Source organism: Dreissena polymorpha, chromosome 1 (assembly GCF_020536995.1).
Source record: "Dreissena polymorpha isolate Duluth1 chromosome 1, UMN_Dpol_1.0, whole genome shotgun sequence".
NCBI classification, from domain to species: domain Eukaryota; kingdom Metazoa; phylum Mollusca; class Bivalvia; order Myida; family Dreissenidae; genus Dreissena; species Dreissena polymorpha.
In genome coordinates, this window is record NC_068355.1 from 198,920,657 (window position 1) to 198,992,745 (window position 72,089).

At 36.7% G+C, this 72,089-nt stretch overlaps 5 protein-coding genes and 1 long non-coding RNA gene across 19 annotated transcripts in view; 5 read left to right on the forward strand and 1 right to left on the reverse strand.

The window, feature by feature from the left end:
- The first annotated feature begins 412 nt into the window (after positions 1–412).
- Positions 413–1,538, forward strand: LOC127865778 (polycystic kidney disease protein 1-like 3). The gene is made up of 2 exons (XM_052405739.1): positions 413–1,074; positions 1,517–1,538. Exons 1-2 carry the CDS (start codon positions 413–415, stop codon positions 1,536–1,538), a joined length of 684 nt encoding a protein of 227 aa, XP_052261699.1.
- A 2,499-nt stretch (positions 1,539–4,037) lies between these two features.
- LOC127864560 (uncharacterized) lies at positions 4,038–7,049 on the forward strand. The gene is made up of 2 exons (XR_008042078.1): positions 4,038–4,455; positions 6,871–7,049. It is a non-coding gene; the product is annotated as an uncharacterized LOC127864560 (long non-coding RNA).
- A 2,422-nt stretch (positions 7,050–9,471) lies between these two features.
- LOC127864554 (uncharacterized) lies at positions 9,472–13,557 on the forward strand. Of its 2 annotated transcripts, none has more exons than XR_008042075.1 (3): positions 9,472–11,843; positions 12,503–12,643; positions 13,369–13,557. XR_008042075.1 is itself a non-coding variant. In XM_052404298.1 (3 exons), exons 1-3 carry the CDS (start codon positions 11,798–11,800, stop codon positions 13,497–13,499), a joined length of 318 nt encoding a protein of 105 aa, XP_052260258.1. In that variant the 5' UTR covers positions 11,680–11,797; the 3' UTR covers positions 13,500–13,557. The 2 variants fall into 2 exon arrangements, 1 of the variants encoding a protein (XP_052260258.1); XM_052404298.1 differs by having other exon boundaries at positions 11,680–11,843.
- Positions 13,558–17,346: 3,789 nt separating this feature from the next.
- Positions 17,347–19,389, forward strand: LOC127864559 (serine protease inhibitor Cvsi-2-like). The gene is made up of 3 exons (XM_052404302.1): positions 17,347–17,491; positions 18,280–18,438; positions 19,185–19,389. Exons 1-3 carry the CDS (start codon positions 17,443–17,445, stop codon positions 19,295–19,297), a joined length of 321 nt encoding a protein of 106 aa, XP_052260262.1. The 5' UTR covers positions 17,347–17,442; the 3' UTR covers positions 19,298–19,389.
- Positions 19,390–22,155: 2,766 nt separating this feature from the next.
- LOC127864557 (uncharacterized) lies at positions 22,156–28,853 on the forward strand. Of its 3 annotated transcripts, XM_052404301.1 has the most exons (4): positions 22,156–22,309; positions 23,758–23,848; positions 26,363–26,503; positions 28,694–28,853. In XM_052404301.1, exons 1-4 carry the CDS (start codon positions 22,268–22,270, stop codon positions 28,819–28,821), a joined length of 402 nt encoding a protein of 133 aa, XP_052260261.1. In that variant the 5' UTR covers positions 22,156–22,267; the 3' UTR covers positions 28,822–28,853. The 3 variants fall into 3 exon arrangements, 1 of the variants encoding a protein (XP_052260261.1); XR_008042076.1 differs by lacking the exons at positions 22,156–22,309; positions 23,758–23,848 and adding an exon at positions 25,358–25,412; XR_008042077.1 differs by lacking the exons at positions 22,156–22,309; positions 23,758–23,848 and adding an exon at positions 25,455–25,501.
- Positions 28,854–57,120: 28,267 nt separating this feature from the next.
- LOC127864550 (uncharacterized) overlaps positions 57,121–72,089 on the reverse strand; it is a 190,362-nt gene continuing 175,393 nt past the window's right edge. For 9 of the 11 annotated variants that reach the window (XM_052404283.1, XM_052404284.1, XM_052404281.1 and 6 more), the window contains 7 exons: positions 71,968–72,089; positions 71,528–71,616; positions 65,507–65,618; positions 63,929–64,005; positions 63,506–63,691; positions 60,339–60,504; positions 57,121–59,746 (listed from right to left, as the gene is read on the reverse strand). The exon at positions 71,968–72,089 is cut by the window's right edge. In XM_052404283.1, the coding sequence (XP_052260243.1) occupies positions 58,497–59,746; positions 60,339–60,504; positions 63,506–63,691; positions 63,929–64,005; positions 65,507–65,618; positions 71,528–71,616; positions 71,968–72,089 (2,002 nt within the window). In that variant the 3' untranslated portion in view covers positions 57,121–58,496. The remainder of the gene's footprint in view (positions 59,747–60,338; positions 60,505–63,505; positions 63,692–63,928; positions 64,006–65,506; positions 65,619–71,527; positions 71,617–71,967) is intronic. The other 2 variants (XM_052404290.1, XM_052404285.1) reach the window with 2 other exon arrangements.

Below are 72,089 nucleotides of genomic sequence, written 5' to 3' on the forward strand. Positions count from 1 at the left end.
GGCAACAATTACAATACTAGCAATAAAATCCGTTGTACCAGTTGGAATTATTCTGAATTTGCTTGTTATTGTAGCTATAATGAAAAAAAGTAAAAACCAAACAAATCAAAGTCAAAGTAAACATAAGCTTTTCCTACGATTCTCGCTTAGTCTGTCCTCAGATCTACTGATGTGTATGATTTTCGCTTACGATTACTATACTAGCACATACTATCACACTATGTGGGATCTACGTTCGACATTCATGTCTCCGTTGCTTCGTCACAGCGATCTGAACAATACTTGTAAACTAGATAACATAACTCTCGTGGGTTCGTCTGAAATCGTCTTTCCAGACACTGTCGGACAAGAACATATTTCAATAAGCAATACAGATATTGATTTGTTTTCTTCACGGACAATAGCAGGTTCCATGTTTGGACAAGACAATGGAACAGTGAACGAACAAAATGAAAATCTATTTCCGGACAAAGACGTTTTTCAAGATTCTGTTGGCACCCTCGACCAAGAGCTTCAAGAAATCAACAATACTGTATCACGAACTGATCAATCAAACACAGGCATCCCCAACGCTAGCACTGATTCAAGTCGTCCTTCAGGCATCTCCAACACTAGCACTGATTCAAGTCGTCCTTCAAGCATCCCCAACGCTAGCACTGATTCAGGTCGTCCTTCAGGCATCCCCGACGCATGCACTGATTCAAGTCGTCCTTCAGGCATTCCCAACGCTAGCGCTGATTCAAGTCGTCCTTCAGGCATCCCCAACGCTAGCACTGATTCAAGTTATCCTTCAGGCATCCCCAACGCTAGCATTGATTCAAGTCGTCCTTCAGGCATCCCCAACGCTAGCAATGATTCAAGTCGTCCTTCAGGCATCCACAACGCTAGCACTGATTCAGGTCGTCCTTCAGGCATCCCAAACGCTAGCACTGATTCAAGTCGTCTTTTAGGCATCCCCAACGCTAGCACTGATTCACGTCGTCCTTCAGGCATCCCCAACGCTAGCACTGATTCAAGTTGTCCTTCAGGCATCCCCAACGCTAGCACTGATTCAAGTCGTCTTTTTCATGATAAGTTAACACAGTTATCTTCAACGATAGAACAGGTACCAATTGTCCTTTTTCAGTTGCTTCGATCAAATCGTTCAATTTCACTTTTGCACTTGATGCCATGACACCAATAAGTATTACGCATACGTTATACATATAACAGCGAGTTCTCTTTCGATGACGAGTTCTGCCATTGTTGTAATGATCAACATTGTTTGGCCTTTTTATAATATTTCGAAAAAAATCAACAAGGATCGCTTTTGTTATGATTTGGCTCGTTTCATCGAGTATTTCGGTGTTTTCGTTCCTGTTTATTTACAAAGAGAACAGAGGCAAAATAAGAGAAAAACTGGACCTAGTTCAAGTGTGCCTGTTTACATTTACCTGCCTGACAGTTAGTATCATTGCGTTCGTTTACATTATTGTTGTTGTTGTTGCTTTTAACATGTGTTGCAAATCTATTACAGCTGGTTAACGCAGAAAATCTAAAGCGATGATAACGACTTTTTTCATAATTGGCAGCTATTTTGTTTGCTAAATACCCTTCTTACTTGACTACATAGGAACAAATCGTTACGCTAATTTACCGGTGGAACTTTCAGTCGCCGGAACCGTTGCCCCACTGTTGTTTGTATTTAACACCTGCATTAACACCTGCATTAACACCTGCATTGATCCGATATTGCATTCATTCAGAGTCCTTAACGTAAAGCAGTTTATTACTAAAATAGTAACACGATTTTATTCTTAGAGTGTCAATATATATTCCGTTTCTCAATCACAGACTTACAAAAACACAAGAGAAAAACACAAGAGCAACAGCAACAACAAATGTATATATGTGATGTTAGTGTTATCGCATATTTTTTGTTTCATGAGAGGTCATGTAAAATATATTGTCAAGAGATATATGCTCAAGAGATTTAAACCCATTCAATTAACACCACTCTAAGTACAATGATCAGATTGTAATTCACAATTACTTATTTCAATTTCACCACAAGCGTCCATGAATCTTTTTAAGTGCTTGATAAAGAATTTCAATATTCGTCTCATAACATGTACTATCATTGTCAAAACGATATGCATGAAGTGGATTCCATTCTATATCATTTAGCTTCTTTTAAATACTTTTCTAACGTATTGACGTTGTTAATTTATTCATATCTATGTGCTGATAGTGTAACATGTTCTCCATGATATGTATGTGATAAGTATCATGCATTTAATAAAGCGATTGATAAAACGTAGCAACCTATTCCTTACGGTTAGCAACCCAATATATTTCGTACTGATTACTATGGTTATCGTTGTCCGTAAAATGTCAGACGACATTTGAGGGAACGCAACGCAGACAAAAAATCATTGTTTTGACTTACGTGTGTTGTTAATTGTTGTTGTGATTGTATATTGAATTGTCTATAGTACCCTTTCCTTGTCCTGGAGAGTGTTTGCCTACTGATCATGACGTATTGTGGTCTGTTCTTGCTCGGCGATGGCCTGTTGTCTATCCAGTGGCTAGGATGGATACCGGTTGCATTATTTCCAAGCTCACCGCATTAAGGATAGGAATCGGGGGTAAACATGTTCATCGGGAATAAAGATGTTCATCGGTTGTGGTTGTTATATGCGTCAATTCTATTAAGCCTTTTGTTCGGATGATCGGCACTAAAATACATACACAATAAACTTTTGTTCAGCTATATTTTAATATAAGTTTATACGTTGGCGGATAGAATTTACTGTTATACTTGTTTGTCTTTACCATGTATGCATTGATCACAGTTCTTGTGAAATACTATTTGAACGACAATAACATCGGTAGAACAGTGTTTGCTGTGTAACTACGTGTATCTATGTGCTATTTTATATATGGCAATGTGGTCATCAGTCATAATTGTTATGTATGTTAATGAAAGTTTCTTTATTGCCTTTAACATTGTATTAGGCTCTACTTCCGTTCAAATCATTACTCTAAACCAAATCATCTCAATCAAATACCCTATTTTAATAGGTTGCTTATTTGATATAGCCTAGATGTCGGGGTTGCTTAGTTTTATAAAACAGCCGTGTTGTGAAAATGAACTAACAGATTTTCAAGTTTCAAATTACATTACGAATTATATGTTTACTGCACATCGTTGGTTTACTCTGAAACAAATGCAATCGTTCGTTATTCTGCGCAACGAATTTCGTTGATATGGCATGAAAACGCTCTCGTGTTCCGCGCTTATTACGTGACGTTGTACATGTATTATATTTGGGTGCAGATCTTACATAGATAGAATAGCGGATGTTGATCAGAATTTATCTCCTGGATATGTTTCGTGGGCATTCATTATTTGCTTATATTTAAAACATACTAATATTATGGCGTGTCAAACGTTACACAATTTAATGGATCCATATTTCCATGGTATATTTGTAAATATATGTTCCATAGTTCCATGTCTGCGATGTATAAGTGTATATGTTTGTTGTATCAAGTCATATACATGAGGTAAAATCATATTTGTGTATTGCAAAACAGATGTGATGAATAATTTCATATTTATGTTTGATATGTGCATATATATGTTCTAAAATTTTATATATGTATTAATTTTTTTTATAAACATGTGGTAAAATTCTGATATTTGTGTTGTATAATTTTCTAATTATTAGTGTGTTCTTAATATTCATTATGATGTACAATATTTCCATACGTTGAAATATATGTATAAATATATATATATATATATATATATATATATATATATATATATATATATATATATATATATATATATATATATATATAATTAAAACTAAAATTGGTTAATATATATATCTTGAAGTCGTATATAATCCTTTACTTAAAGTTACTTGTTACCCATTTGTTATATGAGTAATATAAAATATTGTAATCAACTTAAGGAACACGCATGATAATAAAAGGTTTACCAGAAACAAGAATGAATGAATGAATGAATGACCGTCTTGGCGTCTAGAAAAAAGGCATAGGCAAACAGCGTAGACCCCCAATGAGACACCACATGATGCGGCGTCTCATTAGGGTCGGCGCTGTTTGCTTAAAGGAATTTCTGTAAGAAATATTCTAAATATAGAAATAAATATACTAGACATCCCTAATTTTGGAAATAAATTGATCCAATTTAGAAGGATGAAAGGGTCCACTAGGCATAAATGGGTTAAAAATGGTTAATACGAGAATGCGGGAGAATCTGTGTGAATCCCAATAGAAATTTTGTACGTGTATATTCAGTACAATCAGAGACCTGCACAGTCAACAGCGATTGTGTGGTGACGGCGTGCTCTCCCGGAAGTGACGTCATCTGTCAGCACCCGGACGGAAGTGACGGAATCAAGCCTGGAGGCGGTTTGTGCACGTGTCAGGCACAGGGCGGTGAGTGTTCATAGTAATGATGATAATGGTAGTGATGTGGATGATGACGCAATAATCCTTGTTTTTCGAATATTCATGTCCTATATCATTTTCTTACAACAGTTTAAACACGGTCATTTTGAAGGACCCTACCGCACTCCTATTGTAATAAGACTGTAAAAACATATTTCATGCATAGGCGCCATCTTATGTTATAAGCGCCATCTCCTTGGCATTAGTTGCACCTCTTTGGAGAAAAAGCAAAAATAGTAGATGGACCATTAACCGATGTTTTTGTAAATTTATTTGTGTGTGTACATGTACATGTATTTTGAAAGCCACCGCATTATGTCAATACTGATATAATAGGCAAGATTATTGTTCTTCAGGAAGGAAATAAACAAATCATCTAGTAGGTGTTTGAAATTTCACTATGTGACAACCTTTAAAGCTCATCACGTTTCCGAATGGGTTGTATCTGTATGTTTGTGAATTTTTTGTGGGTGAATTAATATTTTCTGAATTGAACCACAATGCTCGTTTTTTTAATAAATACGCGAAATATGTAGACCTATAAAACCTAATATTCTACTAGATATCTGCAATATTTTCAAAAATTTCCCGTGCTTGGAGCCATCTTGTAAGCACCATTGTTTCGATTATGAATGCATCTCCTTAAAAGGTGGCGCAGTGGGTTAAAACCCGTGACATGTTTTTTTTAATAGTGGTTGACTTCCTAAGGCTTAAAGGGTCCGTCCAACAGATTTTGGCATGTATTGAAGCTTGTCATTAAATGCTTTAAATGCTTTATATTGATAAATTTAAACATTTGAACTATTAATCTCCAGTAAAAAAAGAATACAATTTAAAAAAAGGAAAAAAGTAGCCCTCAACGGGGTCCGAACCACTGACCCCTGGATTCCTGGAGTAAAAAGCCTCCCGCCTAGACCACTCGACCATCCACGTTCTCATTAGAGTGAATGTATTGTTTAGCTATATAAGCAATCCTCGTAGTTTCCCAACATATCGAATCGCGTCGATACGACGCTTTATTTGTTGGACGGCCCCTTTAAAGTACGATTGTATTCAGGTTTCATGAACTTGCCCTGAAATTACCCCGACCCTTTTGTCGAGCCCACTGTTCCGTTTTTTAAAGTATTTAAATGTACAATATCCTGTACACGAGAACAGAAAAGTCTTCGTACAGTCGATTGGTGTATAGCGGATAACTAAGGACTTTGAGTCTCATTTCAACGTTAACACCATGCATTCAGTAATTAAACCATTAAACCTAGATAGACACATGTCTTTCCTATTGAAACATGCCAGCGGTTTTAAATTTCCGAAAAAATATTATTTGTTTACAGCGCGAATTTCATGGTACACTGATTCAGCCATTACCGGATCGCTTAGGTCTTTATCGGATTACATGTGTATCGTGTTATTTCTTGAAATTTGACACAGCATTTGTAAAAATAATTGCAATATATGTACTTTTTTTAGAAAGGAAATTCATTTCTGCGTTTAATAAGACCAAGTCCATGGAAATCGCTGCACAATTGATGAAGTAATGGCTGTTCAAAGCGATGCACCCTATATTCGGTCATTTTGAGTTAATACCTTGTTATATATATAGATATATATATATATATATATATATATATATATAGAGAGAGAGAGAGAGAGAGAGAGAGAGAGAGAGAGAGAGAGAGAGAGAGAGAGAGAGAGAGAGAGAGAGATTTGATAGTGAAAAATATGTTTTTAGAGACATCGATTTTTCGTTATAATTTGATTATTTTTTATTAAAAATGATGTTTTCACTAATTAATATCATAACCACACGCTAACCACATGTGTATTGGACAACTTCAATTGAGTTTATATTTATTTTGAGACATTCCTGTCATTCCTGAATATAAGTCACCACATGTCCGTTATTCACTAAATCCCAAGTTACAGCTTTCATGCTTATTTTATATGGTACGCATCAATTTGGTTTCTGAGCATTCTTACTTTTGTAAAGGACACATAATACTAAAATATTACATCAATGAACATTATGTTTACCAAACAAAATCTGCAAAATTCAAGAAACCATTCGTCTGCACTTTTCCTGTCGTCACAAAAACGGTGCGTACATAACGTAACCTTGTTTTGCTTTCGAAAAAAGAAACAGTTGTAAACATTGACACACGTCAACAAAAACATGAATTGACTTAACAATGATAGGCTTTTTGTATTCAATTCATTGAAAACTATAAATCTTAACAGAAATAAAAGTATTTTGCAAAAAACGTTTAACCTATCCGTTACTCACTAAAATCCGCTATACACCAATCGACTGTATTTAAATACATAACTTGAGTTTTCCTTCAGGAGTTCTGTGATTACGGGCCGTGGTCACACACCACTGATTATCGTTATTTGCGGTTGCAGAGTGCTTTACCAGAGCTGACTTGTCTAGGGGCTAATGCGAACCTCCCGTGTCCTGACTTTCGGCGCCATTGCTGTGACAACAAGTTTATCTGCGACCGCTTCCCCATCGGCATCGGCAACCAAACAACAGCGGGCAAATAATTGATGTTTAATGACTTTGTGAATAAATGTATTCTTACCGCTTGTATCATAAGTCTGTAAGCAATACCTCATGGTATGACACATATAAAAATATTGTCCGTTAGTATTTCTAAATGAATTCACTATAAAACCGGCTTGGCTGCTTAAATATAAAGAATTAAATGCACGTCGCCGTGGTGTAATGGATAAGGTGTCCGCCTAGCGACCGGAAGGTCATGGGTTCGATCCCCACTGTAGGAGCGTTCTTTAGATCTCTCTCACAGACACCAAGTACTGGTTCTAGGCCCAGGAAACGGACTCGAGAGCGTTTATAGAAGCCTCAGGCTTTCGATGCAATCGTGCTAAAATAAATAGGTTTTAACTAAATCCGAATGTGTAAGTGAAGGATCTTTGGACTTTAACCAACTTAAGGCTACATTCCACTTAACAATTGTGTATTCCTTAGTTGTAGTTCCTATTTCTATATAGGTCATTTTCTCTTTTTATTTAAAAGCTATTAAGCAATCACACTACTGCTTTTGCGGTTATTTAGTGTATTCTATGTGTATCCTCAGCATGTTTGCTCATTTCATTGAGGACTACGTTGAAAGTTGAACGTTTATGGTGTGTTTATTGAACTACTGTGCTTTCGTCGAAATCTGTCGAAAAACTGTTTTCTGAGGGTTTCTGCATTTTGGCAAATGGTGGTTTTTTAGAGGTTGCATGACATATCATTTTAACTTCAGATTAAAATGTGAAAATAAGTTGACACCAATAAAGTCAATTTAAAACCATCTTAATGCTTACATGCGATTGTTTAACGATGGCAAAATACAAAGTAAACTTCCCTAGTTGTTACTTGCGAGTCTCGTACCGTTGCTTTGTTGATGAATAACCATACAGATAATCCAATGCAATTGCGTTATGTACATAACGATGGGAATCTGCATGTGTTGTATAGATACGATCGCAACTGTTTTACTAAAATAATGTACATCCGTTATATTTTGAAGCAAAACGTTTAACAAATAAATATTTCGAAACGAATGTAAGACCGGTACATGTTTTCGCTGAGAAATTTTGATTTTAAATAGTTGTTCAATAATACAATACATATATTGGATTGTGAGAAATAAGCAACTGTGTTTTTTGATTATATAAGAATAAAATATTTTCTTGTGAATACAACCAAATTTAGAAATAAAGATTATGTCAATGAAGTGAAACTCCATTACCCTTTCCTTTTGACACCTTTTTAATATTTGGCTTATCATTCGAGTATCAAACAATAGAACAGAACATAACATAATAGAACCGAACGATTATTTATGACTTTAGCAGGTACAGATCATCGACAAATACATAAACAAAATAAGGCAACATAAAAAACGCAAGCGTCAAAATAACACAATAAAAAAACAAAAAAAAAACAAAGTTAACGGTTTCATAAATTCTAATGCATTTTTGAACAATATCTGACTTCAAGTTATGATCATGCACCTAGTCAAAGATGTTAATTTTTACATGTTAATTAAATAAGATAATCCGAATATATTAAACTGCAATAACTAATGATCAGAGATTTCGATAAAATTATAAAATTATGATAAAAGCGACCAAATTCTTTTTATCAGCTGCAAATGAGCATGTCGAACTTTGAAGAAGCGAACACATTTCTATAGTAGCTGTACACCATGAAGAAACTGTAACTGTTAATAAGCGGAATTGTCTAATATTAACCCATTTATGCCTAGTGGACTCTCTCATCCTTCTAAATTGGATCAATTTATTTCCAAAATTAGGAATGTCTAGTATATTTATTACTATATTTAGAATATTTCTTACAGAAATGCCTTTTCAGCAAAAAGCTCAGACCCAGATGAGACGCCGTATCATGCGGCGTCTCATCTGGGTCTACGCTGTTTGCCAAAGCCTTTTTTCTATACGCTATGCATAAATGGGTTAAGGTTCAAATACAGTGTGTCAAAATTTCACGTTGCGTACAGCATAATCATTTACATAAATGAGTTACACATCGAATTTTTGGCAGATAAGCACCACATACCGGTGTGTTTACATCCATTAACGTTCAGTCGTGAACCCCACAAAGTCACGTGATCATTCACTCTGTATTCTATTTCCTGGGAACGCATTACAATAAACAAATTTTAAGAAACTATGCATCATACTAAAAGTAACGATATATATGAATGAGTGTAGCTGTATATCGCATGAGGAGCAATATCGAATAGAATCTCTTCGTGACCAATCAAGACTATGTTTTTTTGTTTATCTCTGAACAGTTCAACCCATCTACTATCATCTGCTAATAACTATCGCACATATACTTTCGAGTGAAAGAGTGCACTTTTCAAACTTTGTCTGAGAGACAACCATGTACATCTAGTTTGTATGTTTATAGTATGTGTATCGTTATGTTTTATATCTCTGATGCTATGTAATTTCACCTTTTTTTCTAATTACCGAATAAGTTATCTATCCTGTTTCGATAGGGTCTACTGATCGGTAACTTCCGGTATATGTTGATCGCGTATATGTGTGGGATTGCGTCTATGTGTGGGATTGCGTGTATGTATGGGTGTGCGTGTATGTATGTGAGTGCGGGTATTTATGAGAGTGCGCGTATGTGTGGTAGTGCGTCTATGTGTGGGAGTACGTCTATGTGAGGGAATGCGTCTATGTATGGGAGTGCGTGTATGTATGGGAGTGCGTCTATGCATGGGAGTGCGTGTATGTGTGGGAGTGCGTCTATGTGTGGGAGTGCGTCTGTGTATGAGGTGCGTGTATGTATGGGAGTGCGTGTATGTATGAGAGTGCTGGTATGTGTGGGAGTGCGTCTATGTGTGGGAGTGCATCTTTGTGTGGGAGTGCGTGTATGTATGGGAGTGCGTGTATGTATGAGAGTGCGTGTATTTATGAGAGTGTGTGTATGTAAGGGATTGCGTCTATGTGTGGGAGTGCGTCTATGTATGGGAGTGCGTGTATGTATGGGAGTGCGTTTATGTATGATAGTGCGTGTATGTATGGATATGCGTCTATTTGTGGGATTGCGAGTATGAATGGGAGTACGTGTATGTGTGGAGGTGCGTCTATGTGTGGGACTGCGTCTATGTGTGGGAGTGCGTCTATGTATGGGAGTGCGTGTATGTATGGGAGTGCGTCTATGTGTGGGAGTGCGTCTATGTGTGGGAGTGCGTGTATGTATTGGAGTGTGTCTATGTGTGGGAGTGTGTCTATGTGTGTGAGTGAGTGTCTGTATGTAAGTGCGTGTATGTGTGGGAGTGCGTGTATGTATGGGAGTGCGTGTATGTGTGGGAGTGCGTGTATTTGTGGGAGTGCGTCTATATGTGTGAGTGCATGTATGTATGTAAGTGCGTGTATGTGTGGGAGTGCGTGTATGCATGGGAGTGCGTGTATATGTGGGAGTGCGTGTATGTATGGGAGTGCGTCTATGTGTGGGAGTGTGTGTATGTATATAAGTGCGTGTATGTGTGGGAGTGCGTGTATGTATGGAAGTGCGTGTATGTGTGGGAGTGCGTCTATGTGTGGAAGTGCGTGTATGTATAGGAGTGCGTCTGTGTGTGGGAGTGCGTCTATGTGTGGGAGTGCGTGTTTTTATGGGAGTGCGTGTATAAGTTGGAGTGCGTGTATGTGTGGGAGTGCGTCTATGTGTGGGAGTGCGCGTATGTGTGGGAGTGCATCTATGTGTGGGAGTGCGTGTATGTATGGGAGTTCGTGTATATGTGGGAGTGCGTCTATGTGTGGGAGTGCGTCTATGTATGGGAATGCGTCTATGTGTGGGCGTGTGTGTAGTATGGGAGTACGTGTATGTGTGGGAGTTTGTGTTTGTATGTAAGTACGTGTTTGTGTGGGAGTGCGTGTATGTATGTAAGTGCGTGTATGTATAGGAGTGCGTCTATGTGTGGGAGTGCGTGTATGTTTGGGATTGCGTCTTATGTGTGGGAGTACGTCTATGTATTGGAGTGCGTGTATGTGTGGGAGTGCGTGTATGTATGTGAGTGCGTGTATGTGTGGGAGTGTGTCTATGTGTGGGAGTGCGTCTATGTATGGGAGTGCGTGTATGTATGGGAGTGCGTGTATGCTTGGGAGTGCGTGTATATATGGGAGTGCGTGTATGTATGGGAGTGCGTCTATGTATTGGAGTGCGTCTATGTGTTGGAGTGCGTCTATGTATGGGAGTTCGTGTATGTATGGGAGTGCGTCTATGTATGGGAGTGCGTGTTTGTCTGGGACTGCGTGTATGTATTGGAGTGCGTGTATGTGTGGGTGTGTGTGTATGTATGGGAGTGCGTGTATGTATGTGAGTGAACGTATGTGTAGGAGTATGTGTATGTGTGGACGTGCGTGTATGTATGGGCGTGCGTGAATGTATATGCGTGCATATATGTATGGGAGCGCGTGTATGTATGGGAGTGCGTGTATATATGCGGGCGTGCGTGTGTATATTTACATTATGCTTTGTTTTATATTTATGTATTGTGAAAATATGTTGTCCTTATGTGCCTTATAGAGCGTATTGAAATAAACACTTATCAAAATCATAACCACGTACATCTAATGTTGATCTCATCAGACGTTCAGAAGGTACAACCGACAATACAAGTGACTTATTCGCACATGACGGACCACGCCTCTAAACCTATTTTGGCGATACGTTTTGAGTACAATTAGATAAGATGTACTGCCATAAAAACGTGCTATGCCCAAGATATATTAGGGACATCGTTATCCTTGTGTATACCATTGACTCTCACAACGACCAACGATGAACACAGTCTGTGTGGCTATAATTGCCTGCTGTTTGGCCTTCGGTAAATACGAATAGCTGTTTTTAATGTTTTATTTTATTTACTAGTGTTTGGTGAGGCGAATTATACATTATGAATTAAACATGTTTTTATTGTTGTCAACTTTTTATTAAAGTGTAGTTGTTTTGCGGGTTGGAAAACTTATAGAAAATTCGTGTGTCTTCGGTCATTGTAATAATTATATAAATTGTACTGCATAAATTCAGCGCATACTGTGTTATTGTGAAAGTCGTAAGAAGTAACGTTGGCCTATGCAACTTCTAGGAATAACTCCTTCAATTGTAGCTGTCCATAACATTAGTCTTTTGTAAGTTTATGTGTCGTAAGCCATAGAAATATGTCTGCACGTTTGAGTAACTTTTCTGGGTAGAACCAGTTCTGAGTATCGTGTGATGTTTCGATTTATTTGTAAGCTCCAACAATCAGAGACAAACTTCCGATCGCAAGGCGGGGTGACATTATAACCAGTGCACAACTGCAGTCTAGTCTTGTTTTAAGTATATTAAGTCAACCCTTCAACAACGCCCTCGTTGTGTAATTCCTAGGAATCGGAACTTGGTCGTCGAACGTATTGGTCGACAAATAACCTTAAATAGGAACGTATTTCGCACTTTAGACATACGGTGTGCCAATCCCTGTTCTGTATCACACCCTGGTTTCAGTGGCCGCGGAGATGTGCACCACGAATTCTGACTGCGTGGCGACCCAATGTGCAACTGGAAACACCGTGATCTGTCAGCACCCTAACAGTACTGACGGCATCAAACCGAACGGCGGACTGTGCACGTGTCAGGCGCAGGGACGTGAGTATCTCAAGCCACTCTACCAACTTCCGTAATAGGGAACACTATATCAGATTAATATGGATTAATAGACATGAGCCGTGCTCTTGGCAAGCCGACCAGTCCGCGCAGGCTAACAAGAGACGCAACGTTCCACCTCCGGTAGATTTTCGTTTAAAGAGACTTCAACTAATCAAACTATTGATAAAGGCTGTCATTTTCTTCATTGTTAAACCTATGAGTTTGCTGCCTAGTTGATATAACGTACTTGGCCTCGTAATGTTCTAAATACCATTTATTGTTGAGTCTAGCTTGACACTAAATACCTTCAATGACATCATTATTCATAAATAATAATATGCTTATGCAATTAGTGGCACCTGTAGTACTGCCACCTGTTTTTTTGTTAGGACAAATAGACCGGTACACGTGCCATCAGAAGCGACGTTAGGACAAATATACCGGTAAACGTGTCATCAGAAGTGGCGTTAGGACAAGTAACTATGATTAGTAGGATTATTAAAACGACGTTTTGACAATGGCTGTATATTGACATAGGACGAACCTGTGTTAGTGACATCAGTAGTGACGTGGGGACCATTAAACCTGTATAAGTAAGTATAACCTGTATCTGTTGCCGTGGGATAAACCCCCTGTATAAGTGACACCTAAGGTGACGTTGGGAAAACACCCTGTATAAGAATTGCTGAATGCGCTTCACCAATGCCGTATATTGTGTATTTCAGAGTGCACGACCCGGGCCGACTGCTTGGGAACCTCCGTCAACCTGCAGTGTCCAGACTCACAGCGCCATTGCTATGACAACAACTGCATCTGTGACCGCTTCCCCATCGGCAAACGTGCCGCTCTGAATTAGACATTCATACCTCTATTGTACTGGGTTTATTTCCAAGAAATAAACTATTATATATAAATTCGAGTTTGTTTATTGTTGGAATAAAGATTCTTCTGCTTACCTTGCCACATAATAGGAAATCATTTTGATTTATCACTTGATGTTTTGAAGAAGCCATTAAAGATAATTAGTTTGCGCATCGAACCATCACACATGTACACACATCTAGACTTCTTTTTTACTCATTGAAAATCCGACTACTGGCAGTGTATAAATGTAGAGGTCCTTTGCACATTCCACCTCGTCAAGTTACATTTCATTGGAAGCTGAATTGGGAGATTTATAAGTTTGCAATTATCCATGCGGTGTAACATGAGGCAAAGTATAGACACAACAATGAAATAGTAATTAACCTGAGAATTTCAATAAATGCGGACTTTATATAATTTAATGTTCTGTTCATATAGTTCATACAGTTATATTAGAATTTATCTTTCATTTTTAGTTATTATCTATAACTGTACCTTTGAATGAATTTCTGCAGGACAAGGTTTTAAATCTGAACTAACATCTTTATATTAGCAATCTATTTATATCGCCTGAAACATGTAGTGCAATCTCTTACCGGTGCAGGCAACTAACCAATCAAAATATTAATACAAATACAAATACACATATATAGCGCAAACATTATTTATCATTATTCGATTGCGCTGTACACGGTGCTATAATTTAGAAAAGCTCATTTGTCATATAAAACAAATGCGTTTTAAGTTTTGATCTTAATTGTCATTCTCTCAGTGCGCAGGTTAAGCCCTTTAGAAGAGCATTCCACCATTTGGGTCCAACAACTGCTATTGATCTTTCAGCCATGTTTATCCTAGATCTTGGGATGTTGAAGTCATAATCATCAATCGATCTGAGTCCGCATTGACCTTCCTCAGTCATTGTGTAAAGCATTCGCTATAATGTATAGTCACGGTATTGATCAGTTGTATCATTAGTGCAGTTGTATCATTAGTGCAGTTGTATCATTAGTGCAGTTGTATCATTAGTGCAGTTGTATCATTAGTGCAGTTGTATCATTAGTGCAGTTGTATCATTAGTGCAGTTGTATCATTAGTGCAGTTGTATCATTATTGCAGTTGTATCATTAGTGCAGTTGTATCATTAGTGCAGTTGTATCATTAGTGCAGTTGTATCATTAGTGTTTAATTTCTAAAAGCCATTGCCAAAACTGATCGAATTAACTGAATAGCACCATGCTTAGTAATATCTAAATTATTTGTGATCTTTATCGGTTACGCCATGCGAAATCGTCCTCAACAATTTAATTCAAAAGAATAGTAGAGTCATATTTAATCAGCATTCCAAATGTTATACTCTCAAGTAGAACACGGAAGGTTTTGTTGAAACTTAAATTCTTGTTTCCCCATAGCAAAAGACCAAAAAACAAAGATGGCTGCCATTTTCAACTTTCAAAATGTGTACCCCTACGTCAAGCATGATACAGCATTTATTCCCGCCGATAGAGTTAATTTTAGTCTACAGATGACTCTTCTTCAACTCTTTTACTCTCTAACATATTATTGTCAACCCTCTACGGGATGATACTGCACTCACCAAAGTGTTTGTACATATTTAAATCACAATGTTTATTTCCGTCTAGTTTTGTTTAATGCAATGATGAGTTGAAATATACACGTGACATTCACGATACATTTGTTCATCGCCATCCTCCTTTTCCATCTAAAACAGTTTATGTATTCATTGTGGATAAGCATTCTTTGATCAACTAACAAAGGAATGGATTATTCATCAAACATATACCCTTTAAATTCTAAGTCGATTTCCAGCAAAAAAGTAGCAGAGCAATTTATAACAGTATTTTTCGCGTCTAGTAATTGTACAAGTATGTAGTCACTGTATGTACTTATTGTGTGTAGTGATCATGTATAGTCATTGTGTATAGTCATTGTGTTCAGTCATTTAGCATAGTCGTAGTGGTTAGTCATTGTGTATAGATATCATGTATAGTCATTGTGTATGGTATTCTAGTATAGTCATTGCATACAGTCGTCGTGTACAGTCATTGTGTACAGTCATTGCGTATAGTCATTGTGTATAGTATTTGTGTGAATTGATTGTGTATAGTCATTGTGTACAGTCATTGTGCTAAGTCATTGTGTATAGTTATTGTGTATAGTCTTTGTGCATAGTCATTGTGTACAGTCATTGTGTTTAGTAATTATATATACTCATCGTGTTTAGTCATTGTGTACAGTAATTGTGTTTAGTCGTTGTGTATACTCACCGGGTATAGTTATTGTGTGAATTGATTGTGTTTAGTCATTGTGTGTAGTCATTGTGTTCAGGCATTGTGTTCAGTCATTGAGTATAGTCATTGTGTTCAGGCATTGTGTACAGTAATTGTGTATAGTCATCATTGTGTATAGTCATTGTATACAGTCATCGTGTATAGTCATTGTGCACATTCATTGCGTAGAGTCATTGTGTAAAGTCATTGTGTGAACTGATTGTGTATAGTTATTGTGTACAGTAATTGTGTTAAGTCATTGTGTATAGTCATTGTGTATAGGCATTGTGTATCGTCGTTGCGTATAGAAATTGTGTATAGTCATTCTGTACGTTTATTGTGTTTAGTCATTGTGTATACTTATCGTGTATAGACATTGTGTGACTTGATTGCGTTTAGTCATTTTGTTCAGTCATTGTGTATAGTCATTACGTATTGTCATTGTGTATAGTCACTGTTTGGTCATTGTGTTCAGTCATTGTGTATATTCATTGTGTATAGTCATTATGTATAGTCATTTTTTCAGTTATAGTGCATCGGCATTGTGTAAAGTCATTGTGTTTACTCATTGTGTATAGTCATTTTGTATGGACATTTTGTATAGAGATTGTGTATACTAGTTGTGTATAGTCATTTTGCATAGTCATTGTGAAAAGTCATTGTGTATAGTGAATAAGTGCATTAATTGTATAGTCATGATATATACATGTATTGTAAATATGGATGAAACATATTAAGTAAGTATAGTTCTCAAGTGTAGTCACTGTGTCAAGTTATTATATGAAGTCACTATGTAAAGTTATTTCGTGTAGTCACTGTGTAAAGTTATAACGTGTACTCACCGTGTATAACGTGTAGTAACTGTGTTATGTTAGTTCACGTAGTCACTGTGTATAGTCATTACGTGCAATAACTGTGTACAGTTATTACGTGTAGTCAATGTGTATAGTGTTTACGTGTAGTTAATGTGTTAAGTTAGATCATGTATTCACTATCTAAAGTTATTCCTAGTAATCAATGTGTTTAGTTATTATGTGTAGTCACTGTGTAAAGTTATTTCGTGTAGTCACTGTGAATAGTAATTACATGTAGTTACTGTGTATAGTTATTACGTGATGTCACTGTGTATAGTTATTACGTGCAACCTATATGTATAGTTATCACGTGTAGTCACTGTGAATAGTCATTTCATGTAGTCACTGTGTAAAGTTATTTGCTGTAGTCACTGTGTATAGTTATTATGTGTAGTCACAGTGGATAGTTATTACGTGTAGTAACTGTGTATAGTTATTACTTGTGGTAACTTTGTATAGTTATTACGTGTAGTCACTGTGTAAAGTTATTGCGTATAGTCAATGTGTATAGCTATTATTTGTAGTAACTGTGTATAGCTATTACGTGCAGTCACTGTGTATAGTTATTATATGTAGTCACTGTTTATAGTTATTACGTGTAGTCCCTGTGTATAGTTATTTCGTGTAGTCACTGTGTATAGTTATTGACACGAATACTCCGCCATCTCCGAGCCTGGACTGGTCTTGTCCCGTATCACCAAGACCATGATAATAGACCAGTCGAGCATGCGAGTATAAAAAGCACGATTCAATTACTACGCATGGTTATTCTGTTATCGCTTTAAACGTTACAATGAACGCGCATATTGTGTTATTGGGATGTTTGGCTTTGGTTACATTTGGTAGGTTTTTAAACAATATGCTTGTTGGGGTTTCCTTTAGTTTTGGCACGTCCTTAAATCATATATTTAAGATTATATTGTATTTTATTCTAATTGAAATATTATGTTAACGAGAACAAACGCACAAGCTAGGTGAATTTCAAGCTTATACCTAACCAAGTGTTCGAGACAACTTCCACAAATTACCCGCATAAACTATAACAATATATGACATTTTATTATCGCATATCTCGCTGCCAATACCAATCGAGTCTTGATAATTTAATGTTCAAAAAGGATTGAAAACATAATTTGAAGCCAAAATCTTCTAAAATCGATCTTGAAATGACATTTTCATATGCAACTTGGATAGAATTGGGAAATAACTGTGATATTTATTTATTTTCGTTATTTATTTATCATGTATTTAAAATGATATAAACTTTTTGATTTTTGTATTTGATTTCATATCTTTCTTTGTTCATGTATAATTTAATTTTCGTGATTTCTAACATTTTTACCTCGAAAAGACCCTATGCAATAATAAGTAATTATAATGGGCAATAGTATTGTTTATGTTGACAATACAGTTAAAATTTATTGTTTTGCGTTATAAAAAGTAATTCAGAAATGAAGTTAAGTCAAGTATGATTATATGTTAAATCATGAATCCGATATAAAAACATGGTGCTTACACGTTTATGAATATTCCTTTGATAACGCGGGAATACGGTGTTGCAGGCAACATGCATTCTTTGTAAATGTGTAATCATAAAGTTAGTCAAACTGCACGTATCTCCTGTTTGCAGTTTGTTGGTCCACAGTTTCTGCCGAGACGTGCACCACCAATACGAACTGTAACGCAACAATATGCACCGGAAACAGCGAGGTCATATGCCAACACCCCGTAGGAAGTGACGGCATTAAACCGGGCGGCGGACTTTGCACGTGCAAGGACACTACCGGAAGTAAGATTTAAAACGATATTATAGTTTCATTGCGTAAATATTGTTATAATAATTTCCAGCTCGATTGTTTTGAAATACTTTCCATTATTAGACGCTTTTGAGTATGTTTCTGTGGACGTACCCGTTCTTTTAGAAAGTCTATCTGGACTCCCGAATGATCACTGCGACATTCTATTATGTCATTATGTTGGTAATCAGGGATTATTCGCCAGGTCACTCTGTCAACACCTAGTTATCGGGTTTGCATCTATGAAGAAATTAAATAAAACAGTTCCGAGAGCGTACTGAGTCCATTTATGAGTATGAGCAAAGTAAATGTATGAACTTTGTACACAATGACAATATTTTAGCCTCGCTCTGGATAAACGGAATGTAACGCATGTGCGTAAAGTGTCGCCCAAGATTAGTCTATGGAGTCCACACAAGCTTATCAGGGACGACACTTTCCGGTTTTAAAGAATTTTTCGTTTAAAGGAAGTCTGTTCTAAATAAAATTTCAGAATCGACTTAAAGTGTCGTCCCTGATTACCCTGTGTTTATCTGGTACGACACTTTACGCACATGCATTAAACCCGGTTTTCCCAGAGCTTGACATGTATTAGTGTCTTGTGTGTGAGTTTTAACTCCACATTAAGGTCATTCAATTGTGTATACCTTTCCGATTCATACTGTAGTGCATTATTCATCGCTATACATTCGTCAATGTACGCTACTTTTGCTGATATGCCCCTTGCACTTGTTGCCAGGTTGCACCACGAAGGAGGACTGTTACGGTACGGGCGCCAACCTCCAGTGCCCAGACAACACCCGTCACTGCTATGACAACAACTGCATCTGCGATAGGTTCCCTATCGGATAACCGGGATCCGGAATTATCACGTGTGTGAACGCGCGTGTGTGCGAATATGATTGACCGTGTAAAAGTTCTGCAAATAAATGGTTCAAAAGCTTTGTATTCCGTTGTATTTGATCTACTTAATTACATGTTTTAAGAGCATGGAAAAATAACGGGAATTAATAGTCGCTGATCTGCGAACTGTTCAAAATGATGAAAGCTCAAATTATCCCATGCAGTTTATATAAAAATAATTCTTTGAAACAAAATATAGGCGACATGGATAGTATCTGAATAATCTACACATTAAGGACATTCAACGGTTAAAGTTTGAACGAGATCCCCCTTGTAATTAAAGTGGAGTTGGAAACACAAAATTGTGAGACTTTAGATTATAAAGTAGAGAAACAGACAAATTGCCATTACGTAGAGGCCAAAAATCCCTTTTAAGAACATCTACACATTAAGGCAATTAAACCGTGATTGTTTGAGCGAGATCCAACAAATAGTTGGATAAAGGAATTGAAATCCCAATCTTCGTGACGAAATGACAGACGGACAACTGCAATACTTCATGCCTCCCTCTTCATAAATTATAAATATTTAAATGAATACTTATGACTTTAGATAGCTCAGGCAATATAAAATGTCCGATCATGGATATAATTAATTCAATTATGTACAATATATTTATTTTGACCGCACACACTTTATCGATTGCTTTCTAATAGGACCAAACAGACTTAATAAGGGTATGTGATAAAGATACAAATTCATTGTCACTGCGACATAGTAACATGATAAACACCTATAAGTACAATACAATAACATGGTCTTATCAGAGGTTATATGTTTGGTAGCCTGCAACGCCGAAAAGCCGAAATGTGATGCCAGAAATATAGTATCCGGTAATTGGCTCTATGGACAATCCTACATGTTTTGCCGCCACGGGTATTTGTTCCTGTGTTGTATGTATAACAATTATTGCCGATTTCTTACTTGACATTCGAGCGGACTCGGAATTGGGTACTAGATATTGATGGCTGTCTTCGGCAATTATCGTTCTGGTGTGTTGGCGGTTTTGAAAGGCGACAACCCGCCGAAAGGTTGTATATTAGTCGCCAAAACAATTGTGATTTGACAGTTGTCTTTATTACCTGATGTCTTAAATAAATGATAATTAATTATTTTTTGCTATTTCCTCGTCGAAAAAGAAATTTGCAATGTTTTAAACTGTTACCGGTGAATATCGAACTGTTGACCGGTCAACAGTTTGAACTGTTGCCCGCTGGAATAATGACGTCATTTCGTCAAAAAATTGACGTCATTTTACAGTTTAACAGTCAAAATTATTTGTTTTATCGATTACTGTTGTGTGTAAATAAAAATTTAGTTTGCTGTTATTTCTATGTTGGAAATTTGATCAGGTAATAAAACACTTATTTCATGGATGCTTGGTGAACAGTCAAAACTGTTGTCCTTCGGTATCAGGGCTGACATTTGGAACTGTTGCCCTCGGCCTAAGTCATCCCTGATACCTTGGGAAACAGTTTTGACTGTTCACCGCGCATCCATGAAATAAGTGTATATTATTTCGTGTCGGCGTGTTGGTGGGTTTATATGGCAAAAAAGACGATAACACACCAACACGAAATAACGACAACTGTCATTGTTCTCGTTTTGGCTGGTATATTTGTATTTTTTGCGCGTAGTCCAGAGGTCGCCATCGCGCCAGAAAAAAAATCAGAGCACAAACAGCTTTCAAAACCGTGTCGCATGTTCACCTCTAACTTATCGCCCCGGAGTGTTAGCGGGTCTGAAAGGAAGCTTTGATCGGTCTGACTATGCTTTGTATGAACCTATGTCCGGACTGTCAAAATAACATAGGGACTTTTTACGGGTGGTCAAAATTAAGTAGAAACCAATGTCCGCCTGGGTAACAAAAAGCTTTGATACAACAGCCCGGGATTCAAATACAAACGAGTCGCGCTCTGTGAAAAAGGGGTTTAATGTTTTTATCATTTATTTAAAATGATGTAAACTTTTTTATTTATTTTTGTACCTGATGGTATTTCATATCTTTCTTTGTTTGTGTATAATTTAATTTTCATGATTTCTAACATATTTACCTCGGAAAGACCCTATGCAATAATAATTAGTAATAATGGACAGTGGTATTGTTTATGTGGACAATACAGTTAAAATTTATTGTTTTGCGTTATAAAAAGTAATTCAGAAATGAAGTTAAGTCAAGTATGAATATATGTTAAATCATGTATCCGATATAAAAACATGGTGCATACACGTTAATGAATATTCCTTTGATAACGCGAGAATACCTTGTTGCAGGCTACATGCATTCTAAGTAAATGTGTAATCATAAAGTTAGTCAAACTGCACGTATCTCCTGTTTGCAGTGTGTTGGTCCACAGTTTCTGCCTAGACGTGCACCACCAATACGAACTGTAACGCAACAATATGCCCCGGAAACAGCGAGGTCATATGCCAACACCCCGTAGGAAGTGACGGCATAAAACCGGGCGGCCTGGGTAACAAAAAGCTTTGATACAACAGCCCGGGATTAAAATACAAACGAGCCGTTCTCTGTGAAAAAGTGGTTTAATGCATGTGCGTAAAGTGTCGTCCCAGATAAGCCTGTGCAGTCCGCACAGGCTTATCATGGAATATACTTCCCGCTTTTATTGAATTTTTCGTTAAAAGATAGTCTCTTCTTAGCAAAACCCCAGTTTAGGCGGAAAGTATCGTCCCTGATTAGCCTGCGCGGACTGCACAAGCTTATCTGGGACGACACTTTACGCGCATGCATTAATGCCCCTTTTCACAGAGCATGGCTCAATATAATTCGTTCAATGCGTGAAATAAGACAGTTAGTACAACAGGTTGGCTTATCTACGCCAAGGTGCCGTGGGAGACGCCAGGTGCGCTCATTGGCCCGTGTGCCGCTCTAAAAGGGGACTGCTCGTGTCGCTGATAATGTCACCGCGTGTCGTTTGTACTGGGACGCAGTGTTCGGAGGTAAGTATTTAGGAAAACGGACATTGAGTTCTACAATAATCATAGAACAATGACAAAACCGAAATTGACTTGGTATACTTTATCTTACTGAAAGAGTCCTGAATTCATTGGTCACAGGGTTAGGTCAAAGAATGCTGAATACAAAGGTTACATATTTCACTTTTAAAATGGGCGAGCACTAGTATTTACTTGTCATAAACAGTCACACTTATTGAAGGCTCGTTTTGTACTTTCTTAACAAAAAACGATTCCCTGTGTGCATTTAAATCGCAATGACGGTTTGGGAATTAGATATGTGTATCACGAAAAAACAAATTCAGAAAAATTGAACACCTGAAGAATGAAAAACAATATGTTGACGTGCGGTCCCAACGCTTTGGAACACAGCAGTTCAAAGACCTTAACTAACTTAACAAGGCCTAAACGTTCACGTTTGTGCACTGGCGGATTATAATGATAGAAAACATTGTTTTGAATCTTTATTATGCATTTTGAACATCAGTTACTACTTGACCAACGTTTAGCGTTTGCTTGCTTACTGGGAAGGGCACATTATAACAACCATACACTAACATTTCAAATAAACACGTACATTCCCGTATGAAACAAAATAAATCTCGTTTGGGCGCCAAAAATAAAACAATGAAGTGTTTACTTCATAAACAATGTGGTATGTACATCATTAAACCATTTTCCGTACACATATATAGTGTTTAAATATAGGCACTTAAAAATATTTTTGGTGCTACTGCTCCTACCGGTACTGTTAATACTACCACTACTATATACATGTTTGTTACCAAGTCAAATAAAATGCTTGAATATTGCGCTGTTTACAGGCAAATGTTTTACTACATGAAATACAGGTGTCGATTTATCGACACAAATAGAGTATCGCAGTATTGTGCTTAAATTGCTAATAGGGCTCATTACTAGACCAGTTGTGTTTTTTTCCAAAGAAGAAGCTGATATTTTTTATCATATAGGTGAAAATGCGCATCGTGTTTGACATGTACGGTACCTCCAGATACAACTTATATTATTAATAGAAGTTCGTAGCAGACAATGAAAGTGCTGGTAACGACCACTTCATTTCAATGTTGGTTTTTCATCCATATGTAATTGAAAGTAGTATTTTCATAACTTTGGTCAATTATTAAAAATTTAACTTTTTTGGACGTAATCAAACCATTGAGCGTAAATCAGCAAATGTAATTCTATATTTTCAAATATTTTCAAATTCGAAATATATATAATTGAAATGTTGGTCCTTTGAAAAGAAGTTACCAATATGTAATCAGGTTTTCTAACCTCAAAATATCACCTTAAAATATATAAAAACTTCTGTAATATGCTGCATATCGTTCATTAGTAATGCCTTCGAGTACCAACAACAGAGAAATGTGCTGTTAACAATCAAATTGATCCACACCTATACTCGGTTACAGCTACTGCTGTGCGGTATTCCAAACTGTCTATATATCACCCGACCGGAACTGTACAGAATGTCGCAAAGCAACCGGCGCTTACTATTAACAGGTATAAGATCTTTCAATTTCCCCCAATGCTTTGAACATTTAAAGTATTACTGACCGGACAACACGGTCACTGGAGTATATAAGGGCTGGACAGTCTAAAATCACGTTCAGTTGAGTTCACTCGGATATATCGTGCAGTCATAAATATGAGAATTGTCATAGGAATCGCTGTCTATCTGTGTGTTGTGGCCATCGGTAAAAAACATACAACAGTAGCTATTGTTGTATATTATTATATTATTATTATTTTATTATTTATTATTTTTATTATTATTATTACTACTACTACTGCTGCTGCTGCTTCTGCTGCTGCTGCTGCTGCTGCTACTACTACTACTACTACTACACTACTACTACTACTACTACTACTCTACTACTACTACTACTACTACTACTACTACTACTACTACTACTACTACTACTACTACTTCCACTACTACTACTACTACTACTACTACTACTACTACTACTACTAGTACTACTACTACTACTACTACAACTACTACTATTACTACTTCTACTACTACTACTACTACTACTACTACTACTACTACTACTACTACTACTTACTACTACTTCTACTATACTACTACTACTACTACTTACTACTACTTACTAGCTACTACTACTACTACTTCTACTACTGACGACTACTACTACTACTACTTCGACTACTTACTACTACACTACTACTACTACTACTACTGCTACCGACTACTACTACTACTACTACTACTGCTACTACTACTACTACTACGACTACTACTACTACTACTACTACTACTACTACTACTACTACTACTACTGACTACTACGACTACTACTACTACTACACTGCTACTTCCTACTACTACTTACTTACGACTGCTACTATCTACTACTACTACTACTACGACTACTCTACTACTACTAACGTGACTACTACTACTGCTACTACTACTACTACTACTACTACTAACTACTACTACTACTACTACTACTACTACTTACTACTACTACTACTACTACTAACTCTACTACTACTACTGCTACTACTACTACTACTACTACTACTACTACTACTACTACTACCACTACTACTACTGCTACTGCTGCTGCTGCTGCTGCTGCTGCTACTACTGCTGCTGTTGCTTCTGCTGCTGCTGCTGATGCTTCTATGCTATAACTACTACTACCACTAATATATACATAAAACATACAAACAAACGCAGATCCAATGGTATTTATCAAATGTTGAACAGGTCTTGTGTTTACATATTTTCGCACTGATCATTTAGATATTGAAGGAAGAAATCTACAATTACCAACAAACGTAATAGTGGATAACACTTCGACTGCATTGTTCATATATCAATTATGGTTTCATTGGTTTCATAAGTCCAATAATTTTCTTTAACGAGATGCATATTTTTGAAAGATATTGTCAAAACTCGAATGATATAGTATTTGAGATTGATGCCGCAAAGTCCCCTCTTTATCCAACAATGATAGCATTCTTAACCTCGCTACATGTAGACAAATGCTACGTGCACATGTACTCAGTGACATACACCAATAACGTTATTGTATGCACCGTTATATAATTGAATATACTATAAGACATGAATGTCGAATAGAATTTCATATTAATAATGCTACCACTAGACATAGGAATGTATTTCATCATTATTGGTTTTGAACTTCATGGATCGTTTATACCGTAAATTAAGCAAACGAGGTTTTTATTAAAATAAGTTTTGTAATATTGTGCCATGGGATCCGGTCTCACGTGACATGGGACCAAGTCAAACGTGACATGGGATCCGTTCTAACCAGAAATTGGACCAAATCCCACGTGACATGGGATTCGGTCTCACCAGATATGGGACCCAGTCAAACGTGACATGGGATCCGGTCTCACCAGACATGGGACCCAGTCTGACGTGACATGGGATTCGGTCTAATCAGACATTGGACCAAATCTCACGTGACATGGGATCCGGTCTCACAAGACACGGGAACCAGTCTAACGTGACATGGGATTCGGTCTCACCAGACATTGGACCGAATCTCACGTGACATGGGATCCGGTCTCACCAGACATGGGACCCAGTCTAAAGTGACATGGGATCCGGTCTCACCAGACATTGGACCCAGTCAAACGTGACATAGGATCCGGTCTCACCAGACATTGGACCATATCTCACGTGGCATGGGCTCCGGTCTCACCAGACATTGGACCTAATCTCGCGTGACATGCGATACGGTCTCAAAAATGGGAAACCTTCTAACGTGACATGGGATCCTGTATCACCAGACAAGGGATCCGTTCTCACGTGACATGGGACCAGGTCTAACGTGATATGGGAACCGGTCTAACGTTACATGGGCACTGGTCTCATGTGATATGGGTCCCGGTCTCACGGGGCATAGGACCCCGTCAAACGTTACATGGGAGAGAATGTCTTGTGAGCAATGAGACCCGGTCTCACGTGACATTAATTTACTTCAAATTGAAAAGTGTTTTTTTCCGTAGTGCTTTGTGAGCAATGCACAACCAACACTGACTGTAGAAGCACCCTGTGTTCCGCGGGCAACCAAGTAATCTGCCAACATCCGGACGGCGCGGGAATCGTCGCCAATGGCGGTCTATGCACCTGTGGAGACAAACAAGGAGGTAATAGTGGTTTATGTTTCAGGTTCATGATCATTGGTGCAATGTTTCACTTATTGCATACGGTTGTCTCTGTTGTTTGAACTGAGTTATCACAGGTTCAAACGATGTGTCACCTGTTTAAACATGTTCCTTTTCATGCTCCACGTTTACACGTTGTTTTTGTGCACGTGTCTCGTTGTTACACGGTCACGCAACATAGTGTTTCATGTTTACGCTACATGTTATTTCTTATTTAAGCTGCACGTGTTTCCTCTCCATACTCCACTTTATTTTCTGTCCACGCTTCACGTTGTTTCCTCTTTGAGCTACTCGTTGTTTCTTATTTATGCTACGCAATGTATCATCTTTATAACGTACGTTTTTCAATTTAACGCTTAACGTTGTTTCCTATTTGAGCTACTCGTTGTTTCTTATTCATGCTACGTAATAGATCATCTTCATAACGTACGTTTTTCAATTTAACGCTAAACGTTGTTTCCTCTTTGAGCTACTCGTTGTTTCTTATATATGCCACGCAATGAATGATCTTTATAACGTAAGTTTTTTTATTTTAACGCTAAACGTTATGTCCTCTTTGAGCTACTCGTTGTTTCATATTTATGCTACGCAAAGTATCGTCTTTATAACGTACGTTTGTCATCTTAACGCTACACGTTGTTTCCTATGCCTGCAACACAGTTTTCCCTTCCCATTCACCGTCTCGTCTTTCCACACTACTCATAGTTTCTTCTGCACCCCACATGTTGTTTCCACTTCAATAACTCCATGGTTCTTCTTCACACAGCACGTTTTTCCTCTTTATGTTACACGTTGCTTCCTACTCACAATGCACGCTTGCTTCCTACTCACAATGCACGTTGCTTCCTACTCACAATGCACGTTGCTTTCTACTCACAATGCACGTTGTTTTCTACTCACAATGCACGTTGCTTCCTACTCACAATGCACGTTGCTTCCTACTCACAATGCACGTTGCTTCCTACTCACAATGCACGTTGCTTCCTACTCATAATGCACGTTGCTTCCTACTCACAATGCACGTTGCTTCCTCCTCACAATGCAAGTTGCTTCCTACTCACAATGCACGTTGCTTCCTACTCACAATGCACGTTGCTTAATCTTCACATTTTGAATTGTTTCATGTTTCATATGATATTCAATCTTCATGTCCTCTCCTCTCCGTACTACATGTTGTTTTTTTCAACGCTTAGAGCTATTTCCTCTTAAAGCTATGCTTTTTTTCGCATTAACGCTTCACACTTTCTTTCACGCTACACGTTTTATCTTCACTCTTCACGTTTCATCTTCACGCTACAAGTTTCATTTTCACGCAACACGTTGTTTTCTCTTCACGCTACACGTTGTTTTATCTTCACGCTACACGTTGTTTTCTCTTCACGCTACACGTTGTTTTCTCTTCACGCTACACGTTGTTTTCTCTTCACGCTACACGTTGTTTTCTCTTCACTTTACACGTTGTTCCCTCTTCACTCACTATACGCGTTGTTCCCTCTTCACTCACTCTACACGTTGTTCCCTCTTCAATCACTCTACACGTTGTTCCCTCTTCACTCACTCTACATGTTGTTTCCTATTCACTCACTCTACACGTTTTTTCCTCTTCACACACTATACACGTTGCTCCCTTTTTACTCACTCTACACGTTGTTTCCTTCTCTCTCACTCTACACGTTGTTCCCTCTTCACTCACTCTACACGTTGTTCCCTCTTAACCCACTCTACACGTTGTTCCCTCTTCACTCACTCTACACGTTAACCCTCTTCACTAACTGTACACGTTGTTCCCTCTTCACTCACTCTACACTTTAATCCTCTTCACTAACTGTACACGTTGTTCCCTCTTCACTCACTCTACACGTTAACCCTCTTCACTCACTCTACACGTTGTTCCCTCTTCACTCACTCTACACGTTGTTCCCTCTTCACTCATTCTATACATTGTTCTCTCTTCACTCACTCTACACGTTGTTCCCTCTTCACTCACTCTACACGTTGTTCCCTCTTCACTCATTCTACACGTTGTTCTGTCTTCACTCACTCTACACGTTGTTCCCTCTTCACGCACTCTAAACGTTGTTCTCACTTCACTCACTCTACACGTTGTTTCCTCTTCTCTCACTCTACACGTTGTTCCCTCTTCACTCACTCTACACGTTGTTTGCTCTGCAGAGTGCGTGCTACAGTCGGACTGTTTCGGTGACAAGGCGCCCTCCCTGTCGTGCCCCGACAACGCCCGCCACTGCTACGACGGAAGGTGTATTTGCGATCGCTTTCCCATTGGAAAAAGTGACGTGTAGTGTTCACGAGTATTAAACTATTATAAGCAGTTTCTTAGCTGTTGATGCTGTTTTGTCGGGTTTGTGTGTGAGTTTTATTGCGTGTATTTGTGTATGTGCGTGTGTTTGTGTGTGCATGTGTGTGTGTGCGCGCGAGTGCGTGCGTGTGTGTATTTCGACGCTTATGATGTCCTTTGCAAGCCAGAGGCAACATGTGTGGACCCGGAGTGAGTCCTAGCAGCTCCTACTAAATACACTTTCTAGACTCGCGAAAGTTGGGACGAATTGTGAATTATAGCTACAATTTCCGGTTATTTTCTTGTTACTAAAAGATTTTTTTAATTTGATCTGGTCTTGTAGTTTAAACATATTTATTTATTTTGGTCTTGTGTTATGGGGGGAAGCCGGAGTACCCGGAGGAAACCCCACCTGAAACAACCAACCAAATTCACATGTTGCCGAAAACGGGAATTGAACCCGGGTCGACTAGGTGAGAAGCGAATGTACCAACCACTGCACTAGCCGAAGTTATCAACTTGCCAGTTTGCCAGCCTTTATATACTGTCGAACCGAGCGCCGCCTAGTAAACGAATCGGAAAGTCACGAGTCGCAAATTAACCGGAGTTTCCGAATTTCCTTCGTAATTGATGAAAATTACCGAATGCCCTCCGTACTCTATGGAGATTACGGATCATGAATTTCCCCATCACTGCCACAGAAACGAGACGAGTTTATATACAGGATCTTTACAAGACACGTTCCTTAAATATCACATGCTCGATAAAATGCTTAATAAATCACTTCTAACACGAACATTAAGTAACTTTGTGAATTACAAGTAACATTTCCTAATGATTAACTTGCAAATGTTAAACTAAAGGAGGTAATCATAATGTAACAGAAAGAAACGAAAAGTATCTAATTCGACCCTGAATGTTTAGTCATAGTAGTATATGGAATCTTCACGTGGTAAAACAAAGATATGTTTATAAACATATGTTTACTGCCAATTCGTAACAGCTGATGCTTTTAAATTATATACTTCGAGTACTGCGTATCGGTGGGTACGACGTATCGGTGTAATCCGAAACATGCCAAATATCTGCCACGTTACTTAGTTCCGTGTCCATTGTTTACACGTTTGTTTTTCCACGGTATTTAATACAAAAGTATCCCACAAATGGTCTTTCTTCGTGTAAGTAAGATCTTTTTTTTAACAAAATACGAAGCATTTTACAAAATCTTACAAATTTCCTTAAGTTGTGTTAAGGATTGTTAGACAATTTCACTATTTTCGATAGCTATTTTTACGGAATGGAAGCATTTCATCGTAAAATGACGTCAATATGCGGTGCGCTTGCTAGATGACGTGTTTACATTAATGGGTAGGAATACAAATACTCGCTAAAATTTCATACCAGTCAATTAAAATAAAATGTTGCTTTTTTCTTTGCTATTTTCCTTTTTGTTTCTAATAAATATATTTTTATTTTCCGTTGCCCATTATCACCAAAATTAAGTTGAAGAGAAGAAAATATGAAGTCTAATGGAAAAAGTTTACTATGATGTCAGAGAAAATGGGATGTCAGTCTGCAAAGCTGCAAGGATATATGGAATACCAGAGTAAACTGAGAGCCATGACTCTATGAAATCACTTTATTATAATGAGCATATATCTTTTTATAAATATATATATAGTAAATACATACACAACATCGTTAAATAAATGGTAAAAGTTGTTGTATTTTGTTTAACTCACAATTACTCTTATGCATGACACCAATGAAAGATCTCAATTTTAGTTAAGTAGTCTAAAAGGGAGCTAATCGTGAATACACCGATACGCAGTACTCTTCAAAACAATCGAAATGGTGTCAGACCGTAAGTAGAAAGCAGCCGATATCGGAGATGCAGTTTATACGGGCAAAAGCATGAAGGGCGTTGACCTGCTCATACACATAGAATTTTTGACATAACTAAAGACATAAGTCATATACCTAACAGAGTCAAATAAATTCTGTCCGCATCATCTATTTTCGCGATGCATGTGCAGTTTTCTTGACCAATGCAGCAACATAGACACAACGACAAACGCCATATTGCATGTATTTGCATACCTCAGGCAAGATACGACAAGAAATTAATTATTTTGTAGCGAATGGTACTCTATCTCCTTGCATTATATGATTTTCTCAGCAAAAATACGTCTGTTTTCCTCCTTGTGTAACGCTTCCGTTTTCCCATAACGCATCGCAAATTGCAAATTGCACTAAATGGAGTGAACAAAATCTTAGAAAATATAACCCGTCTAAATGGTTTAGGTCCAGAAAGGCCGAAAACCAAAAAGGCCGCATACCAAAAAGGCCGAATACCAAAACGACCCCAAATCGTACCAAAAAGTGAACCAAAAAGGCCTTAAAGAAATTATTGTTATTTAAGGTTTCAAATTGAGTTTACAAAGAAATACACGTAAATCAAAATGGAATAAGACATAAAACAGGTATACTTTTTTTTATTTTCTTTATTTGTTGTTTATGTTTAAATATACATTTACGATATATACAGTCAATGTACAAGCACAGTCACACAATTTATATAACAAAATATACATTTAAAAGCAAACATTTACAGACAATATACAGTCACACTGACAAAATACAACCTAATAACATAATAATATTGGTAAACATGTAAATTCTATTTTTTATTAAATCAAAATGGAGTACGACATAAAACAGGTATGACGTTTTTTTTTCTTTATTACAAAATATACATAATTTCAATTAATTTCAATTACATAATGATATTGTTAAACAGCTTTATTACAAAATATACATAATTTATTATAAAATATACATAATTTCAATTAATTTCAATTACATAATAATATTGTTAAACATGTGAATTCTATTTTCTATTAAATCAAAATGGAGTACGACATAAAACATGTATGAACTTTTTTATTTTCTTTATTACAAAATATACATTAACAAGAAAATTTACATACAATATACAATCATTGTGACACAATAAAACATAATTTAAACTACATAATAAAATATACATATATATTACGCCAGCACAATGCCGTACACTTGACCGACCTTGGCCAGGAACTCGGAGGTGGTGCATTCTTTCGACTCATACTTGTTCCAGAGTGACACCAGGGACGTCTGGACCTTTGCGGATCGCGTTGTGTTGATCCGGTGGAGGTCGCTGCCTTCAACAAACATCCTCACTATTTCCGTTTCTTGTCTGAGATGTGGAACCAGTCGGTAAAAACCGACACCGGTACCGGCTTTTGCTTTCAGGCGGTTGTGGTATCCTGGAAATATAATATGAAATATCAAAACAAATGTGTATGTATATTAACAAAAATAAATGAATATTTTAATTAAATTATATATATATATATATATACAATGGAAAGTGGTAATATATTATTTTTTTTATTCACCTTCAAGGTCGTTGTTTGTCCGGACGTCCAAGAACAGCGAAGGCAACATCTTTTAGAGACGACGAAATTAATTCATATTTCGATACGATAGTCACATCATACGACATATGTTAAAATACAATTTTAAAAACCTTGTCAGGAGTCATGTGCATGTCGACTACAGTGTCGTCTGCGAATGGACCAACCACTCTGTTGTCGATGACCGGGTTGGCAGAAGGGTCGAGGTCACCCGTCTGAAACACATTTTAAACATATTTAAACATACTGTTGCGAAAAAGCGAAGGTCACACTTCGTTGAGTGTAGAAGAATTAATTTTCATAGCTAACAATGCTTACAAAAATAATATCACTGACGCTTATCTCTAGGGCGTACTTCCGGTTCACATTATCGAATAAGATTAGTCTCGAATTTACTTCTTCAATGAATCCAATATTCTATAGTTAATATTATCCCTTTAAATAAATAAACAATTGTTTTTAAAGTTTGATTTGTTCACAACATGAACGGCCGCGTTTCTTTCGTCGACAAGTGAAAAGTGAAACTGACTTTCTGGTGGATGTTAACACTGTTGAAATCAAATAAATAAATGGAATACACTCGATTGGTAAGTAATTATTCAATTGAAATATTGCGTTTGGTAACATAAAACATCAATAATTCAATCTATAATTATATTGCTAAAGATTACCTTTGATAAAATGGATACTGTTTTCGTCACAAAGAAATGTTTCCGCCGATTTTAAATTTAAGGTCAGTGTTATTCAGTAAAACTAATTAAACAAAAAAGTTATCATTTTATTTAAGTTTTGGAGTTATTTCTTGAGTATATTATACATGATTATTCTAAAGACCCTTTCTTTTGTGGTGCATTAAGTTACGTTGTGATTGTAAACAATATTGCATCTCCGACTCGTACTCGATAATTTTCGTACCAAACTGTTTCAAACAGTAAAAAATCAAACTGTGCTTACATAAACATTGGACATAGACTAATTAATCTGTATATGAAATTGATTTTCTTTTAGAAGCTGCTCTGTCAAATGCTGGGCTTCACACATTTCATGAAGCATTCTGCTGAGCAAAACTGACTGCGTGCTTCGTACTCAACAACGAAGCAATTCTGGACCTATCAAGCTTAACCGGGACTGAAACATTAGCAATTGTGACTCTGTAATATTCAACGTTAGTGGACTGAACATTAGCAATTGTGACTCTGTAATGTTCATCGTTAGTGGACTGAAACATTAACTATTGTTTCTCTGTAATGTTCAACGTTAGTGGACTGAAACATTAGCAATTGTGACTCTGTAATGTTCAACGTTAGTGGACTGAAACATTAGCAATGGTGACTCTATAATGTTCAACGTTAGTGGACTGAAACATTAGCAATTGTGACTCTGTAATGTTCAACGTTAGTGGACTGTAAAGAAACTGCAATAAGTGTGAAGAGACTTTGTATGTCTGCAAGCAAAAAGAATAATACAGCATAACACATATCAGATGTGATATCAATGTGAAAGAATAGTGGAATTAACAATTTGCAGTTATCAGGCATGTCATATTAATTGTTGATATTAACAATGATGGTTCCCAGGCAGCTATAGACATTTTTCTGTATTTCTATTACTTATTTAAATGTATGCCACAATCAAAAAAGTACACTACGTTTAGAGACCATTGTGATGTGTGGTGATGACTTTGAGTAATACATTGCAAATTAAACAATATCTACTAAGTTGTTTTAGTATAAAATTTCTTGTTTATTATATAAATGAATGCTAATGTTTGCTTAATTATAAATGTGCATAATGCAGTGCCAGTAGCACACTTTGCAATATTTTAATTACAAAAGAGTGAGTTGTACACTTGAACTCATACCTATAATTTGTAATCCTCACCTAAACAATCATGTGACACACCATGTTGTGTATTCCCATAATTATTTTGCACATTATGCGGACACTTTGAAAAAAATGCAAATAAGCGAAAAGCAGATATTTAGTCTTGTCAACTGTCTCTGATTCTTTTTTTTGAAGACCATATTATTAGAAGCTAAAGTGTTGGATACGGTATGCATTTTATTTGATGTCTGCTTGTAACTATTTTTCCACAAAAGACGTACTGGCAGAGTGGAGTCTTTTTTTGGTTCTACATCTGCGATTAATTCAACTACTTGACATTAAGTGTCATGGCCGAGCGTGTTTTTAACTAACAAACGCGTGGTAGAAATTTATCCGAATATATGCAAACTCATAAGAGTGTGTCTAATACTCCATGTGTTGAGTGCACAGTAACAAGGGCGATAAGATTATGGTACACATGAACATACTGAATGTGTTATTTTGTTTATGAGCTTGAACACACACAAACTTGACTTCAATCAATATGGGTGTACATGCAGTTAAATAATCGGATTGTTATTTTATAATCATGTTCATTGGAAAACTGCCTCATTTATATGAAATACGCAGCTGCTATCTATATAGCTTTAATGCCATAATGATTGAATATCTGTACTCTCAAAACATGAAAATGAATTAAATGAAATGAAAATAAACGAAATAATGCATTTAATTTCAGGTGAAAATTATTTGATTATATAATATTTTATTTAAATATGGTTTGGTAAATGATTTAATACAATCCTTGTTGATAAAACTACCTTCGTGATAATAAATATGCTGTTGTTTATTTTTTGTTAGTCTCACACATAAAGCAACTGGTACACTCATATATTTAGCAATAAGCTTATGATGTGGGTCGTCATCATAAATCTGAATTTTCGCTACTAGTATTTTCTTAGCGCCAACCTAGTAATGTTCAATCTGTTTATGCCATAAGCGATAAATTTAACCAACTTTTAATTCCTGAGGATTTAGAAAAATACAACAAGTTCACAACATTTCATTACATTAGGTATAACAGTGCGGAAGATATGCAAAGAGTATTGTGTCCAAAGGTGACATTTCTCGTCTGTGTGATTTTGTGCAGTGTATGAGGGGTAAGCACTTCTTTCAAGATAGATGCAAACACTCCCGCAAGCATTGTTCCGTTTATTAGTTTATTAACATTAATTAAATACAAAAAGTTTTTCATTTACATATGCAGGGGTTTACGATGTCGATGATTGAGACGTGGGACCAAACAAATGAAGTTCGCCACCTTGCTTATTTTAAGCTGAAGTTAAATAAAATCCCTTCTAGTTTTAGAAACAATCTCGCCCTAAAACATAAATGATATCCCTGCATATGTACAACATCAATAAAACACAGTTTCTCGAGATTTTTTTTTTAATTCTTACATTATTTAAAAAAAATACATGTTTGAAGAGTTTGAAAACAGTACAAGAGGTTACTATATATAAAGCATAGCTTCATAAACTTGTTTTTTTATTAAAACAAATAACATTGTATTGTTTTGCTCAATTACATATTGTTATATCGAGAATTTAAATGTTGTGTTGCACGATAATGTGCAGACATATATTACCCATGTTATCTTAAACAAACATCAAATAAGCTTTTGCCCGTAAATAAGGTAGCACATATCATATTAAACATATCACAGTTAAACTTAATTATATCTGAAAAAGGTTAAATGATGTGTTTTCTTTCTTCTTCTTCTTCTTCTTCCGAGTGGTGTGCTGGGCTCCTCTGGAGCATTGTCGCACAGTTGTGACTATGTACATGCGTAAGGGGAAATGCGTGCAAACGGCTGAAACCAAGATAAAAACAAGATGCTCCAGAGTTAAGGCCTTAGCATGTCCATCCTTGACATGAAGACGTCGAGGGATGGTGCCATGATCGTCGCTTCTGGTAGGCTGTTCCAGATGCGGATGCCAGAGGGAAAGGAGTATTTGTAGGCATTGACGCTGGCAAAGGGTACAAGGAACATGTTGGCGTGGCCTCTTGTATGAACACCAGCTGGTAGTAGGATGTGCTGGGATTGGATGTCTACTAGATTGTTGACGATCCTGAACATCATGATGGCTTTGGAGTGCTGGCGACGGGCTTCAAGTGTGTCCCAGTCAAGCCGTTTCATCATGGCTGTGACACTGCTGGCTTGTTTGAAGTCGCCTGTGCAGAATCGAGCGGCTCTTCTTTGCTCTTTCTCGAGCTTTTCGATGTTCGTTCTATACTGATGCTGCATACTCCAGCTGAGGTCGGATTAAGAACTTGTAGCATGTGGCCTTGATATCTTGTGGGCATGTGCTCAGGTTTCGTCTTAGAAATGATGTGGTGTTGTAAGCCTTCTTACATGTTGCGTCAATATCGCTGTTCCAGGACAGGGTATTGTCGAGTGTGACGCCCAACTACTTTGCTGGTTTGCTTGTGGGATTGGCCATGTATGGAATATATGAGCCGTTTATGGCTTCGCGCTTGTTGGTAATACGGATCAACTCGCACTTGTCTGGGTTAAACTCCATCTGCCAGTCCCTTTCCCACTCTTGAAGGCGATCTAGGTCCTCTTGAAGTGCCTGAGTGTCTCTGTCTGATGCGATTGTTCTGTAGAGCAAGCAGTCATCTGCAAAGAGGCGTGCTGAGGAGCTAGTTCTGCTGGGTAGGTCATTAATAAAGACCAGGAACAGCAGCGGACCCAGGACTCCCGATGTTACTGGAGCTGACTTTGATGTCGTACCATCAAGTGCTACCTGCTGATGACGATTAGCGAGGAAGCTCTTGGTCCACCCCCAATGTCTTACCCCTGATGCCATAGTGGTGTAACTTGGATGCTAGACGTTGGTGCGGGACTTTGTCGAAGGCCTTTGAGAAATCTAGCAGTATGGCATCTATCTGCTGCTTCCGATTGAGGCCTGTTGTAAGGTCTTGGACAGTGCTTATGAGCTGCGACTCGCTTGACCTCCTCTTACGAAAACCGTGTTGCTGATCTGCTAAGAGATTGTTGTCATCGAGGAACTTCATAATGTGGCTGTTCTCCATTAACTTACAGCAGATTGATGTTAGGGAGATTAGTCTGTAGTTAGATGGTTTACTTTTCTCACCTTTCTTGATTACTGGACTGACTAATGCTGCTTTCCAACCATCAGGTACCTGACTCTGGTCAAATACGAGGCTTGGAAGATGAGACTGGGCTATAGATAAGATAAGATAAGATAAGATAAGATTTATTTTGAGTCGGCAAGAGTTGAACAACAAACATAAGCTCAGACAGCTTGTACAACCGACTATAAAACATGATGAATAAGAAATAACAAGTGTATAAAAGCTGAAAGACTGGAAACAAATTGTTCTACAATTAAAAGGCAGATATACATATAAATATATAGCATGATATTACAACATCAGATACGGTACTAAAAATGTTTAGATTTGTCTACATTAAAAGTCAGATAATATTTTAAGAGAAAGAATAAAATATCAACTAGACACAGCATGCAGAGCATACAAAACATATCAAGCATACAGAGCATACATAGCATGCAGAGCATACAAAGCGTACGGAGCGTACAAAGCAACCAGAGTATACAAAGCGTAAGGCACACAAAGTATACATAGCATACATAGCATTCAACGCAAACAAAGCACACAAAGCATGCCAGGCATACAAAATATACTAGGCATACACAGCACACAAAAATACACCAAGCAAACAAGGCATATAAAGTAAATAGAGCAAAAAAAACACATGCAAAGCACACAAAGTATACAAGCAAACAATGCATATAAAGTATATAAAGCACATTAAAACATGCAAAGCACACAAAGTATACAAAGCATACAGATCACACAAAGCATATAAAGCATATAGGGCCTACAAAGCATACAGAGCATGCACAGCACACAAAGCATACAAAGCTAAGAAAAATACTAACAGCATATAACATTTAAGTAAATAAAGCATATAGAGCATGCTAAGCATCCAAAGCACACAAAGCTAAGCAAATCTAACACTATATAACATTATAGTAGAAAATGAACTTAAAACTAAGTGATGTGATACTCCCTTGCTGTGGAAATCCCATTCAGTCTACAGCATTTGCACCTACAGATTTTTCCATTCCATGTCCCAATTAAAGTTTTAAATTGCGAAAAATTTGTACATTTTCTGAAATCTTCTGGTAGGGAGTTCCACAGCGAGGGGGCAGCATATCTAAAAGAACGTGAAGACGGAATTTGCCGAGTGTGTTCCGATGTATCTGAAATACAAAGTGTTGCAACTCGGTATATTCCGTGACAGCATCTGGAAATTTCCAAACGGATATTTATAAAGTACTAGTTCCACACTCATATGTGCATGTCAATTCGCAAAAGGCGAGAGCCGGGACCATGCAGCAAGGTGCTCGCATATGTTAGAGGTCAATTGTCTTCAATGTAAACAGCATTGCGAAGCGAAAATAACGTTGCCGTATAATTGTTTTCAGGTGATTTCGTCTTCAAAATATTGTTGTTTTCTTTCCAAAAGATTATTTCACAACTAATTTTATTGTCTTTATATTTTGTATTGTGAGATTTGCCTGATATGCTGAGGTTTCTTACCAAAGTATTACCTGGTACTGATACTATTATATTGAGAATATTGGCAAAACAAATTTGTCGAGACTCAAGTGATTGATCATCTATTAATTGAAGGTACCTCAGATGAGCATGAGACTGCTGAACCTGATAATGTCGTAGACTTTGACGCAGAAACTCAACAAATCAATTATCAATACTGTAAAGTTGACAAGAGTGATTACTGTTCAGATTTTCAGGAGGAAGGAGACAATGAGAAGAAGATGATCAATTATTTGAATTCCAATCTCTATTCCGATATCTGATAATATCTAGTAATATATAGTAACATACTTGTTTTATGATATTACTAGATAGTACATACTTGATATATGTCATAATGATATAAATAAATACTATGTGTAACCGTCATTTCATTTTGTGTTTTCTCTCTTTTTGTTTGGTCTGACAAACACTCATCCGGTCTGACAGAATTTGTCAATCCGTCAGACCGAATGTCTGACATCAATCTGGAAGTTTGGTATTGTCTGTGTACTTCTATTTGGTGAAGTTGTGTATAGCGATCGTTATTATATGTCTATTAATAAACTAATACATTGTACGTTTTCGTACCACTACGCCTTCCAATAAACTTGCTTGCGCGATAGGTCGTCAAATATCGTACTACATTGATTCTCCACTAAATAAGCAAATTAGTAAAACCACAAAATAAATATATTTTGATTATGTTTTGTTTTTATACAAAACCAGAAAGTTTCGCGTATTTGCCCAGTCCCTGTGATCTTTCCCCTGTGATCAGTTGTGGATCAGTTATTAATTAAAACAATAAGCTTTGCATTATTGGCAATAAATGTTGTAATAAATGTAATAGGCACAAATGCAGTACTTATTAACACTAATATACACAAAAAATCACCACTATGCAAGATATTCTTAAAACCAAAATATATACATTGATCCGTAAAATAACTTCTCCTCCCATAAGCGAAAAAAAAAGCATTACATACTAGTCGCCGCTCTCCAGAGCGACGCCAATTAAATTGTAAACAAACAAGACTTAAACGTTTGTATTTTATATAGCAATTATATTCATAAAATTTTGATAATACTACATAGCTACACTATGTTTTTAACATTTGGATTATTAACAAAGCACCGTTCATACACTTCAAAGTCAATTATATGTCAAATCACCGTAAACATTTTAAAGAAGAGTTTTTGTGTTAAGCAGTGTGATCGGGCAATCATTTTTACTGAAGATACCGCAGTTTAGTTGAGGTTTTCTCTGCTGTATATACAGCTGAAGTTTCACTGTATATGTATTATCATTGAATTTTCATTTTATGAGTATGCCGTTTGATGTTGACGTCAAGTGACATTTGAATATGAATAATATTCTATGAATAAAACAAATTACATTTCAGCAAATTCACAGGTCACCCATAGGATTCTGCTAAATGTGACAACGACTTTCAAAACATTGATAATTGATTATAAATAACACTTTTATGTTCAGTTTCCAATCGAAGTCGCTCGACATTTTTCAAACCGACATTTTAAATTGCAATTAAAATTGAGATAGAAGCTGTAACGCTTCGCTGCAAAGATTTAAGACTCAAATGTTATCTTCATAGTAGATCTCTTAGATGATCACTGTATTCATTTATTTATTCACAATGACGTATTTCCTTTATTACCTTTCAACGATATTGACTTCATAATAAGATGGTATTAAACGTTGTTATGTGGTATTTTTTTAAACAAATACATAGACGAATCTCATAGAAAAAAGTCGTATCTTAGGCCACAATTAACTGAAAAATTGGCAGAATTGGTTTTACAAATTGTATAGCTATTTTTTGTCTTCATGACTGACAGTAGGGCATACACATTGGCACATGTCATGGGTAGTTTTTATGTCAAGGACCAACACCGGAACAGATGATTGTACTAAGAGTTCATACTTTGTAATATATAGAGCTTCAAATGTTTGACAGAATTTTTATATTAATATGGACATCAAATATATTTTATTCTGCCTTTGATTATATTGAACATGGAATGAAGATATTTTCATTTCGGTAGCTCGCTTCTTATTTTTGGCGAAATATTTATAAATTTGTTGGGACTTACATATTACTTTAATGATTCACAACACTAACGTTTGCAAACATTTAATGAAGCCATGTATTTTTAAACTGAACCACTGCAGTGATTCCGCGTTTTGATTACAATAATTATTCAAATCAATTACCGTTATTACTATCACGTCATCAGTAATTTATAACAAAACCATTCCATAATACTTTTTGCACTTAAATGTCATTACCGTTTTTAACATCTAAAGCCAAGCTAATACAACATTTATAATTTCAAACACGCTTGTTATTCTCTAATGACACCAGACAGACAGACATAAATTTTATGAACTTGCACAATGTCACCCAACAGATTGCTTTGAAATTTATTTGAACGAGTTCAGATGAGTTCGATGAATAATGCAACTGAATAGTTCCTCTGTACATTCTAAAGCGAGCCGTGTTTTTAAACCAGTAACGATTTGAATTTATCTGAATACATTCAAGATTTAAACATATTTCAATCTATTAGAACTCTAACATACATGTTATAAAGCTTGATCAATTGAAGCATTTATTTTCTGCACTCGCGTTAATAGAGCGATTTCTATGGTACTGATATTAAGTTTAAACCTGTTTATTTAAGCTCGATTGTATCGAAACCCTAAAGCTTATAGAAACGCTGTTAAGTCCGTTGCCTGGGTAGAATCAGTACTTGGTGTCTTTTTGTGGAATCAAACCCGTGACCTCCCAGTCGATACGCGGACAACATATCTACTGTGTCATGGCGAAGTTTTATTAGGGAAAGTGATGCGTTACAATTAATTTAATCTGTTAACTTATTATATTAAAATATCACTTTTCAAATTTGATAATCACAATTAATGCAGAATGTAATTTTTACGGGTAAACATGTTTTCTTGTATGAAATTCACAATACGATAGACGAACACACTCGCATGATGGCAAGTCAGATCGGTAGTCTGAATAATTTAACATGCGACATTTGGGACCGTCTGTATGACCGTCATCGGACACATTTCATCTTAGATCAATACGCCTCATGGATGTAAAAGTAAATGATGCATATGAAAACGCATTGTAATCATGATGGCCGTATAGTCCATAAAGCTTCCTCTGATATATACATACATATGGGCCGTGCTATGTGAAAAGGGGGTTTAATGCATGTGCGTAAAGTGTCGTCCGAGATTAGCATGTGCAGTCCGCACAGGCTAATCAGAGACGACACTTTCCGCCTAAACTAGATTTTTGCTAAGAAGAGACTTTCTTGAATCGAAATATAGCATAAAAGCGGAAAGTGTCTTCCCTGATTAGCCTGTCTGTGCGGACTGAACAGGCTAATCTGGGACGACACTTAACACACATGCATTAAACACCTTTTTCACATACCACGGCCGATATATATTAGAAAAAAAATTGTTTATTCAGTGTAATTAGTAACTATCTTATACCCTTTCGACTCACCTGGCCACACATAGAGCGATTAAATGTCAAAAATTGTACTGAACTTGTGGCACTCAGTCTAGGTTTATATTTATGTGTCGTTTTATTTTTTGTGTTACTTTATTTCAGCTGATTAAAAAATGTGTGTGTTATAGACTGGCACCCGTTAGGTTTATTATAAATTATTATTATTATAGATTAGACATTTAAATAGTCAAAATGGCAGTGATCGTATGGCATTCATTCTTATTTGATATGTATGCGTTGTGGTTTGTGTGTATTGAATTTTTTTGCTGAATAAAAATGTTTGTTATAGACTTACGCCCGAGATTTATATTATATCGATATAACGATTAAATAATACTAGTAATTTGCTTATCAGTCATGTTTTATGTTTCGGGTCTTTTTTTTATTTATCCCATGGGGCTGAAGAGTGTTGAGTCTCCTTATCCAGTATGTTTCTCGAAGTTTTCGTGTTTTGAGGTATACTACTATTGCAGTTTTGCAGTTATGGGTACCCTTGACGGACGTTATGGCGCCTGAAATGCTCTTTAATGTCAGAGTTGATGACATAAGCATGCATGTTTGGCAACGAGCAAAGATGCATGGGAGTGACTCACCTGAGACATTGTTCACATGTTCGGGTGAAATTTTGGCACGCACACGTATGTTTCTGTGTTATTTTGGCCTTTGGAAGACTATAACGGGCTTTTCAGGGCATAACATTTGTATTTTTGTCGATGTCATAATTTAAGACCAGATGTTGTCAATAACTGCATAAATGTTTGGCAACTCCGGATGGTAAGTGACCACAAGCGTAATTATTTAATTAGTGACCATTTGAGTTGTAAATACATGTAATCAGTTCATCCCTCTCCTGTGCGCTCGCTTTAGCTTTAGCCTGTGCAACAATATCATCTGTAGATCCTATAATGTTTTTAGTAAGTTCTTGTTATCTAAAGTCGAATCTACTTTTCTAGGTTCATATTCGTCTAATACGGATTGCTCAACTGAAAATAATATTCATGCAGTAGTATCGTGGGTAGCAGCTGGACAAAAGAAGGTATTGATACCTAAACGTTGGATGTAGAAACAACGCTTGGTGGTGATAGATAAACATGGTCTAATGGACGTTCAGATATTTGAAGTTAACCTTTGTGTTTTTTTGCGTTTCTACTTATGCAGAGTGGCTATCAAATAAAAAACATTTACAATTGTAAATAATTTCTTTTGTAAAGATGGACAATAAATACTTCAAGGACTGATTGTACACTGTACAACATAGGGATCCAAATTCTAAAATTCCTTCTCTCAAGCAATATTTGATATTTAATTACAACTCACATTATTATTTATTTAAAACCGAATAATTGATATTGGTTTTAACTTCGCTGCTTTATAAATGACCCTTTGGGGAAGCATAAAAAAGGCATTTATTCACATAGCTCACTGACACTTATTTACAGCCTCAAGGTCTAGCGGATAAAGAATCATAGTGGATGTTTTCCTTGTTTTTCGGGTTGAAGTGCGTTTTAAATATTAGTCAGCATTTATTAAAATGTGCGCAATAAGCATTGCGTTGACGGGAAATTGTGATAAATCTCGAAAGATCACAGCTGCCTTGATATAGGCAGACATGAAACAAAGGCAATTAAAATTAATTTATTCAAAACCAGTCTCTTTGATATAAAACAGTGACGTCACTAATGTTTTACATCTCGTGCAATGTAATAAATTCAGTGAAAAAGAAATATATCGTTTAAAGGGGATACTGACAATAGTTTGATTTTGGGCCATAATCATATCGTATTTAATTACATAGACTATTCTGAAAAAGTGCGAGCTGAACCATTAAAATTGGACCAAAAACGTGTTTTTTAATTTGACGTACGAACCTAGTTTTTGAGCTCACATGACCGAGTTTCAATCTCAGCCGAGATGTCATTGGGACAAATGTTCTGACAAAGGCTCAAGGCTCATGCAGATTGGTCAATAGATGTTGCAAATATAGCTTCAACAAGTTTTCACTAAAGCCGTATAAGGAAAACGGCCCCGACCCAGGTGGCCATGCTTTTCAACAGACCAGAAGAATTGTCGAACTTAAGTCTTTAGAAAAAGTGCTCTGGCTAAGTTTAATTTATTGCACAAAAAATGTGGCTTCTAGAGTGTTAACAGGGTTTCACTATAGCAAAATAAGGAAAAATTTCCCGCCCTCTGGCGGCGATGTTTTTCGACTAGACATAACCATTTTTGAACTCAGCCGAGCAATGATTAGAACAAAATGTTCTTACCAAGTTTCATAAATATAAGACTATATTGTGACTGTTAGAGTGTTTACAAGGTTTTACCATAGCCATATAAGAAAAAATCTCCCGCCCCAGCCGGCCAAATTTTTTAACGGAACGGAACCATTTTCAAACTCAGCCCTGATATATTCTAAGGACAAATGTTCTGACCAAGTATCGTCAAGATTGGACTTAACATGTGATTATTATTAGAGTGTTAACAAGATTTAGTATAGCCATATAAAGATAAATGCCCCACCCCCGCCATGTTTTTCAACAGACCGGAACAATTTTCGAACTCAGTTCAAGATATTATTAGATCAAATGTTCTGACTAAGTTTCATGAAGTCTGGAAAATCAATATTACTTTTAGAGTTGTTGCAAGGTTTTACTATAGCCTTGCAAGGAAAGCTGCCAAGCCCCCTGGCAGCCATGTTTTTCAACCAACCAAACCCATTTTAAAACTCGTCCAAGATATCCTTTGGGCACGTGAACTGACCAAGTTTCATGAAGATAGGATAATAATTGTGGCTGAAAGAGTATTAACAAGGTAAATGTTGACAGCGCACGACGTACGACGATCGACGCTCGACGGACAAAAGGCGATTACAAAAGCTCAACATTAGCTCGTTGTATTCAGGTGAGCTTAAAACCACGGTTTGAACATGCATGGATTGATCAGAATTTGCTACAAATATACTATGTTAAATGATATGATCATCATTGCATTCCTTTATTATATTCGTGACATATATTACATAGTAGTACATACTAACTATTTTGTCGCACAGTTATCAGTTACCTTGGTTAAGAGACAGGTCATATTTGATTGCCGTGCTACGGTAAAGGAAAGGGTGTAAGCAAAATGTTTACAGTTCAACATAACATAGATGATTCCTTTGACATCTGTATCTTGCACTGATGACACTCCTGTATACCTATCTGGGGGCATAAAACATTTTGCCAAATGCCAGCTGTCGGTTCCCCATTGTTCAGCTGACGTATAATGGATATTTTAGAGCTTGGTAAATGTTCAGTATTACTGTATGCTCACAAATATCATAACTAAAACGAAAATTTGCGAATCTGAAACAACTTTTTAAAATTTTGTCAATTTACCAAAACGTGAAAAGGCCCCTTTAATATCATTGCAATATAAGTTAGTACATTACTAAGAGACACATTTCAATCAATACCTGGATACTCTACTGAATATAACAACCATGTCAATTTAGACTATAACAAAGCTGGTGGTCTCATTTTCGACATCTTTTATATTAACAATTGTATTAATTATGTAATAATGGTGGCTGAACAACCTACTTTAAGCATATGTGGCATAAGCCGGTACGGCTTGTGAGGCACACGCTATTGAGATAATCACGAATAAGAACCGGTCCCTTATACTAGTCCATTGATACTCCCACATAACCGAAATACCCGGAATCCCGTTCTCCCTTGTCGTCTCTGGACTCCCTAAAATATTCAAAGACTCAGGTACAAGACACACGGCTTAAGGGGTCTCACATGTCACGTGCTCAGATTAAGCTACAAATTATATGTCAAATCATTATATAAGCGGGATTTCAAAGATATTTAAAAGCAGAGTTTTTATTTTTTGCAGTGTGCTCGGGCAATTATTTTTGCTGCATATACCGATGTTTATAAGGGCTTTCTCACCTTCCGCAGACGTTTCACTGTATGTGTATTAATATTGTATGTTCATTTTATGAGTATGCCGTTCTACTGTTTTGGTCGACAAACATTTGCTTTCTTATATGAATAAAACATTTTCAAACCGGCTTTTTTAAAATTGCAAATACAACCGCATTAGATTTAAGTTTAATGTTAAGAGTAGATCTCTTTAAATATAGCCCTATTGCTGATGCAATCTCAATACCGTAATATATGCATTAACTTTCAAGAAATTGATTTCATAGTTAGTTGGTTTTAAACGTTGTGATTTGGCACATTTTTTCAAGAAATAAATTGAAAAATCTAAAAAAACGTCAAACCTTAGGCTACAACATTAATTGTATGCTATTCTGCCTTTGATTATTTTGTAGATGTAATACAAATATTTGTATTGTAATTTCGATTACTCGCTTATTTTTCTGGCGAACAATGTATCGATTTTGTATTTATTTACATTATAGTACCGATATGATTTACAATATTAACGTTGAAGACATTAAATTAAGCCGTGCATTTCCAAACGGCGAACCATTGTAGCGTTTCGGCGCTTTGATTAAAACAATGATTACAATCAATTACCGTTATTACTATCACGCTAGCATTACGTAATAACATCAAAGCTCTGAAAGCACCAAAGTTGTTCGCTATTGTCGTCCTTGATTAGCTTGTGCGCATTGCACAGGCTAATCAGTGTGCACAGGGCTAATCTTATTTGACATGCATTAAGCCCCGTTTTCCATGAAAGCAGCCAATATGTACAGATTTCAATGATAAACACTAGACTGGCCAATGTCGTCTTACAAGCTGGTAAATACACTCACTGCAGTAGTAGATGCAGACGCTCCTAAGCATTCGTCGTCTGCAGTGCAGACAGGCAGCGGTAATCGTTCCTAGCATTGATTTACGGTTATTAGCGTAGCTAGGGCTACTAAGCAAATACTGATTTGCAAAACATGCTCTGTAAATTTAGTCGTGAGCTAACTCTCACAACTAAAAACCATTTTAAAAAGCTTATAGCACTTAATTGACATCACGGTTTCAAGCATTTTCAAACATCAAAAGGGAAGCTAATAAAACACTGTACAGCTTCTAACAAGCTGTTATTCTATGTTGACATCAAACAGATTGCTTGGAGATTCATTTGAACGAGTTCAGATGGGTGCCATGAATGATGCATCTAAATGTTTAACCCATTTATGCCTAGTGGACTCTCCCATCCTTCTAAATTGGATCAATTTATTTCCAAAATTAGGGATATTTAGAATATTACTTTCAGAAATTTCTTTAAGCAAACAGCGCAGACCCCGATGATACGCCGCATCATGCGGCGTCTTATCTGGGTCTACGCTGTTTGCCAATGCCTTTTTTCAAGACGCTAGGAATAAATGGGTTAACATGTACATTTTAAAACGAGCCGTGTTTTAGATCCATAAACGATTGATACATATTTGAATTATTAGAACTCCATACTAAATGTTATAAAGCTCGACAAAGTGAATCATTTTCTTTTTTACTCACGCGTCAATAGCGCGGTTTCTATGGAACATTTATCAATATTTATTATAGCTCGATTGTATCGAAAGCCTCATGTTTATTGAAACACTCCCAAGTTGGTTTCCTGGTCCTCACTGTGGATATCGAAACCGTGCACTCTCAGTCGCTACGCGGACACCATTTCAAATACCCTTGTATTAAATTTACAATACGATAGACGAACAACACTCGCATGATGGCCAGTCACGTCGTCGGTTTTTATTGCTTGTGGCACAATATATTCCATTGTAATATTTTGCAACGAGATCTATTCATACGACACACAAACACTATTATGGTACATGGACATGTGCTGCATATATTGTCCCACAAAAAAAAGAGCGTTGTTCATCTTGTTAAATCTATGTAACCATACCACATATAGCGTTGAAATGTTGGCTGTTGCTATAAGGAACACTGATTGTGTAAGGGTTAACTTTATTTTACGAAATATTTTGCAAAATCTTCGTTGGTTTTGAGTATATTTATGTAATTTTTAAAGAACTGAAGTAACAATTACATGATATAATGGTATTTTTTTAGTTTGGTTGCTGGATAGTACGTTGTTGTAATACTTTGAACTGTAAATTGTAATTATTTTGCAATATCTAGAGGGTTGGTTTAGAATAATATTTCGTTTTTTAAATGATTACATATTGCTTATCCCGATGGACAACTAGAAAGCTTTCTGTCAAATATGTCGTTTGATTCCTAATGAGATGCTGTCCTAATGAGATGCTGTACGTATTTTCATCCTTCAAGGCAACCTCGAAGGTTATTTGGTTCTACTATTGTTTTGACTGAATAAATCTATACATGATAAAATGGGGTGAATAAAAAAAACATCAAAACAATCGCAATTCACATGTACGTTTCCTAGAATAAATGCGTTCTGTTGAATATAAGTGAGTCGCGTTCTGAGAAAACTGGGCTTAATGCATGTGCGTAAAGTGCCGTCCCAGATTAGCCTGTGCAGTCTAAGGCTAATCAGGGACAACACTTTCCGCTTTTGTGACATTTTTCGTTTAAATGAAGTCTCTTCTTGGCAAAAATCCAGTATAGGCGGAAAGTGTCGTTCCAGATTAGCCTGTGCGGACTGCACAGGCTTATCTGGGACGACACTTTACGCACATGCATAATGCCCAGTTTTCTCAGAACACGACTCATATGTTTATATAAAACTTGGTCAAACAGCACTGGTAGAACTGATCATCAATATAGCGATACAGATATCAGTCGGTACATAGCATTTCTTTTCACTTACCTAATTTTCGGCGTCATTAAAACACCTCAATATTACTGACAATCAATAGTATAAGACTAAATTCCATAAATGTAATTGGTAATTTGTCAAGGCTTTGTATAAATCATTAACATGTGATTGAAAAATGTTCCACGTGTAATCAAATTGAAATCTATTAGTCGTTTGCAAAAGTATATCGGTAAGTGACAACACTTTTCCCTCCCCTCCCTCCCTCCCTCCCTCCCTCCCTCCCCCCTCCCCTCCCTCCCTCCTCCCTCCCTCCCTCCCCTCCCTCTCTCTCTCCTCTCTCTCTCCTCTCTCTCTCCTCCTCTCTCTCTCTCGTCTCTCTCTCTCTCTCTCTTTCTCTCGCTCGGTTTTGCATCAACAGAATCGATAGTTGTTTGGTACAGGTTATAATTGAATTTGTATTTAAATACATGAGAGCGTTGCTCAGGAGTGCGCTTATTGTTTAAAATTGTTGTAAACTCTGTTTAGAAAAGAGTGTTACGCAGTATTTCCGTTGTATCTTATTCTCTAACAAAATATCAACCTACTGATGCTTTGACTATATGAGTAGCGTTCTGAGAAAACTGGGCATAATGCATATGCGTTAAGTGTCATCCCAGATTGCGTGTGCAGTCCGCACAGGCTAATCAGGGACGACACTTTCCGCCTAAACAAGATTTTCGGTATGAAGGGACTTCCTATAAACGAAATATACCATAAAAGCGGAAAGTGTCGTCCCTTATTAGCCTGTGCGGACTGCACAGGCTAATCTGGGACGAAACTTTCCGCACATGCATTAAGCCAAATTTCTCAGAACACAACACATATGTATTCTGATGTATTGGATATCAAATCTTCCTTGGAATTTTGTGTAAATTCTTACACGTTTTAAATACTAAACATATTGACTATTTGACAGGTTGTCCATGCGCATATAAATGTGGTTTTTCGTACATATAAAATAGTATGTTTTTTGTAAATGTTTGCTTTCCAATATACACCATATTACATGTATGTTATTCTTTTTAGAAGTACGCTATTATGCTTCTTCTTGTGGACAGCTAATGATTTCGTTAAATTGCGCATGTTGTAAGGCCCGTGTAGTTAGCTTGAAATGTGCCATAACATCCAGCTATGAATTCGATTACTATAGCTAGCTCTTAGATTGAAAGTCAACTAGTCATTTGTATTTCAGTACACAATAGGAAAGTGTAGTGCTAGCTGCAAACACACCTGTGCATTAACCCATTTAAGCCTATTGGACTTTCCCATCCTTCAAAATTGGATCAATTTATTTCCAAAATTAGGGTGGTCCAGTATGTTTATTTCTATATTTAGAATATTTCTTACAGAAATTCCTTTAAGCAAACAGCGAATACCCTGATTAGACGCCGCATCATGTGGCGTCTCATCTGGGTCTACGCTGTTTGCCAAGGAATTTTTTCTAGACGCTTTGCATAAATGGGTTAAGTTCTGAATTCCAGGCATACAGAGCGGGTTCCGTATTCAGCTCTAAACACAGCACTTAATACAGCCCCACAACGAAAGCCTTTGTAACTTCTTCCGCTTGCAATAACAAGAACTACGGGAAGAAAAACTATACATACAATCTATTACAGACCTGGCTTTACTAAACGCATTGTCGCCCTCTGGATTTTAATGTGTCATCACGATGGCCCTAACGGTATTCCGTAGAATTCAGCATGACATTGAAATACTATCAGGTGAAACTCATTTTACAACACTTGCTCGAGACATTAAAACAATATTGTTTATAACATGAAACGTAATATTAACCGGTACATCCTTAATCGACCACCTTTCAGAAATAAAAATATATATGTTTTCTGCTGATTTATCTCAATGCAAGGTTTAGTCAGAAATAGGATTCAGTTAATGTTGTAATTATATTGCAGTAAATAGCACAGCTGGCCATATCGTCTGCAAAAAGAATCCGGATTATATCAACAATGTTATCGGTAAAAAATATGAACATCTTAGAAAGGGAGGTTATAAATGTATAATTTATATAATAAAAAATGATCAATCTGCTTACGACCATTTGGCTGGTTCCAACTTTACAAATAATAGCTTTGAGATTGAACATATCCCTTTATCCCATATCCTAATTTAAATACCTGGTCTCGTTCTCTTTGAATAAATGTTCTTGTTTTGTTGTTTTACTTCAATAAAATATCATGTTTTGCAATAAATTGATATACCTTATTTAATCCTTCTATGCCTTGCGTCTAGAAAAAAGGCATAGGCAAACAGCGTAGATCCAGATGAGACGCCGCATGATGCGGCGTCTCATCAGGGTCTGCGCTGTTTGCTTACAGGAATTTCTATATGAAATATTCTAAATAAATATACTAGACATCCCTAATTTTGGAAATACATTGATCCAATTTAGAAGGATGGGAGAGTCCACCAGGCTTAAATGGGTTTATGGAGTGGTGATATTGCGCTACTCAGTACCGTTGTAGAGTTTGTGTCTCTTCGAATAAAAAGGACCACTTAAACAGTATCAAAAAATGATTGCATTTTAAATAGAAGTAGTAGCAAAAAGAGCAGTTCTCTTCTTGATGAGGAATGTGTATGTTTTGAGTACGTAATACGGCGTTTATTATAATTGAATCTTTGGTGTAGCAGAAACATGTTATGTTGATGTGTATTTCTTTAAAGTGGTTTCACTTTTCATAATCACCGTTACTAAGCCCCTTTGCGTCTAATGGCCATATATTAACCATTGGCATGTTGGCACTGTATCGGAACAAGGCAATGTGTTCAGAGATGAATTACAAAGACAAATTCAATGACTTTACTTGTTATTTTTTAACGTAACAATAGCTTTCCTTTCGAACCCGCTTACATAAATTTTAATTTTAATTAGATTGTTCCATAGTTATAGAATGGAGATGGTCGCATACACAAAATCATTTGCTAATAACAAATGTATTGCGAATATGTACCATATTTAATGTTATTTCTTAGTCACACACACACACGCACGCACGCACGCACGCACGCACGCACGCACGCACGCACGCACGCACGCACGCACGCACGCACGCACGCACGCACGCACACACACACACACACACACACACACACACACACACACACACACACACACACACACACACACACACACACACACCACACACACACACACAAAACACACACAAACACACGCACGCACGCACATACACGCGCGCGCGCACGCGCGCTCACGCACACACACATACTCAGACTCACACAATGTCAGTACTCAGTGGCAACACACTTCTGTTTTACACCTTTATACACACAATGCCAGAACTAAGAATCAAAACACAATTGTTATACACCTGTATACTCGGCATAGCAGTACTGAGTGACAACACACTGCTGTTATACACATCTATACTCACCATAGCAGTATTGACAGACAACACACTGCTGTTTATACACATCTATACTCACCATAGCAGTATTGACAGACAACACACTGCTGTTATACACATCTATACTCACCATAGCAGTATTGACAGACAACACACTGCTGTTATACACATCTATACTCACCATAGCAGTATTGACAGACAACACACTGCTGTTATACACATCTATACTTACCATAGCGGTATTGACAGACAACACACTGCTGTTATACACATCTATACTCACCATAGCGGTATTGACAGACAACACACTGCTGTTATGCACATGTATACTCAACACTTTAGGGAGATGGTTATGGTTGGGCTAATTTTGTATATAGTCCTTTTTTGCAGTTTGAAGTGCTTACAAACCTTCATGAGTGAGCGATTGAACGAGTCGGTAATGAGTTGAGTGAGTGATTGAACGAGTCGGTAATGAATTGAGTGAGTGATTGAACGAGTCGTTAATGGGTTGAGTGAGTAATTGAACGAGTCGTTAATGAGTTGAGTGAGTGAGTCGGGTGTTCGTGTGATCACTTTTTTTGAGTGAGTAACTAAATAAGTATATATATATATATATATATATATATATATATATATATATATATATATATATATATATATATATATATATATATATATATACCGGTAAGCACGTTGGCAAGTCAATGAGTGATTTTAAGACTTAGTTTTTGATTCAAATAGTCTGTAAGTAAGCAAGGTGGTCTGTGAGTGAGTAGTGAGCGAGTGAGTGAGTGAGTGTATGAATGAGTGAGTAGTGAGTGAGCGATTGAATGAGTTTAACAGTAACTCACTTATTGAGGAAAAAATGGAGTAAATGAGTGAGTGATCGAGCAAGTGAGTACATGAGTGGGAGAATGAGTGAGTGAGTGAGTGAGCGTACGTGCGAGAGAGTTAGTGAGCGAAAGTAAGAGAGAGCGTGTAGTGATTCAGTAGTGAGTGAGTGAGTGAGTGAGTGGAACAACAACTCATTTATTGAGTAAATAATGGAGTTGTTAATTAATGAAAGGTGTTCGTTAGGGAGTGAGTCACTTGCTCTCAAATTTTCAAGATAACATCCAGTTTTTATCTAAACACAAATTGTTTAATCTTGTCATAATAGGTTTCTAACTGTTAACATGCACTTAATTTTTAATATTGCTTAGCAGGGAAACACGATGCATCCGAAAAATTAATGATGATGTTCTATTTGTCCTGACATTTCTAAATGACCTTGACCTTCTTTATCTCTCGCTAGACTCAGAGCATGATCTTGAAGAGCCATCTCCTGAATCTCGGTTTTCCTAGCTCTAGCCCCGGTTTCTGTTTTATCAAACACTTCTTTATCCCATACCATTTTAATCCCCTACTAAGTAATGATAATCATATTTCATCATAATCACAGCTTCCGGTTTTTGCCATGAATTGAAAGTATTGGTCTCAAGTTTTGAAATAGATGTCTTGTAACACATTTGTGACGGCCTGCTATCAACGTTTTTTCCGGCGTTTTTGGCGTAAATGAATACGTGATGGTGAAACTCTAGTATCGACTATTCATTTTGGTAAAATGGCAAGACGGTTAGGTTACTCAGATATCTGTGATTACTGGAATATCTTTATAAAAAGAAGACAATAATGCCAATGATGACCTGATTCAGCAAAATGCATGTTCGTGCGCCTTTCCAAAGCAAACAATTATAAATAAGTTTCTTCTGATTAATTGAACCGCGTTCTGAGAAAACTAGCCTTAATGCATGTGCGTAAAGTGTCGTCCCAGATTAGCCTGTGCAGTCCGCACAGGTATTTTTAGTTTCAAGGAAGTCCCTCCTTACCGAAAATCTTGTTTAAGCGGAAAGTGTCGTCCCTGAATAGCCTGTGCGGACTGCACAGGCTAATCTGGGCTGACACTTTACGCACATGCATTAAGCCCAGTTTTCTCAGAACAAGACTGAATTAATAACCATGTGTAAACAGTAATAAAGTAGATTCCTCTGTCACAAACATTACATCATCACACCATGTCATCTATTAATTTAAACTTAGGCTGTTATAGGCTAGCATCTCTGGGATTATTTCAAATTATCTGTTTTTCCTTCTTCTTATTTACTAGTATTACTTTTACCCTTTTATAGTTAAACGGAATCATAATCTAACACTCAGTTTTATATCCAGTAGGGATAAAGATATACATATTTCATAGTAATCTAACATAATCATACATTCCAAAAGAAAAGGGAAAGCTCTCCTAAAGACTTGTGTGAAGTGCAGTGCATAAATCCGCCACATTGTTTACACTGCAGCGTAAAGTTATTTTAACAATATTTTATCAAGTAGTGAACTGTCGGCCCAAAGTATCACACAAGCCAGGTTCAGTGTGCATTTGCAGGTATTCTTTTGGTTCAATTCAACTAATTGGTATTGTAAAATAATTAAGCGATAGTCAAGGCCTAAACAATGTATAAATGACCGTGAAAGTGCCTACATCAGCATTTAAATGATAATGCCTTTATAGGTCATTTAAAAAGTTGAAAACGCTTTGATTTGTTTTCATGTAATCAAATATCTAAAGCGACTCCTATTTAGTTAAAAAAATAGCAACATGCGCCGTTCTTTTCCGGAAAGTGTGTCTTTACATCGTTGATCTCAAACCTTTTCATTATATTCTAAGCTTACTCTTTGTACTCTTGACTATTGTTTATCCGAACTCAATAATAGGCAGTTGATTGTTGTTAATATAGTATTGTAATATATTCAAATACCTCTTATTTTTCTAATATGTTTATTATTTTAAAGCCCTGAAACGTATGCCATTCGTGGGTGAACGAAGCTCTTTTTGAACGACATGATATGTATTTTTTTATATCAGCATGCACTTTGGTGTTTCATTTTATTTTTTGTGTATTTAAATTTAAACGAAAAGCGTCTATCTTTTATAACAATACATGTGTATCCAGATAACACGATGACTCGATCTGTCATGGACACAATGCGTGGCCTCAAAATGGCGCGTGCGCTGTATAATATACATCAACTTGACTGATTCATTATCACTGTACACCCCAACTCGACTGATTCATAATCACTGTACATCCAAACTGGACTGATTCATTATCACTGTACACCCCATTCATTACCAATGTACACCCCGAGTGGACTGATTCATTATCACTGTACACCCCAACTGAAATGATTCATCACTGTATACCCCAACCGGACTGATTCATTATCACTGTACACCCCAACCAGACTGATTCATTATCACTGTACACCCCAACTGGACTGATTCGTTATAACTGTATACCCCAACCGGACTGATTCATTATCACTGTATACCCCAACTGACCGATCATTATCACTGTACACCCCAACTGGACTGATTCATTATAACTGTATACCCCAACCGGACTGATTCATTATCACTGTATACCCCAACTGACCGACCATTATCACTCAACACCCCAACTGGACTGATTCGTTATCACTGTATTCCCCAACTGGACTGATTCATTCTCACAGTACACCCAAACTTGACTGATTTATGATCACTGTACACCCCAACAGGACTGATTCATTATCACTGTACATCCCAACTGGACTGATTCGCTATCATTGTATACCCCAACTAGACTGATTCATTATCACCGTACATCCCAACTGGACTGATTCGTTATTACTGTACACCCCAACTGGACTGATCATTATCACTGTACAACACAAATGGACTGATTCGTTATCACTCAACACCCCAACTGGACTGATTTGTTATCACTATACCCCATTAGAACTGATCCATTATCACTGTACACCCAAACTGGACTGATTTATTATCACTTTACACCCCAATTGGACTGATTCATTATCACTGTACATCCCAACTTGACTGATTCGCTATCATTGTATACCCCAACTGGACTGATTCATTATCACCGTACACCCAAACTGGACTGATTCGCTATCACTGTATACCCCAACTGGACTGATTCGTGTTCGCATCTTTACAAGCATATGTACAAAGTTAAAACATCTAATCTGTCAAATGCATTCTATCCCAACCAGTACTGTCAACTCGACACACAGCACAGCTTTCCCCATACATCAGCATGCAACAGTTTTCACAAAAACTATGCATGCACTTTGTCCACGCACAGTTTTTCTCTTCGTTGTATCATATGGTGCATGTCTTTAAGGCTCGAATAGCCTCTTCTTTCTCTTCAGTAAGTTTTCTTTTTAGCAAATTGAAAGCTTGTTCCTTCTCCACTTGGAACTGCGATATAATACATCCTTTTTCACATTCATGTTGGTCTTTTAGTGGGCGTTCCTGTTTAAACCACTCTTCATTGAAATAGCGCTCTTGATCAATAACTAAATTGGCGAAAATAAACAAATAAACAAAGGCAGTGGTTAGTCGTACGGCCCCGTACGGCTAGACAAGAGGCTAGACGTACGGCTCTGTACGTTTAGCCTTTCCTATGGAGATAGCCTAGCCGTACGGCTGTTATGACACATAAATATATTAATTAAATACGTGCAGATTTCGAAATTTCTGGCCTTAAGACTAGCTCGTGTAGTCGACGTCACGGAATTTGCAGTCTGGTTTATGTTTCGTCGTGGTTGGAAATCCGATTCGTGCATAGTATATAAAGGGTGTAAACAAGGGAGATATATAAATGTAAATTTATTTCACCAAACAATAATTACAGCAATCGATAGAAATCACAGTTATGGAGTACATAAATACGCATTGTACATGCAATTATCAAATGTATACAATAAATATAAAGTAAATAATCTTAACTAAGTCAATGAAAATTGCGACATCACAATGAGAAACGTTTATAACAAAACAAATAAAAACAGTTTGGCGATGATAGTTATTGAATTTCTTTATATTGGAAAACAGCTTCGTCGCATCAAGCATTCCTTCACAGTCTTTCAGTCCCACTTATTCACAAATCATAACAATGAACTAGTTAATTGGCATCATGCAATAAAACAATCCAGTTACTATAACCTCATAACAAATGACAAATTTAATTGTGGTATATCATAAAAGTGACTACCTAATTACCTGCCTCTCTCCATCACGATTTTTTGAAGACAAGTATTACAAAAAAAAACGGAAAATGGCCGATGAAAAGTCCTTTTTTTTCAAAATCATACATGTAAACCAGAGAATTAAAGTATTGGCAAACTAGTCATTTTTTGAAACACTACAACATTTCATACTGAGGAATATTAATGGTTGTACAGTATCCTTAAGCACATTACGACATGATTTTCTTGCATTTTATATCCTAAACATTTAAAGCCACACACCTTGAATTGAAGTACATGTTAATCAATACATATGGATGCAATGTGAAAGTGTGCAAAATTGTCATTAAATCTCTAGCCTAGTTCGCAAAGTAATTTATATTTCTTTAAATTTTAAAACCGAAAGTAGGATTTCTATACGTATACGTACATTTCGATAAATGCGAATATTTTTAAGTTTTAAAGCGCAAAAAGACGGTTTTCTACCTTGTAATAACCATATATATTCTTATTAAGGTTGATAAAATTAAATCTACATGCATAGCCTAGTTTGCAAGTAATTTATTATTTTTCAAACGGTACCGCTTTTAAAACCGAAAGTAGGATTTTTAGACGTATACGTCCATTTTGACAAACGCGATTATTTTTTAAGTTATAAAGCGCAAAAGAGACGGATTTCTGTCTTGTAACCACCAGATATATTCTAATTGGCATAGATAAAATATGTCTCTTATATATACTTAAATTTACTATGCCATGTATTTCATTTCAAGGTGTGTGGCTTTAAATGAAGTATTGAATGGCAGAATAATGAAATCAAATATGATTGTCAATCATTCATTGTAAACCTTTATAACCTTCTTAATCGAGTCTGAAAAATGTAAAAAAGACACTATGATCAAAACATAAATGTGTCAAAATACTTTGCATACTAAAATTCACAGGTATTAGTAATAACATTTAAATCGTTACAAATAAACTTATGATTTACACGCAGCATAATTAATTTAAGACCACTCTTTCTTCTGCATGTATCCTCATGTGTGCCTTCAAACTAGCCCTATGGTTACATGCATAACCACACACCTCACACTTGTACGGTCTTTCTCCTGTATGTATCCTCATGTGTGTCTTCAAGTAACTATTATGGATACATGCATAATCACACACCTCACACTTGTACGGTCTTTCTCCTGTATGTATCCTCATGTGTTTTTTCAAGTTACAACTCTCATTACATGCATAACCACAAAAGTCACACTTGTGCGTTTTTTTTTCTGTATGTATCCTCATGTGTGCCTTCAAGTCACCACTCAGTTTGAATGCTTCATCACACACTTCACACTTGTAAGGTCTTTCTCCTGTATGTCTCCTCATGTGTGCCTTCAAGTTACTACTTGTTCTACATGAATAACCACACACATCACACGTGTACGGTCTTTCTTCTGTATGTATTCGCATGTGTGTCTTCAAGGTACCACTAATGTTACATGCATAGTCACACATCTCACACTTGTACGGTCTCTCTCCGGAATGTATCCTCATGTGTATCTTCAAGGAACCACTCTGGTTACATTCATAACCACACACCTCACACCTGTACGGTCTCTCTCCTGAATGTATTCTCATGTGTGTCTTCAATGTACCACTATTGTAAAATGCATAACCACACACCTCACACTTGTACGGTCTCTCTCCAGAATGTATCCTCATGTGTATCTTCAAGGAACTACTCTGGTTACATTCATAACCACACACCTCACACTTGTACAGTCTCTCTCCTGTATGTTTCCTCATGTGTCTCTTTAAGGCATCACTCCCGCTACATGCATGATCACACACATCACACTTGTACAGTCTCTCTCCAGAATGTATCCTCATGTGTATCTTCAAGGAACCACTCTGGTTACATTCATAACCACATACATCACACCTGTACGGTCTCTCTCCTGAATGTATTCTCATGTGTGTCTTCAATGTACCACTCTCAATACATGCATAACCACACACCTCACACTTGTACGGTCTTTCCCCTGTATGTATCCTTATGTGTGCCTTCAAGTTCCATTTTGTTCTACATGAATAACCACACACCTCACACTTGTACGGTCTTTCTCCTGTATGTATCCTCATGTGTGTCTTCAAGTTACCACTATGTTTACATAAAAAGCCACACACCTTACACTTATCGTCTCGGTTAAGACCAAGTTCTCTGGCAAATTCATCTCCGTACCAGACCAGCAGTTCCTCTTCTGTAGCAATAGAAATATTAACAAGTTATTTATAACAAAATGTGCAAATGTTTCCACTTTACTTTGAAACACTAAAAGCCTTCTCTATGCCTGTGCATATGTGTTTATTTTATGACATAACATTGTTGGTCATTCTTTATTCTTCTAAACATAACCTAGTTTTATTCAGAGAATGACATATTGGACAGGTGAAGCTTAAAGTTTTGGTTGTTAAAGTTTTTCCTTAAAATTTGTAAATGTTGTATGATTTAAATGGAATGGTAGAAAGGCAAGAAATGTGTTCACAATTGCTGTATATACTCAACCAGACATATCGAGAAGTGGGTTTTTCAATTTCTTGGATTCACCTGACATGCAGTGTTGTGCATATTTTTACGTTTATATGGTTTTTCTAGGCCTGAGGCTGCATAAGGGGAGGACTTGAAGTGTGTCTTAGACAGCACTCAGACTTGGGAAGAAGTTGGAATAATAGCTGCAATGTAAAACTATTGATTTTATTCTATAAGGTATTTAATATTGGCGAGGCCTTGTTCAAAGGTGAACTACATAGAATATTCATATCTTTAGTCATATAATATGTATGTGCCACTACCTGGTGAAATTGGCTTCAATGTGCAGTAATAGATGCCTCCTTTGTACTGGAATGCTACAAGGTTCTGATCTGCCTCCTTCATTGCACAGTTCACGTATCTCATCCAGTTAGAGGTGGCTTTGTTCTGGGCATCCACAAAGTGGCTCGCTTTGCCTTCCTTATAGATCTGAATTGCATAGAATCTTACTATAAACAACCAACAGATTAATAAGATTGATAAACAAGAAAACATGATACCTTATATACGTGTTATTAAGAGCAACATTCAATTCTCAGACTAGAATAAATAAACTAAGCAGATGCAGTGAGCATACAATATTTTCTACAGCACAAACAGACCTAGCAATTTGTTCTTAATGTTTAAGTTACATTCAAGTCAAATAGTACAGTACTTTACACCCTTGAATTACTCACAAATTTTCAATAATAACTCTATACATGCCAGTAGATTATAACGAATACTTAATAGTTATGTCGACTAGAAATGTGTCCCAGACTATTACCCCCAAACAACAAATGTCTGGACAAAGACACATCAATAATTAATTCTACAGCAGATAAACAGAATATAATTTATGCCATATTTCAGCAAAAACTGTTGCAGTTGAAAATGCTCTTTTAACAATCATCTACACACTAAGAACAATCAGCATTTAAAGTCTGAGCAAAATCTGTCAAGCATTGCGAAGCATTAAAAACTTAAGTTTAGGACTATAGTTATATTCTATAAAGGAAAACCAAAGAAAGGGCCCTAAATCTGCCAAAACTTGTCGCAGCAAAAGTTCCTTTCATAACAATTATCTTTAGAAAATGTAGATAACTCAACTGTGAAAACTTGAACAAGATCAACCCAGTAGTTAAAGAGGAGTAGAAAACATAAAACTGTGTGCCTATATATTCCATAATGATTCAAGAGACAAACAGCCATAATTATGTGTAGGTAATTTGCCACAGTTCCTTTCGTTGCAATCATCCATGCATTAAGTTCATACATCTTCGAAAGTTTTAGACAGATTTATAAAATATTTAAATATTGAAAACAGAAGCTTCATTACTTGAAAAACAAACAAATAACCATAATCCTGCCCAAACTCCTTTAAAGCGGGTATATACGATTTTGTCAAATATTTATGAATTTATATAAACTGTGTAAAAAACTTATTACATATATATATCAATATAAATTAAAATAAAAGTTAAGAAGAACATGTGTCGAAAAATGCGAAATAAGCAAGATATTTAATTCTGAAATTGAAAACGGCTGTACAGCCGAATTCGCCAGCATGTATACCATACATGTTCGATGTGCATCTAAACTTACGAGGGGTGTTCCAGAAGTTAGTGGATATTCGCTATAACTTTCATTTGGTAACATAAATGGACAAACAAATAGCATGTTAATAATACTTCGTCCTTTCCAAATCTACTCTCCAAATATCATGGAAATACATAAAACAATAAATATATATCAGAGATTTAAACATGTGCACAATGCGCACACCGACGCACGTGTAACGTTTCTGTTCAACGTCAATGACGTTATGAAGTTAACAACTGTCAAATCTTTTCCACATAATCACCTCCAACGCGAATGCACTTTATGTGTCGGGAAATCCACTTGTCAAAAGTGTCTCTATACCAGTCAGCGTCAAAAGACGACACGATTCGCTTTGCTGCAACTGTAAGTTCCTGGTTACTTGCAAAGCGAATACCGCGCAACTGTGATTTAACTTCCGGGAAGACGCGGAAGTCCATAGGGGCCAAATCCGGGCTGTAAGGAGGACTTAGGCGCTGTAACGTGAAATTTGCCGTAAATTCTGTTTATCAACGACATTTAAACCAAATTTAAATTCGCGTAACGCTCATACTTATAATAAAATACACGCGTGCGCCGCATGTCGTTACTGAGGTCTCTATGGCAACGCGTTTCAAACGCGCTTTATGGAATTCATGCATTTTTAGCTTATATATAAAGTCCCTGATAATTGGTTTGTATAATATGTAAATTTCATTGACTTTTACCAGCAAACTAATAAGTTATGCGAAAATCCAAAAACTTCTGGAACACCCCTCGTAGTTTAACGGTTTATAATACAAAGACGAATGCTTCGGTTATTGTAGGAAAATATGTACGTCACTATCGGCTCGGGGCGCTAATTTGTCATTGCTGCATTTTATGAAATTTGTTTTTAATGTATAATTTGTCTTGCCTATTTTGTGTTATTGTAACATATTTTATCAATATATTACAATTAAACACATATTAAAAATCGTATATACCCGCTTTAAATCCCAATTCCTTTTGTTTACGATCATCTACACATTATAGTCATGAAACTGTTAAAGTTTGTGGGAGATCCACCATGTAGTTAAAGTGTATTTGAAATTACATGGTTTGGGGTGAACAGAAATGCTGAGGGACAGACGGACAAACACCATGTTTAATTCCTCCCACTCTGTGGTGGGGTAATAAACATTACATTCTCTTATCGAATGCTTGATAGATAATGAATTTGTTGCAAATGCAGATGTTTATTAACCAGGTTTTCCGAAGGAAAAAACTGGTTATTAGATTGGCGAATGCGGGCGGGCTGGCTGGCTGGCTGGCGGGCTGGCTGGCTGGCTGGCTGGCGGGTGGGCGGAACAAGCTTGTCCGGGCCATAACTATGTCGTTCATTGTCAGATTTTAAAATCATTTGGCACATTTGTTCACCATCATTGGACGGTGTGTCGCGCGAAATAATTACGTCGATATCTCCAAGGTCAAGGTCACACTTTGAGTTCAAAGGTCAAAAATGGCCATAAATGAGCTTGTCATTCATTGTGAGATTTTAAAATCATTTGGCACATTTGTTCACCATCATGGTACGGTGTGTCGCACGAAAGAATCACGTCAATATCTCCAATGTCAAGGTCGCCACGACTAAAAATAGATTTTTTTTCTTTTTAACAAACTTACAAAGGGGGTTAATTTTGTTTGTTCATTTCAAAAGTTCAGTTTGAGTTTTCTCCCTTTATCAGATTTTTTTCCACAATTAAAACCTGGTTTTGCGACAATTTTGTCCCTTGTTTTAAACATGTTTTACTTTGTTTAATTACTCTTGCATTTCAAACTAAAAATAAGTATAAATGCATCAATCTAAGCATCTCTTTGAAGTAACCAATACCTGCCAGCAATATCCTGACTTGGGGTTGTCTGTGATGATATCGCCCCTATATGGTCCAAACATGATCCTGGATGCCAGTCCCACCTTGGAAAACACTCCAAGACCAGCTCGAACTTTTTTGGAGCTTTTGATTTCAAGGCATTCTGGCAATGTATGGTAGGCTTTAAGAGGGTCCCCTTCTTGCACCTGCAGTTAATATTAAGGCACATGAGAATTTTGTATAAAAATAATGGCATATTTGAGGTATTTCTTAAATGTATTGGCATATATTAAAATAATGAAAATTTCAAACATTCATTGCCAGTTATACCTGTTTTGAGTAACAGTCTCATGTGCCCAAACTAATATGTTTTTCCCTGTGCCCAAACTAATTTGTTTTTCCCTATTTCTGTAATTTATGTTTAAATATGAACACAGATTCACCTCTTTGTCCTGTATGTAGTTGTAGGGTCCATGGACAGGGCAGTCCCCTTCAAACTCCTTGTTGCATTCTCCACAGTCTAAGATTGCAAAATAATCACAAGGCAACCATCAAACTAAGTCAAAGACTAATATCAGCTGCTGGAACATCACATTTAAGAAACCCACTTAAATTATTATGAATAGTATAAAGCTGGTAATTAAGAAACATATCTGAAAGACAGCCAACACACTTTATTATTACTATTCCCAGGGTCAACAGTTCACATACTACTATCATATCGTTTAATCAAATGTTATTTTATTTTCTGAATTATGTGCTACATATATTCTGACAAAAAGCAAATATATCTACCATCTGAATGTAGGAGCACAACAACTTATTAACAAGGGAGCCCTGATGACTTAAAAGCACTCACCGGAGATCAAGATCGAATTTTCAAATTAGGTCAATCCTTTGACCTTGTGAATAAGTTTATTACTTTATGTGACACAGTTTTAATTTAGGCCAAGATATGGTCCAGTAAATCATTAACAACAATTTAAATTTAAACAAGAAATGTGTTTGTCGGAAACACTATGTCCCCTTCTGCGCCGCTTTGAATTTTTTTTTTTTTACCTTTGACCTTGAAGGATGACCTTGACCTTTCACCAATCAAAATGTGCAGCTCCATGAGATACACATGAATGCCAAATATGAAGTTGCTATCTTCAATATTGCAAAAGTTATGGCAAAATGTTAAAGTTGGAGCAAACAAACAAACACACAAACCAACAAACCAACCAACCAACAGACAGGGCAAAAACAATATGTCCCCCACTATAGTGGTGGGGGACATAAAAAGCCGCAGGAGGCCTTTGAATTTGATTTACTACTTTTCTCAGATTCGACCTCAGGACCTTATTTGTGACCACAACTGACAGAAATTCTAACTAATTATTGTCAAGATGAACATTATTTTACTACGGTTATTCAATATTTACTATGTATGCATCTCGTCATATGGTAACAAGGTTTTTCTGAAATTTGACACAGTGACCTAGATTTTTACCGCACTTCACCCATAGTTATACTTATAGATATTGTTTTTTTAAACAATATGACCAAGTTTTATCAAGATTGATTCGTAAACATGGCTTTAAATGGTAACAAGGTGTTTAAAATGTAACATGGGGAAATAGTTTTTACTCAACTTAACCCAATTATAATTTGCCAAATATTGCTGAGTTAAGCATTTTTGTCAAATTTATCAATTTTGATTCATAAATGTGCCTTCTAGAGTAGTAACACAGATTTTGTAGGATTTGACCAATTTTTTCAGTTTTTAACATAACTGGCACAGGTTCTATCTTGGTTTCTTTATTTCTAATATAAACACACTGAGAAAGATTGATTTAACTGTTGCCTGCAGAGCGGTAACAAGCCAAATGTTGAGCATTCACAACACATGACGCTCAACCAGTATAGCTCAATTGTTAAGTAAGTGCTCAGGGAGCTAAACTGATTATTATGTTTGTTTGTCTTTAGTAAGACATTCTAGTGCAAGGTAATGGATCTTTACCAGTAGTTCAAGAGCTTACAGAGAAAATGGTCATTATCTGGAGGTTCCAGATTCATACAGCTGGCAAGGTTCCTCTCTTGAAGACTGTACTCAGTCTTGTCCTTTTCTGGGGTATTGGCTTTCTTCATTCTCTGCAATGGTGTGTCAGACAAATAATATTGCTTATATTTAATACAATAATATATTCTGATAAAAGTATAATCTGTTAATCAAAACAAACAAGTACCTCATGCAACAGCTATGAAATATATTATTCACAAACAAACTCTACTTTAAAATCAGAGTTTATCTTGCGATATATAAAAATACCAGCATAGCCATGTACTGGAAAAAAAATCATAGCTTTCTTAGATGTTGACATGTTCTTTTTATTCAATTAATAAAATAAAAAATGTAGGCTTCCTTGTTCAAAGATTTCATTTGAATGGTAAACTTAAATTGCGTTATTAAAGCTGTTAGCTAAATGACTTAGAAAAATACATAGATTTAACCTAAAAATGTGTGTTTCATAGGACATACACAGCAATAGCTATCAGTCACAGAGTTCGGAACGCATTTGGACAACATCCAAATTCTATGACTGGACAGATTTGCAGAGTTTTTAGCAAAAATATTGCCAATTTTGTTAAAATAATATTATAGAAAGTATTTGGATATAAACCAGAACTGTATCAAAGACGCCACAGCTTCAATCCACTACATGTTTATATGCCGAGGTGGACAAAATGAGAGAGACATACTTCAGCCAGAAATGGTACAAAAAATCGTTCCTTTACTATCATTTTAAATTCAAGTTATTCAGCAGTTAAAATGTAAACAATATTCACTTAGCAGTCAAAGAAATCTTTACAGACAATTGCCAGAAGCATATATTATATGTGACCTAGAAATGTGTCTGTAGGATAGGTATTAATGCACGAACACTTCTTATTTCTGAAAAAAACTGAACATAAGGATGGAGGTGCAAAGCACACACGTTTGTTTAAATGTTTGCTAAGTGAGAAGCAATTCTTATTTAGCATATTTTTGCTAAAAAGAGATTGCTACCACTGATAAAGAGGATACCATACACATCCAAAATACGAGGCCCACAACTTCACATGCTGGTTTGTATGTTTGTAAGATTTCAGCCTTCTCAAGGCAATTGTTTTTTTAGTTACTCATAACACAAGTAACAACAAACGTAATTAACAGAAAAACCCCATAATTGTGATTATGTCAAAAACACCTGAACCAAACAAGTGTTCCGCGGTTGGAGACATATGCCCTCCCAAAAATGGCCTTGACCGTGACCTTTGACCTAGTGACCTGAAAATCAATAGGGGTCATCTGCCAGTCATGTACCTATGAAGTTTCATGATCCTAGGCCTAAGCGCTCTTGAGTTATCATCCGGAAACCATTTGGTGGACGGACCGACCGACGGACAGACCGACATGTGCAAAACAATATGTCCCCCTTCGAACGGACAGACCGACATGTGCATAACAATATACCCCCTCTTCTTCGAAGGGGGGCATAAATATGAAGGTGTGTAAGTTCATATATTGGTTCAAGAAAATTTGACAAAGAAAGACTAAGAGTACAATGATGCTTTGTTCAATTTGACCTTAATTGGATCTATTTTTTCCCTCACATGACCCAATTTTAATCTAAGCTAAGATTTAATTGTGACAAATGTTCTGAACAAGTTTTGTGAAGATTGGACAATAATTGTGGCCATAGGAAGGAGCTTTAACAAGATTTTACTATAACCATATATGGAAAACTTTACTCACCCCCAAAGCAGCCATGTTTTTCAAGGAACCCAACCCATTTTCAAAATTCAGCCAAGATATCATTAGCGCAAATGATCTGACCAAAGTTTCAAGATTGTCATTGATAGAGTTTTAACAAGGCTTAACCATAGCCATATAAGAAAAACAGCACCTGTCCTAGTGGCCATGTTTTTCAACAGACCGGAAAATTTTCGAATTAGCTGAGATATCATTGGGACAAATGTTCTGACCAAGTTTCATGATGTTTGGAAATAAATGTGGCTACTATTGTGTTAACAATGTAAATTTTGATGATGCACAACAGACAAAAACTGATCAAAAAGCTCACCTCCCCGTGCGCATGTTGTGCTCAGGTGAGCTAAAATGTAATGTTTTTGCATGTACAAGATATGTGTCCATAGGGTACAGATGCCTCCGCATTTCATATTTGTCTCAAAACTCCCCAAAAAGCCACTTTATGGTCAAATTTGACCTTTGACCTTAAAATGTGACCCTGAATGTAAATGTAGGAGACGGTTTTTACATGTGAGAACTCTAATGATGGTTTACATTGGTGCCAAGTAGTCCAAAATATGTCAATACATGGCAAAGTCATAGCAAAGACAGGAATCGTTATGATCATATTGACCTTTGATTTCTTAGTGTCTTCTAAGACAAGGACACATGTGTTAAATGCGACCTGTTGTCTTATGATGGCAGACATTTGCACAAAATTAATTCAAAATCTATCAATAATTTGAATAAATGGCATATAATAGCAAAGACAGGAAGTTTCACACAGACAGAATGACTGCTAGTATGTGCTGCCTAATTCTGCAGGGGGGGGGGACGGCATCAAAATATGTGTTGGTTCAAACGCAAGTCATTTTTTTTACAAAACGATGAAAATGAATTATAAATAGAAATGCAACAAGAAAAATGCTGGAAAAGCTTTATTTTAGAGAAATTTTTGTTCAGTTAAAAGCCTGTAACTTTGTCAAAAATCACTGGAGTAGAACGAAACTCCGACTTGATCTGTAAATCATGTAGGTAAACTCACAGTCATAGGATAATAACTTTTCAAAAAATCAAGGACCCAATCAAAACTCACACTGGATCTGTAAGTCATGCAGAAAGACTAACTCACCAAAAAGGTCAGTATCTCAAAGCATTTCTAACAAGAGATATGTTTATCAGAAACACAATGCCCCCTACTGCGCCGCTTTGATTTTGTTTTTTTTACCTTTGACCTTGAAGGATGACCTTGACCATGACCTTTTAGCACTCAAAAGGTGCAGCTCCATGAGATACACATGCATGCCAAATATCAAGTTGCTACCGGAAGGGACATAGAAGTTATGAGCATTTTTCGAAACCTAAACGCGAAACCTAAACGCAAAGTGTGACGGAATGACAGACGGACGCTCCAATCACTATATGCCGTTCTTCGGAGGCATAAAAATCGCGGTAAAAGACTTAGAGGAAAATTCCTAGGTCCATGGGCCTTACTTTGTACACAAACAATGGTCCAGAATAAAACTCAAACTTGATACATTTGTATGTTAGTCTTAGTCATCTAGCTACTCTCAAACAACAAACATCAGGTCAAAATTTGCAAGCAGTTAGGGAAAAAGTCCGGAAAACTGTTATTCTAATGAAATTTATATCTCCAATACCCATTTCTACCCCAAAAACTTATAGACTAGAACAAAACTTTGATATGTAAGTCATTCAGGTAGACTCACACACGAAAAATCAGGACAATGCATGCAAGCGAATAGGAAAATAACTCCGAAAAAGGAATGCCAGCCAGCGTTAAATGCGACTACTATATGCCCCCCCCAAAGGGGCCTACACTCTAGTTTTGTACCTGTGAACCAAAATATAAGAGAGTTTACATGGTGGTTTATACGTATATAAAGTTTTTTAGTTTTAGCTCACTAGCAGCAATAAGTTTTGAGTTACGGGCAAGAAGAAGGAGTCATATCTTTGGATATGTCAAAAATATCCAAACCAAAATATGAAGCTGAGGTGCGCAAGTGCACAGGCTGGGTCAGTCAAGGGCAAATCTATATGCCCCATCATTCCCATCATAAAGTACATGCATAAAAAACAGATAAAATGCAATAACATTTCAGAATAAAATGCCAGTCAAATCCAAACTAGGCAAATATTTACTGGACAGTAGGTCCTGTAAAATGGGAAAAATACAGGACCTCCTCTTTTTTTATAGGACCTACTGGCTACAGAATATAATAGTAAAATAACTTGGTTTCATTGCTGGGATCAAGGTGTTCATGATATAAAACAAGGGCTGTTTGTAAAACATGCATGCCCCCCATATGGGCTGTTCGTTGTAGTGGCAGCCATTGTGTGAATACGATTTTTGTCACTGTTATCTTGACCTTTGACCTAGTGACCTGAAAATCAATAGGGGTCATCTGCGGGTCACGATCAATGTACCTATGAAGTGTCATGATCCTAGGCAAAAGCGTTCTTGAGTTATCATCCGAAAATCATTTTACTATTTCGGGTCACCGTGACCTTTACCTTTGACCTTGTGACCTCAAAATCAATAGGGGTAATCTGCAAGTCATGATCAATCTACCTATGAAGTTTCAAGATCCTAGGCATATGCGTTCTTGAGTTATCATCTGAAAACCATTTTACTATTTCGAGTCACCGTGACCTTGACCTTTGACCTAGTGACCTCAAAATCAGTAGGGGTCATCTGCGAGTCATGATCAATCTACCCATGAAGTTTATATGATCCTAGGCGTATGCGTTCTTGAGTTATCATCCGGAAACCATTTTACTATTTCGGGTCACCGTGACCTTGACCTTTGACCTAGTGACCTCAAAATCAATAGGGGTCATCTGCAAGTCATGATCAATCTACCCATGAAGTTTCATGATCCTAGGCGTATGCGTTCTTGAGTTATCATCCGGAAACCATTTTACTATTTCGGGTCACCGTGACCTTGACCTAGTGACCTCAAAATCAATAGGGGTCATCTGCGAGTCATGATCAATCTACCTATGAAGTTTCATGATCCTAGGCGTATGCGTTCTTGAGTTATCATCCGACAACCACCTGGTGGACGGACCGACATACCGACCGACCGACAGACAGACCGACATGAGCAAAGCAATATACCCCCTCTTCTTCGAAGGGGGGCATAATGATACAATTATTGAATAGCTATTAATTTCAAGGTCACACATTTGTATCTGACGTTAAATAATAATACACGCCATACATGGTACTAGTCTTGTTTAGTTAAAACATTTTTTTTTTTAATGCTGAACGCATGTTAACAGTAAATATAAACAGAAATCGCTTCTTTGTAATATCTTAAGAACAATTTCCAAAACAAAAGTAGCTGATGTTTTTTTTAACTAAGCTACGCTTAGCGCGCATGTCAGGTATGAGTCTGGTCAATACAGTCTAAACCGACAACGGCCTCGATAAATGACAACCGACCTGTTTCACGCATGGACATTTATAGCCAAGATAATAACGGTTTGAATGACAATGATCATTATTATACATTACTATTGCTATTAAAACCACACAAATTGATATCTGCATCATTTAAATTGTAATAATCAGATTTATGATTATCTTGTTAAGCGACTAGGCTGTCATGGATTTGGACCATCCTGACCCACATTCGTAAGATGCACATAAATGGACCAATCAGGTGCCCTCGGAAAATTCCGTCAGCAGAAAGAGCGTTGGTACGGAAAAGCACGTGTATAAAGACGCTATTGCTATTTTTTCACCTCAGAAAACTTTCAGAGCCATAAACAAACCTATACAAACCTATGAATTCGTTTTGTTTTTTTTACCGGACAATCGGTCCTGTAAATTTGACAGACAGGCCGGACCTTACACAATTTTACAGGACATGTCCGTCGGTCCGGCCATGTTTGGCCAAGACTGAAATGCCATTCTTAATCATCGTCTATGCATTAAGGTTAATCCGGCAGTGAAAGTTTGAGCAAATTCCGCAAAACAGCTAAAGACAAGAAACACAAAATGTTGGGACCCTATATTCTTTAGACGAAAGACAGATCTTGGGCCATAAATCTGCCAAAACTTGTTGCAGCTTATATTCCTTAGTTTATGATCATCACAAATGAAGGTCATTCAACTGAGAACATTTGAGCAAATTTCACTCAGTGGTAAAGAGAGGTTGGAAATAAAAGCTTCAATGCTTAATACCCCTTTATCCATGTTTGCCTTAAGATGAAAGCACAATACCAATAACCTTATACGTACCTTAACTTTCTTTACGCGGACACCCGTTCTGTCCAATTTTATTTTAGATGATTTCATGAAAAGGGGGACAGTCCTTGTCACAGCATTCTCTGCAAACATATCAATAAAATTAAACTACCATAATTACTAAGTATGTCTTTTGACACCCTCTTTTTTTAAGTGCCGTTTTTTTGTACAAGTATCAAATGTGTTGATTATCCCTTATTGACACACTTATAGAGGTCAACATACTGTGCAATAGAATATTAGTGGGACACTTAAGATTGGTAAATTAGTTGTGGGTTCCATCAACCCTGAAATCAAATGTCCGTCGAATATTCAAGTGTGAAGTCTTATATCAGACATTATAAAATATCCATGAATATAAGAGGAAAAGAAAATATCAGATTGTATGAATCCACGAGAAATCATGTCAACAAAAATAAATAAATCTACACTACCTCTTGCTGAATGACTCCTTGGCTGGACTACACCTCTGGACGAACCTTGACATCGAATCCTCTTCAGCGACGGATGAGTTGCCTGACAGCTCTTGCTTTTCCTTTTGTTTCTTTCAATGTAG

What these genes read in the sequence shown, in the direction of transcription:
- LOC127864554 (XM_052404298.1), top strand. Translation starts at nt 11,798, where the DNA reads ATGAACACAGTCTGTGTGGCTATAATTGCCTGCTGTTTGGCCTTCG. An exon ending in TGCCTGCTGTTTGGCCTTCG is followed by an intron (nt 11,844 to 12,502) that starts GTAAATACGAAT and finishes CCCTGGTTTCAG; the next exon opens with TGGCCGCGGAGATGTGCACC. An exon ending in CACGTGTCAGGCGCAGGGAC is followed by an intron (nt 12,644 to 13,368) that starts GTGAGTATCTCA and finishes TGTGTATTTCAG; the next exon opens with AGTGCACGACCCGGGCCGAC.
- LOC127864557 (XM_052404301.1), top strand. Translation starts at nt 22,268, where the DNA reads ATGTCACCGCGTGTCGTTTGTACTGGGACGCAGTGTTCGGAG. An exon ending in CTGGGACGCAGTGTTCGGAG is followed by an intron (nt 22,310 to 23,757) that starts GTAAGTATTTAG and finishes ACTCGGTTACAG; the next exon opens with CTACTGCTGTGCGGTATTCC. An exon ending in CCGGCGCTTACTATTAACAG is followed by an intron (nt 23,849 to 26,362) that starts GTATAAGATCTT and finishes TTTTTTCCGTAG; the next exon opens with TGCTTTGTGAGCAATGCACA.
- LOC127864559 (XM_052404302.1), top strand. Translation starts at nt 17,443, where the DNA reads ATGAACGCGCATATTGTGTTATTGGGATGTTTGGCTTTGGTTACATTT. An exon ending in TTTGGCTTTGGTTACATTTG is followed by an intron (nt 17,492 to 18,279) that starts GTAGGTTTTTAA and finishes TCCTGTTTGCAG; the next exon opens with TTTGTTGGTCCACAGTTTCT. An exon ending in GTGCAAGGACACTACCGGAA is followed by an intron (nt 18,439 to 19,184) that starts GTAAGATTTAAA and finishes ACTTGTTGCCAG; the next exon opens with GTTGCACCACGAAGGAGGAC.
- LOC127865778 (XM_052405739.1), top strand. Translation starts at nt 413, where the DNA reads ATGTTTGGACAAGACAATGGAACAGTGAACGAACAAAATGAAAATCTA. An exon ending in AGTCGTCTTTTTCATGATAA is followed by an intron (nt 1,075 to 1,516) that starts GTTAACACAGTT and finishes AATCTATTACAG; the next exon opens with CTGGTTAACGCAGAAAATCT.